At 33.3% G+C, this 72,089-nt stretch overlaps 2 protein-coding genes across 2 annotated transcripts in view; both read right to left on the bottom strand.

Moving 5' to 3' along the window:
• The window catches only part of LOC129219379 (slit homolog 1 protein-like), a 19,176-nt gene extending 14,405 nt beyond the window's left edge, over window positions 1-4,771 (bottom strand). Inside the window, exon 1 of the mRNA XM_054853755.1 lies at window positions 4,680-4,771. Coding sequence (XP_054709730.1) covers window positions 4,680-4,761 — 82 coding nt within the window. The 5' untranslated portion in view covers window positions 4,762-4,771. The remainder of the gene's footprint in view (window positions 1-4,679) is intronic.
• An 11,833-nt stretch (window positions 4,772-16,604) lies between these two features.
• On the bottom strand, window positions 16,605-53,025 carry LOC129218982 (solute carrier family 23 member 2-like). Its single transcript, XM_054853301.1, has 11 exons — window positions 52,951-53,025; window positions 46,716-46,835; window positions 46,372-46,529; window positions 42,478-42,628; window positions 41,514-41,695; window positions 36,736-36,856; window positions 34,446-34,587; window positions 26,416-26,669; window positions 24,788-25,061; window positions 21,334-21,429; window positions 16,605-16,840 (listed from the first exon to the last, which is right to left on the bottom strand). The coding sequence occupies exons 1-11, from the start codon at window positions 53,023-53,025 to the stop codon at window positions 16,605-16,607; spliced, it is 1,809 nt and encodes a 602-aa protein (XP_054709276.1).
• Window positions 53,026-72,089: the final 19,064 nt, after the last annotated feature.

Raw genomic sequence — 72,089 nt, 5'->3', positions numbered from 1 at the left:
TTGTTGTAAATAGTTCGATATTTAAAAGGTTTTAAAAAGACTACTGACTTTTGGATCACCCTGTACTTAGTCATACTTAGAAAAATGTAGATACAGTTGACTCTCTGTTTAACGACTTTCAAAGGACCACAAAAAATCGTACTTAAGTAGAAATCGTCCTTAAATAGAATGCATTTAACACTATAGTGGGCCATCTGGGACCGTGAAAAGCCGTCGTTAAATAGAGCGTCGTAAAACAGAGAGCCAGCTGTATATTTTTCTAAGTGTTATATTGCGTGAGCATTATCTCAGCAAAAATAACCCTGTTGTAAAAATTTCCCCTCCAATAAAACCTTTAACTCTTCCCCACAAAAAAGAAAGCCTTCATCCTAAACCAGAAAAAAAAATCAGCCTTAAGAAGTTATGATATCTAGTTTGCCCGCCAAGTATCTGCCAAACTATCATCCTCCCTGTTCTCCTCTTTCATCACACCTACTTCCGTTAGATCCTCCTCGCGCAAAAATTCGCGAGATCGTGACTTCATGCTGATCAGGAAGCATAACTGATGAGAAAGCGTTATCAACTAACGGTTTTTAATTATTAGACAAAAGTGTGCAAAAAGTATTATATAAGAGTGATGTGAAAAGTACATGATCTGATTTTGGAGAAAGTTTTTCTTCTACATGGTTCACTATAGGTTTCTAGTATAAAAAAAGTTATTTATTGTTATTGTTATTGTATCTTAATTTATAAGTAGTTGATGAATTTACAAAGATAAATGTCGCTGTATACCGTCATTATTTTCCTGTGATTTGATAAGCTAAAAAATTAGATTTTTGGTCGTTAAGGTTGTTAGCCTTCGGAGAACCTCGGTGCCCTTATAATATGACACCGGAGTATCGGGTAGACGATATGTTTATGTGTTGCATATGCTGCACATGTGTGCACAAATGCACATGAGTGATTTAAAAAAAAAATAAAAAACAAAAAAAAAAATGGAAAATAAAAAAAATTCTCGGTTGCCTCAAATTGGACGATTGATCTTTCTCATTTCCATAGAAACAAACATGAATTTTTTTGAAATGTTTTTGAGATAATCGAATGTGGTTTAATATACATTGATACTAAAAGTCTCTTTCAATTCGTTTTAGTTTGATACTACTTTTTGTTGTTTTTGTCTTCAACTTTGTGTGAAGAAATATTTGCCGAAGTTTTTCTTTTTAGGGCCTATGTTCCTAATAAGGTCAAATCGCTTTTCTTTGCAAAAAAAAAAAAAAAAAAAATACTGAAAAACAAAATTAAAACTCAAATTTTCACTTGGTTTTATTTTTTCTCGAAGAGTTTATGAGTCGTCTGATGAATATGCAAAAGCTGGAGCAATTTAATCATAAAGGAGCGAGATATTTGGTTTTTAACCTTAGTGTAGCCTTCTCAAATCGCACTTAAGCACTTATCTCAATTAATAGAGATTTACTACCGTGCCGTGAGAAAATTAATTCTTCAAAGGGTGCCTCGAGTTGAAAATGTTTGAGAACCCCTAGTAAAGCTCATTTCCAGCTATTTACGGCGAAGAATGATCAAAAACCTTTCTTTGTTTTCTCAATTTGTTGCTGGTTTCCTAAATGAATGGGCGATTTAATTTTTATTGGAAAATAACAGCTAGGCATAGCTTTTATGTGACAGAAGTTGCAGAACGATTTGTCTCTTACTTCTCGAGAAATTCGCAAAAATGAAATTTTGAAATTTTCGCAATACTTTTTGTGATATAGTCTCTAATGTATAAGCCGCGTTATACCAGTTACTTTAATTTTTTTTACAGGAACAAGAACAAAAAGAAATACAGCATTTTCTTGCAATTCTTGAGGCGATTCATAATGTGCTACTGCAATTAGCTGGATCGGACCTAGACAAATGACAATGAGAAGTAAATCTACAAGAAAAATTCCTTGGGGACGTAGAAATAAGGATTTTTGTCGAATAATGGATATTTGCAGTAGTCTTTAATGTTCAAATTTATTCAAACTATTTAATATCGTCAGACATCAATTTTATTAGTTAAATAAAGCTTAATTTAATATTGTTAAGATAATAGCAATAACGGTTGAAATAAAAGTAATTTGCATTTTTAACAAGTGTCAAAATCCTTGTGAAGCAAATTTGAAAGCCGTATTACATATAAGATGATTATGTGATTTCAGTTTAGTTACCTGATTATGTTTCTGATACAATAAAGGCTTTTTTCCAGCTAGTTTCATATCTGCACGCTCTTGGGGCAAGCAGTGAATGGTCTTGAAAATCATGCAATTTTATGATTTCCACAATTTTAGAGTCAAAAGTTTCAGTGCACCAAGAGTCAAAGCCACATATTTTACTTTTTTTTTGGGTATTGTTCTTTAGTATATTTAGTGAAATATGTATATACTTTTTTTTTCACTGTTAGTGCAAAATTTCGAGGATCAAACACCAGCGTAGTCGGAATTTACCTTCTGCGAGAGGGGAGTCACAACAGACCGTGCATACTATGATTGATAATATGTTCTGAAACCAATGAGCTCTGAAGGGATTAACCTACCTTTCTGCGCTCCTGACTGGGTCTTCTGTGGAACATTAGGGTGTATCGAAAAAACCTTTTATTTATATTATTTTTTTTTTCGGAAAATCCAAATTAAGGCTGATAAAAATTGCCCATACAGACCCTCAAGTACAGCGAACACTTTTTATTAAAATAGCAAAAATATATAGGTCTCCTGGATAAGACCTCAAGTTTATAATTTTCTACATAAAATTTTTCTGAAGATTTTTGTTTTAAATTAAGGCACATTTAAAAAGTAGTTTCAAGTTGAGTGAAGTAAAAAATGAAATATGATTGTTTTAAGCAAAGCTTTCTCTTAAGTAATTTAGATCTACCGCACAAAACTCAAAAACGATGATTTTTTAAAGTTAAATTTTTCATAACGAACAAATTAATTACACTGCGCGGTATGAAAAATGCTTCTGACGTTATTCTTGGTGATCCTTACAAAAAATGACTTCCTGAATCGAAATAAGACAACAGTTCCCCTCCCCCCCCCTATTTTTTTTTAGTTTTCGACAACTTCATAGCCATTATTCTGATTTAGAGGGGAAGGGAGCATTGTATTAGCCATTTATTCTTTTGAATGGGTAAAAATCTCAAAAATATAAATATTAGTAGCAAAAGAGACTCTTAAGTGGGTATCCCCCCCCCCTCCCAAATATTTAAAAAACCTAAAAACTTCCTTTTTCTGTTTTCCTTTTCTTTAATTTTTCACACATTTTCTGGTGCAAAACCAGAGTATTGGCCTCTCTGGAAAAAGCCCTCTATCTGAAAATATTATGTACACGTTGCAAAAATATTTTTACAAAATCTTGGGAATGTTGCACGTGGCATGAGAATCGCATCGCAGATCTCCAGTAGTAAAGAAACTTTCATTCACTGGCATTATTAAGTTTGAAAATTAAACTTTTTTTTTTTTTGCATTAATGCAAATTTATATTTCTGGTTTTAGTGTTGAGTTTTCATATCCAATTCTTGTAATAATATGCTGGTAGGTAATAAAATTAAAATAATATTTGAAGAATTGTTTTTTATTCGATAAAAATGGGGTTAAATATTCCTTTCTTTAACTTTCAAAAAATACCGAACAATTCTTAATGCTCGAGATGTTTTTATGTTTAGATAGGGTGCATTTGCCCTTGTTATCTTACAAGAAAACTTGTTTTTCAAACTTAAGACTCAATTTCTGAAGAGTAACATTTTTACGATGTACGTATCAGTTTGTTCAAGCAGTGATTACAAAAATAAATTAATGTAGCAGTGATAACGAAAATAAATAAAATGTGTTCCCAAAACTAATGTGGTGAACGAGTTATCGTTCACCACATTATTTTTACTAATGTAATCATCTACACAAAAATATTTCTGTTGTTAGTTTTCGGTTCCAAATAAAGTTCTAAAGTTTCCTTCCAATAAATTTTTAAAAGCATTATTTCTTCAAAATATATTTAGATTTTTAGACTTTCTTCACCAAAAAAATTATTAAAAGACATATTTATTCAGGACGCAAATAATTAAAAACGAAAACATAAGATTACAGTATTGTTGTAATTACTACCGAAAATGGTCTCTCATAACTCATTACAAGTGAAAGCAAAACTGTTCAAAAATCATACTAACTACAACTGGCAAGTTATTTTTAATGAACTGATTAATAACGGATTAAAAAACTGAAGCACAAAGAGTGAGGAAAACAACGAAAAGTGAAATATGGGTCATTACACAGTATTCAGGCGTCACGATCGGGATATTTTACAGCCAAATTTTGAAACATTTCTGTTTTTTCCAGTGTGAAAACTCGGAAGGTTTTCAAATGTTTTTTAACTCTCTTATTTGTATTTTCTCATTGAAAAAAAAAAATATTATTCAAAAATTTGGGTATGGAATGAACCATACGTAACACCTGAATACCACGGAAGGAATCAATCTAAAATAACTAGCCATCTTTATCAAAAAGGTGTGTTCATAATTAAACTCTCAATAAACATTATTTTTTTAGGAATGATTTTTTTTTCATTTCAAATATTAATCTTTCCAGTCACTCAAAATTTCTTTCAGTTTTCAATCAGAGTTTCACAGGTTCATGAAACATATAAAAACGAGCAGCACATGTAAAATTACTTACTTAGTGAGGAAGCATTGGAGAAAAATAGGACGATAAATAAAGCCGAAAATTTTGTTATTTTGGCAAAAAACGATGCAACCATGTTGTTTATTTTTGTGATCCGTTTTCTGTCTAAAGAATTTAGCAAAAACGTAAACTTAGTCTTTATCAGTAGTAACCTTAGCAACGCTTGCGCAGTCCAAAAAGTTTCTTCAGTTTTAGAGCAATAAAAAAAAGTCTTAGAATATAATTTCAAAATTGCGTCGGAAAACATTAACATTGAGTTTTTAAAATGTAGCGAAAAGAAAACTTGGTTTTAATGACTTTCACATAACAAAAATCGTAGCTTGATTTATAATTATCTAAGGCAAAGCGCCCCCCCCCCCAACCCAAAAAATAGTTTCTAAAACTGACATCTTTAAATAAAACAAATCATTACCAATTTTTAAAAATAACTTATAATGAGTTTTTCCTTTTTCCTAAGAAATAAAAACTCATTCTAAATTATTTCAGAAAATTGTTAAGAATTCCAGTCATATTAAGAGTCATTTTTTTTAAAACTGGACAAAGTGAATGGGGGCCTGATAGTTGACACCTTCAATTTTCCTGAAACTTTCAGGATATTTTACTAGTATGGTGATAGGAAAAAGTAAAGCTTCTTTCCACTCGAATTTGCCTTGTTGGCCCTCGAGTTGAGATCTAAGTTTAGGGTCGTGAGAAAAAAGAGCTAAATATATGATTGCTTTGCTTCAAAAGCAATGAGTGAACCAAGCCAATTCTTTTAAATAAGTTTACTACTTGATACTAGGTTCATGTTAGCATAAATATTTTATTGGCTCACCCAAGGCTTTGAGGGCAAAGGTCAATTGAAATAGCTACTTTTTTAAAAACTTTTTAAAACTTGTTTTGCCTTGTTTAGGCCCGGATATCTGCTAAAGCCATGAGTAACCCTCGGAAATAAGTATATGATTAACTACTCACCACAGTATAGTACTAAGAAAAATGTAAAATAGCTTTCGTTTCTCTTTACTTTAGTAGTTAAATGGTCTCAGAGTCGATGATTTTTTTTTTTTTTTTTGAATACCCAAGTTTAGAGGTCAATAACTTTGTTCGCGACGGGTCAACAAAACTTTGGGACACAGCTGTAGTTATTGTCCGAGTGTTGCGATTTAAGGTTCAGGTTAGGAACCCATGGCAACTAATCAACTTTTTTAATCACGTGGTTTCAAAATTGATAATTTGAAACAAAAAAAATCAGTTTTAGGTCTACTCTAAAATGCCTGAGTCAATAACTTTGAGCAAGAGCTGTAATTATGCTCTACCAGTGGCGGCGCTAGGCGTCGGCGACGTCGGCAACTGCCGACGGCCTCGCGCAGATAGAGCCTCGCAAAATTCTCAGAAGTAAATTCTCAGAAGTTTTAAGATATTTCCATGTTTTTGATTCGCAACTCCAACAAACTATAGGGGACGCTGCAGCCACTGTCTAATGGCCGATGAAAAAACTAAAACAAACGCACGCTGTAACATATAAATTGCTTCTAAACTTAGGAAATGATAGATATTTTTGTTCGCATGTATGATTTTTTGTTCTTTATTCATTTGAAGAGATTTTTCAAAGTCTTTTGGTTATTCTGACCCACGTAGAAAGAGATTAGAAATCAAAAAGTATTACGAAAGTAAAAAATTATGCAGAACACACAGTAAGTTGTTCTGAAGCAGCCATTTTCACGATGTTGAATTCGGAATTCATAAATTTTTGGTTCGCTTCGAACGGCATTTTCATTTTGTACCGTTTTTTCTATACATTAGTACATATTAAGTTCAGTTTCATGACATTTCCGGCATTTGTTGACATTTTTGTCACATAGTGCACATACGTGGCAGACTGTCAAGAGTAACGTTTAACACTAGATAATTTATTTCTATGACTATATGATTGGATATCAAAAGAAATCATGCATTTAATTCATTCGTCATGGAAATGATTTACCTGATATGTGAAATCTTCTCAAGATACATTATTCTTTCACACAATTTCAAAACCATAACCCTATAAACAGATTTTTGGCGAACTTTTATTTTTTATTGTTCAAATTCTTAACGTTCTTTCTGGATTTTTCAATCTGTTCTGCGATAAATATTTTCAAGAAAATTTATTTGCATACTGTCTATTTCAGTAGGATACTGTAGTAACAAAGGTTATTTAAATCATTTATGTGGAATTAGGTTAAGGAAAAGTGTCCAGTCAATGTTGTTAAGTTCGTTTTTTTTTTTCATCGAATTGAAAAACTGATATTTATTCAAATTCACTCAGAACAAGATAAATAAAATGTGTACTCACAGTTTATATCAGATATTTTTGATGTTACGCTGTTGCGGATGACGATTCCAAATGATGAATTACGCAAATAAAAAAAATACACATAAACTATTTCTTTTGCCCAAAATGGAAACATGGAGCGCAATGTTTTAGTTTTGTCGGCAGTTTTGAAAATCTTCGCAAGGTAGCGTATTCGAGCGCTGGAGTTGCGAATTGAAGATCTAATTAAATATAACAGACGCAAAAGTAATCAAAATAGTGTGTGCAGGGGAGACTGCACAGAGCCCAGCCTTAGCAAATGTTTGGTCCAAATCTGTCGGGGCCTGAGTTAAAAATATTCAATGGCAACAGCTTATTGATCAGCTAACTGTATTCCCCCTGACCCCCCCCCCTTTTTTTTTTCTCTTCTTTTCAGTTCTTTTTTTTTTTCTCTTGTTTCCTAAGTTCATTAAAAAGTAAGAAAATGTTCAAAATGCTGCTCCTCCGAATCCCCCCCCCTCCACACACACACACACCGAAAGCATTATGGAGCAACTGAAAATTTGTTTCCAGATCTTAAATTTCGCGATATTTCCAGCTTAAAGCCCCCAAATTCTCAACAACATCGAAAATCGCTTAAGAGCCACTGTCTGTAAGAATCAGGCAGTTTAAAGCATTTGTGATTTTTGACATTTTTAATTTTTTTTTATTTTCACATATGCTGTTCCTTATCATGAATGTAATGTAAATCCGAAATTTGAGCTTCGTCTGACTTACCGTTTTTGAGAAAATAATTTTTTTAGTTTAGGGGGCGTGGCACATTTTTGCTGATTTTTCAAATTTGCAGTTTTTTATGTGCTTGTTGCTTGAAGCGCCCCTATAATGACAAGGATTTTTTAATTCAATATTATTATATGGTCTTGTTAGATACTGTCTAATCGGTGTCAAATCGGTGACACTACGAGGGCGACGCCCACAAACTCCGTTTAAAAATGACCGAAAATAAAGTTTTTTCTATATTCAACGCCAATTTTCTCAAAGCGCCTTCATGATAACGCCAACGTTTTTAGATCATTTTTAGCCACACTTACATACATCAAAAATATGTAATTAAATTGGTGTCATTAAAAGGGCGCCAGAAGATATTGGAACTTTTTATTTGATAAATTTTACAAAAACACAAATATTTATAATCTAACTACAACTGTCGCCCTCATAGCAGAGATCTGATGCTAAATAAGTTTGATAACCAACATGTTTGTCTAACATTTGCACAAAAAAAAAAAAAAAAATCGGTGTCACTCCTATTATTTTTGCAAATATAATCATTCGAAGTTAGTACGTTATGGGTTTTTTTTATATTTATTCATTTAATCTTTTCAAACCCAGATAGTTTTTTAAACATATTTATTTTTAATTTAATGCAAAGAAGTGTACCTTTTAATGTAAATAGCTTTGGGCAGTAAGAGAGTCTTTTTCTTGAATAGAAAATTCCCGTTTTGATATAGGTACAGGTAGATCTATTTTGCATAATATGTCTAGATTATCGTACCAATATTCGTCTTGTTTTTCCGGCCAAACAAATTTATGTATTCCAATTGTTCTTGACATGCATTTGACCTAAACTTGCAAATGGTCAACTTCTACTATTTTTCTGGGATGCCATGTTTTCCCATACTTTAGTGCTCCAAAATTAGCAGTTTTCAATAAGAGATGACCGTCTTTCTGAAATTGGTTGATTTGATTCTTAATGTTTTCTTCGTTTTGGTCTACATTATCCTCAAATTCAGTTTCAGATTCTGAATGTTCGCTTTCTTCAATATTCTCATTTGATGTATTGAGAATGCATTCGTTTTTCTTGTTTCTTGTATCGAAAAAAAAGAGAATAGGATTTGGTTCACAGTACAATACTCTGGAGCAACGAACAGTTTTTTCCCCGTTACGAACTGCATTTCTCATCAAGTGTGCAACTTGACTGGGATGTTGTTTTTTCCCAGTATTTTCACCAATCGTAAATTGTTCTTATCAATACTGCTTCTCTGCTTTGAAGTGAACTTGAACTAAGCTCGTAAAGATAGAGCCCATCCAATTTCATTAAATTGAACTTGTGGCAATGCAGGGGTATTTATAGTTGAACAATTTGAAGCATTTATATAAGATGTTTCTAAGAGCTTCTCACTATACATCTTTCGTATAAAATCCATTTGCAAGTTGAGGTCAAATGTATGTCAAGAACAATTGGAATAAATAAATTTGTTTGGGCCGAAAAAACAAGATGAGTATTGGTATGATAATCTAGACATATTATGCACAATAGATCCGCCTGTACCTATATCAAAACGGTCATTTTCTATTCAAGAAAAAGACACTCTTACTGCCCAAAACTGTTTATGTTATAAGGTACACTTCTTTGTATTAAATTAAATTAAAAATAAATATGTTCAAAAAAAAAAAAACTATCTGGGTGTGAAAAGATTAAATAAATAAATATAAAAAAAACGCCATGACGTACTAACTTCGAACGATTATATTTCCAAAAATAATGGGAGTGACACCTATTTTTTTTGTGCAAATGTTAGACAAACATATTGGTTATCATCCTAATTTAATGTCAGATATCTGCTATGAGGGCGACAGTTGTAGTTAGATTCTAAATATTTGTGTTTTTGTGAAATTTATCAAATAAAAGTTCCAATATCTTCTGGCGCCCTTATAGTGACACCGGTTTTGATACATATTTTTGATGTATGTAAGTGTGGCTAGAAAATGATCTAAAAACTTTGGTGTCATCATGAAGGCGCTTTGAGAAAATAGCCTTGAATATAGAAAAAAATTCATTTTCGGTCAGTTTTAAACGGAGTTTGTGGGCGTCGCCCTCGTAGTGTCACCGATTTGACAGCTGTAACAGTATCTAACAAGACCATATAGTAATATGGAATTTAAAAATCCATGTCATTATAAGGGCGCTTCAAGCAACAAACACATTAAAATCTGCAAATTTGAAAAACCAGCAAAAATGTGCCACGCTCCCTAAACAAAAAAATTTGTTTTCTCAAAAACGGTGAGTCAGACAAATCTCAAATTTCGGATTTACATTACATTCATGATGAGGAACAACCTATGTGAAAATAAAGAAAATTAAAAATCCCAACAATCACAACCGGCCTGATCCTTACAAACAATGGCTCTTAAACTTGCGTTTTTTTAGCTTGAATTTAAAAAATTACCGAGCCTAATATTATAAAAAAATGGCCTTACAATCGCATCTTTAGGGCTTGAATTTCAAAAAATATTCGGGCAAGGATCCCCATACCGCCTTTTTTTTATATCATAAGCAATTAGGCTTTTTAAACTACATTAACAAAAAGTTTAAGTGGAATGGCTCCTGAATATAAAATATTGCGAAAGTTTTTAGTACCATAACTTTCAAAATTTTTCGAGGGAAGAGCTCCCTTCCTTCCCGCAAAATCTTCAAAGTTTGTCTAAAATTGCGTTTTTGAAACTTCAATTTCGAGAATTTGTATTAGATTGATTTTTATCTTTTTTATTTTTTATTTTTTTAAGAATCGATCTAGGACTGTCTCGGACCCTAAATTCAATAAATATGGCCTATAATTGCGTTTTTAAGGCTTCAATTTCTAGAAATTACCACCGAGACCCCCTGTACCTTTTTTCCCTTAACATCAGCAAAAAAGGCCTAAAATGGCGTTTTTCCCCTATAAATTTCAAAATTTTTACGGGGGAGAACCCCCGGACCCCCCTTTTTATCAGGTAATTTTTTCCCTCGTCAATGTGCCGCCTCCTCCACCCACCACCAAAAAAACTTCTTTTTGACTGCGCTACTAATCAGGAAATGTTTTTGTCCTAGCAATTAAGTGAATTGGGAACCCTAAGTGCCAATAGTTAGTACAAAAATTAATTCCATGAATTCAATTATTTGTCTGAGAATATTTTATGATTAAAAGGGCCTCGCAAAACTGCATCGCCGACGTCTACTTTTGTTCTCGCGCCGCCACTTTCTCTACGTGGTGTAGTTTTAGACTCATGCTAGAAAAAATGAGATCTAATTATCTCACCTAATTAAGCGGTCTCAAAAATGATGATTACAGTATAAAAGAGCGTTTTTTCACGTGTTTATATGCGTGCTACTCAAAATCTTATGAGCTCAAACTCACATAAATACTAGAACGAATCAACAGCCAAATGTACTTTAAGCTCCCAAAATGTCATTCTTTCAGTGTTATAAAATTTTCTGTAATCTTGATCACAACATGACAATTCTTATCACAAAGCTGATCCGCCATTTTGGAGCACTATATTTTGGAGATCCTAAATACTCAGGATTCGGGTCTCGAAAGCTGAAAATTTGCATAGGTTAGTTTCAAAGAAATCCCTACACCTCTATAAAATTTCATCCCATTCGTGGATGATCGAGTAGGAACAATTTGAGAAATTTAGGGCAGTTGACGTGGAATCCCCCTGATATAACATTGTGACCATTCACATTCACTTTTGTTATTATTGACTTTATAATGATCATAAATCAATGCTATATTTTAGGAAGAGGATTGCCAGAGGGTAAGAGATTGAGTTCTTAATTGCAGTAGAATTTGCATATACACTATTCAGTAATAAACTTTTTTAAATAAACAAATTTATTAAATAAGGCTCAAAAGTAAAAATATAAATATAACTTCAAAAAAAAAAAAGGTTTGTTAGACAATAACAAAAGATGCAGGTGAAATGTCCATAATGATTATGTCAGAGTGATTCCACGTCAACTGACATGATTTTTCAAACTGTTCCCACTCGATCATCCCCGAATGGGATGAAATTGTATAGAGTCGTAGAGATGTCTTTGAAACTAACCTGATGCTAATTTTCAGCTTCCGAGAGCTGAATCCTGAGGATCTAGGATCTCCAAAATGGCGGATCATATTTGTGAGAAAAATTGCCATATTGTGCTCAAGGTTACCGAAAATGTTATTACACTGGAAGCATGAAATATTGGGAGCTTAAAGTACATTAGGCTGTTGATTCGTTCTAGTATTTATGCGAGTTTGAGCTCATACGATTTTGTGTAGCACGTATATAAACTCGTGAAGAAACTCTCTTTTATACTGAAATCATCATTTTTGAGACCGTTGAATTAAGTAAGATGATTAGATCTCATGGTTTTCGAACATGAGTCTAAAACTACACCATGTAGAGCATTATTATAGCTCTTGCTCAAAGTTATTGACTTAGGCGTTTTAGAATAATTGACCTAAAACTGTGATTCTTTTTGTTTCAAATTATCAACTTTGAAACCGCGTAATTAAAAAGTTAATTAGTTGCCATGGATTTCTAACCTGGACCTTAAACTATACCACTCGGACTATAACTACAGCTGAGTCCCAAAGTTGTTGACCCGTCGCGAACAAAGTTATTGACCTCTAAACTTGGGCATTTAAAAAAAAATCATTGACTTTGAGACCGTATAACTACAAATGTCAAGAGAAACGAAAGCTATTTTATATTTTTCTTAGTAGTATACTGTGGTGAGTAGTTAATCATATACTTATTTCAGAGGGTTATTCACGGCTTTAGCTGATGTCCGGGCTTAAACAAGGCAAAAAAAAGTATAAAAAGTAGCAATTTCAATTGACCTTTGCCCTCAAAGCCATGAGTGAGCCACCAAAATATTTATGCTAGCATGTACCTAGTATCGAGTAGAATCCACATTTAAAAGAATTGACTTGGTTCACTCATTGCTTTTGCAGCAAAGCAATGCTCATTGCTTTTGCAGCAAAGCAATCATATATTTAGCTCTTTTTTTTTTTTTTTTTCACGACCTTAAACTTTGACAAACAAATCAGTTTTTTAGAAAAAGAAACTTCACTTTTTCTTATCATAGTACCACTAACATATCCTGAAATTTTTACGAAAATTGAAGACATCAACTATCAAAAGTATCCAACTAAAAAAAATGACTTTTAAACATTAAAATCGCAAAGCGCGATGTAGCTCTGAATTTTCAATATGTAGTTAGGGTAGTGTAAATCTAAGTTTGCAGTTGTCAAAAATGACCCGTGCTCGCTGCTTTTAACACGCGAAAACTACGTAAACTTCTGTTTTTTTTTTTTTTTTTTTTTTTTTTTTTCCCTTTATAACTCCTAAGCTATACAACTTTCGACACTAAATGTGCATACTTGTTTTAAGGTGCATAAAAGTTTCAACAATATAAACTCAAGTGACACTCTGTACGACCAATATTTTAGGAGATATCGTACTTCAGAAAATGCTGTTTTTTACGAAAAATGGAAAAAATATGCTTCGATTACATTTCGTCCCAAAATCCATTTAAATTCGTACTCAAAAAAAAAAAAAAAAAAAGAAAAAGAAAAAAGAAACCGGATATATGCTGTTACATTAAAATTAATTGGCTGGCTTTCATTTAAGCCCAAAAGAAAGTCTGTAGGTTCCATAATTATTTTACAGTCGCAAAAAAATATATAAATGATTTTTTAAGAAATGAGCTTATGACAATGTGGGAGCTGTAGTCTGAAAAAAAAGGCAAAGAATGATATAAAAAGACTCTAATGTGTGTTTATATAAGCTATCTTTGTTAGGAAAACACGCCGGTTAAGTAAAAAAATAAATAAATAAAATAATATATTTGAGGCCAATAGTGGACAGCCTTATCTAAGTAACGGCAGCATACCTGTCTATAACTTTCACCCTGACGAAGTTTCTGTCTCATTTTTTCGACTTGAAAATTACCTACAGAGTTAAAGTTTGAATAGAGAACATTTTTACACAAAAGACTCATTTTTAAAACAAAATACTTCTCATTAGAATAAGGGAGATCTGGACAAAAGAATGAAAACAGAATGATTTCAAAAGGGTGAAACCATATTAACATGTCATTTTATTATTAAAACAAATCTTACAAAGTAACTACACTCAATTTTTTGGTTTTTAGAGTGCCAATGATGGGTACGGTCATACCCCCGGAGTTACTGTAGTTAGAATGTAACTACACTCAATGTTTTGGTTTTTAAAGTGCCATTGATCTGTACCGTCGTACTCCTTGACTGAAGAAAAAGAAGGTACTGTTTGGTCGATTTTTTTTTCTTTCTTGTCGATTAGTATTGCAAAGATGTTGTGTCAAGTCTTTCCAAATGCCAGATTGTACAAAGATGAGCAGTTAAGACCAGCTCTGCAGCAAGAGCATGCTACCATTACATCCCTTCTTGCACTAACATGAGATAAATTTGAAAAGGACTGGTGAGACTGGTTCTTTTAATGTTTGGATTGATGGCGAACTAATCTCAGAATTTTTTTTTTTTGGTATTCGACCAACTCCACTCTGAGATATCCTTCTCCCCTCTTGTTTGTTTATTTGATGGTACTTGCGAAACAAATGAAACGAAGTTCTTTTCGTTGGAGACTAACAAACACGGTTCACATTTGCATTACGTGCTGTTTTGATGAACTGGTGGATCCGAATAGTAAAACCTGTAAAGTTGACCACCTTTGTAAGTTGACCACCTGTCTATGTTGACAGCTTTTGTCTGGAACGGAATTAGTCCTATCTTATATAATGAAAGAAAACCTCTGTAACTTGACCACCTCTCTATCTTGACCACCTGTCTATCTTGACCACTAATATACACCAAATTTGGTTCGGAGTATTGTAAAAAACCCTTTGTAAATTGACCACTAGGGTTTTTTTTTTTTTAAACTTAATCAAGCAAATTATTTTCTTTTATTATTATTATTTTTTATAGCTTTCCAAGAATAATTTTGATGCTTTAAACCAGCATTTTACCAACTAAATAAAACAACAGCATAAAGCTTATGCTGCTCCTAATTCTCCGAACGTGTTTTTCTTTTGTTGTTCTGTTTGAGATTGCTTTTTGTACTCTCTGTTCAGTGAAAATAAAAAACTGTTGTCAGTAGAAAAAGTACAAAGTCTTTTCTTCCAGTAGCAATATTTTGAAGCAACACTGGAATTGTGCTAAAGAGAAAAGTTACTTATTTCTGGTGCAAGTGATTAAGAGATAGGATATTTTCATTTTCAACTGCCTTTATGAACTAGGAGAGTCCAGCTTGTTGCTCTTTGTGTAAAAGTTTTACATAAAATGGTTTCAAAAAGAAAGTTAGTTGAACTTTAGATTGATAAAAAGAATGAAATATTAAAATTATATGAAAAGGAAGAAAGTTGGCGAAAATTAGCTGACTCATACGGAGTTTCTAAAACTACAATGTCTAGTTTAATGAAAAACGAGGAAAAAAAGCAAAAATATTTGAATAACTTTTTTAATTATTGTTTCAAAGTAATGTTAAACAATAAAAGTGACTTAAACAGAAAGAGTAAGTGGCAATGATTCCAGAAATGAATACATGGTCCGTGGTGCAAGAAAATGACAGAAAAAAAAAAATATCATTACCACCCTTTATAAGTTGACCACCTGTCTAAGTTGACCACCAGAGTACTGCACCGCAAGTGGTCAACTTACACAGGTTTCACTACTGGCGCAGGTATCGGCGGATGCTTCCTTCCCTAGCAGAGCAACCAGTTTCATCTCTTCAGCTTCGGCTAGAGCTTCGTGACTCGCCTCTGGAAGGAAAGCTATATGATGGCCAGGTCAACACCGGTTCGTTTGAAAAACGCTGCAGTTTTGTTTTTCGAAGCCAGACATGGGAAGATATAGTATCACATCCACTTTCTGATACTATTTGAATTTGCAGTTATATTTAGCACTGTATATACACTTTCTTCCAAAAGAAAAATCAGGTTTTGCTGTCATTTTGCCAATGCATTAATTGCAGTCAAATAGCTTGATTTTAACTGCCTTTCAGTTAACTTTATTTGGACGTAACCTACCATTGCATAGGTTTTTACAATTTTTAACTTTTTTTTTTCAAGTTTTTAAAGTCATTACGCGTAAATTGTTTCAGTTTATATAAATTTCTTTATAAGTGAAATTATGTCAAGAAGATATTTAAAAAGGGCCTGCTTTTGCGTTTTCAAAGTTAGATGCAACACTACATTCTACTTAAAGAAGTATCAGGGTCTGCTATCTCTTTTCTATCCAATAAAAAGAAACTATTTTTAATACAAATTTCAACCATGAATAACGAAGTGCAATAATATTATGATAGGGTGGGCTTAACAATGCATTTAGAACGAGAAAACGCTGATGGCGCAAAGTTGACGCACTTATGTGTACCACATTGTGTCACACGAAATAAGTCTCCCCTCCCCAGATAGACGCCTAAATTTTTTTTTATCAACGGCATTGCATTTTTGAGGTGTATAGTTATATTGGGCAACATTCTCAGCCCGTTGTGTCAAATATTATGGCCGATGTGCTTAAAAATGATCGAAAAGAGTCACAATGTTTGTGCCCTTAACGGTATGTATGTAAATAGTGTGTGAACTGTCTCACATAACGGAAAAATAATTAAGTGTTGAAAGGTTGAATTTTCGGAATGGGATAAGAATGAAATTTCAGAGAGTTGTAGGACATGTCCAATGTCTTGTTGTGCCTTTTTTTTTTTTTTTTTGCTTTTTTTTTGTTTTAGACGGATATACATCAGTGAAAATATGTTTAACTTTAAAATGAAGAATGGTACAATGAAGTTGTGGAAATAATGTATCACAAATGAGATGATGAACGAGATTTCTCTTCGTTTGTGCAGCATTTTAGTTGCAAAATTTTTGATGTAAAAATGTTCTCTTCATACGATGGACTAACAGGTAAATATTTAAAAAATGAGAATAGATTTTCTGTCTTGAAAAATGGTATGTCATAGCTTCTTGCTTTCCCATTTGTTTCTGGAGAAGTTGGGGCCTGATTTTTCCATTTCAGTATTCCTCTTTCTTCATCTGTTCCTGCAAGGAAGCAAAATATGTTGGCTGAGATGTAAAGTACATGAAAACATTTCAAAAGTTGCATTTTCAAGATTTATAATATGAATCTTTTTTATCGTAGTTAAAGTACCAAAAGATTGGATAATTGAAAAATATATTTTATTTTAACTAATACATTTATAAATATGATATTATTTTCAGCGGCATTTACACTCATAGTGCCGATTATATTTTAAGTTGTTTTCACTAGAAAGGTTTTGATTTGTAACAAATCTACTATGGAACACAATGTCAACCATTGACTGCAAAGAACTTAAGTATGAGTTACTACTTTAGAAAGAGTTGATAATAATATGGATTTTCTTTTTCCTTTCTCTTATAAGATGTACACTGAAGTGACACAAGTCATGGGATACGTCTTAATATCGTGTAGGTCCTCCTTTCGCCCGGCGAAGTGCAGCAACTCGACGTGGCATGGACTCAACAAGTTGTTGGAAGTCTTCTGCAGGAATATTGAGCCATGCTGTCTCTATAGACGTCCATAATTGAGAAAGTGTTGATGGTGCAGGATTTTGGGCACGAACAGACCTCTCGATGATGTCCCATAAATGCTCGATGGGATTCATGTCGGGCGATCTAGGTGGCCAGATCATTCGCTGGAATTGTCCAGAATGTTCTTCAAACCAGTCGCGAACAGTTGTGAACCGGTGACATGGTGCATTGTCATCCATAAAAATCCCATCGTTGTTGGGGTACATGAAGTCCATGAATGGCTGCAAGTGATCTCCAAGTAGCTGAACATAAGCATTTCCAGTCACTGTTTGGTTCAGTCTCTCCAGAGGACCAAGTCCATGCCATGTAAAAACAGCCCACACCATTATGCTGCCACCACCAGCTTGAACAGTGCCTTGTTGACAATTTGGGTTCATGGCTTCGTGGGGTCTGCGCCACACTCGAACCCTACCATCAGCTCTTAGCAACTGAAATCGTGACTCATCGGACCAGGCCACGGTTTTCCATTCATCTAGGAACCAACCGATATGCTCACGTGACCACGAGAGTCGCTGAAAGAGATGTCGTGCTGTCAGTAAAGGCACTCGAGTCGGTCTTCTGCTGGCATAGCCAAGGAAGACAAATTTCGCCGCACAGTCCTACCGGACACGTCCCTCGTACGTCCCACATTGATTTCTGCGGTTATTTGACGCAGTGTTGCTTGTCTGTTAGCATTCACAACTCTACGCAGACGTCGCCGGTCTCGGTCGTTAAGTGCACGCGGTCGACCACTGCGCTGTCCATGGTGGGATGTTATGCCTGAAATTCGATACTCTCGGCACACTCTTGACACAGTGGACCTGGGAATGTTGAATTCCCTAACGATATCCGAAATGGCATGACCCATGCGTCTAGCTCCAACTAACATTCCGCGTTCAAAATCTGTTAATTCCCGTCGTGCGGTCATAATCACGTCAAAATCTCTTCACATGAACAACTTGAACACAAATGAAAGCTCTGCGAAAGCACTGCGCATTTATACCTGTTCTACGCGATGCTACTGCCATCTGTATATTTGCATATTGCTATCCCATGAGTTTTGTCACTTCAGTGTATGTGGCATTATACATGTCTATTAAAGTAATGGGCATAATTAAGAAATTTGCATGGAAGTACTCAAGAAATTTGTTAGATTCTGAAAACATTCAATAAGTTTCTTCTATTTTGAATACCCTTGTGAGGTTCCCTCCATTGCTGAACGTATTGAAGGTATATTGAAGGTATTTATTCGTTAACGAATAAATACCTTTCTGCTGGAAATTAAATGAATGAATTACCCACGTTTTAATGCACAAAAATTGCAAATTGCTGCATACACGTGTTTCTCGGTTACAAGGAACTTTTTTTTCAATGCAAAGAAGTGTGATCTTTTGGATGAAAAGTCATCCGAGGAAAGCAATACGGTGGAACAGAAGACAGTATATCTTGGAGTATGATCATCTGGTTATGCAAATTTTGGTTGTGCCTATCACTAATACAGTTGCGGACAAGATAACTGTATTACTTGCGAAAAGTGGAAAAGTGCAAATAATGTTTTCATGTGAATGTTTTATGTAATGACGGTATTTTTTTTGAAAGAGTACAGTTGTAGGATTAATCTGAACCATATTTTGTTGGGATGGACGATGGACAAATGATTTACTCTAAATTATATCGGAAAAAGGTAAAAAATGCAATATTTTAGAAATCATGGAACAAATAAATACTAGTAAAAAATACTGACGCGTGCGTTAGCGAACCAGCAAAAAATAGAAGACGAAAAGTAGTTTTTTTATCATCCTGCATCTTAGAAAGCTGCTAAAAAACTTCAACTTTCACAAAATAGTTGCCCTGCTGTGTACAATTATTCTATCAAATTGTTCTATCAATACTGAAACATAAATTCAGTAACGCAGTTATCCTGTCTGACTTCAAGCTATCTCCAATAATAAATTTTATAATTCTAAACGACCTTTTGATTGTCGGTCTCTTTTAAATTTACTTTCAAATTTTAGGGTATTACAGTCGGATCGGCTGTTTCAGACGTTCCACGAAGTTCTACTTTCACCATTTTTTCGCTTTTAACCGAACACCATTGCCTAAATGTCCTTTTATTTCAAGTATTACTCAAGGACTCACTGGCCTGCAGCCTGTGCTGATTCTGGAATTTTTAATGCACAATTTCCATTTAGATACATGCAGTGCACTAAAATATTGTAATTCTATTGTTCAAAAGTATTGGGAAGCCTGAAGGCAAATATTTTAAGTGTTAATGCGTTATAGCTCGCAGCCAATAAAAAATTCAGTTTAATGGCGCAAAAATTTAGAAATACATGGATGATCTGTTGAGTTGTATTTCGAAGATTCTCGAGTAGCAAATGAAACTTAAGGGACTGTTCATAAATTAGGAATACCTAAATACGCTGTATTAAAATTCGGCCAGATATCAGAAACATTGTAAAGTTTGACTCTTCTGTTGAATTGATTTTTTTTCTAAAAAAATTCTTGAACCTGGACGCATTCATTTGATTCCACTGCAGATTATACATTATCCGTTATATACAACTTAAAAACAATATCGAAGTGTAATGTTAAAGTATAGACAGTCTTTAATAACTGAGACATATTTTTAGTAAATTGCCACTTATTGTTAATAATAGAACAAGTATGTTTGTAAAAATCGCATATTAGGGATACTTGATCCCTTCGTTTAGAGGGATACATGATCCCAGGGATCAAGTATCCATATGACAATATAAACACAATGAAAACAATATAATTGTTGTTTACTTAGTTGACATTAACTTTAAACATTCAAAATTATGTTAACATAATAAAATTTATCATAGTATGAGTGATAGACTTAAACAATCATTGCAGTAAATATGTTAAAAAAATAAAATCTTTGTTCGCACTTGTAACCCACATAACACTTCAAACATCTAAACATAAAATAACTCTACTGATGAATTATGTTCTGATCAGCCAAATGAAATCCTTGTTTGAATGAAAAAAATGATTTTGCTGTAGTTAGATTTTCACAACAATAAAGTGAGTTTCCATTATGTAAACCCATTAGCGGATAGAATGCAAAGTTGGATTTCTAGAGTTTGAAGTAAGTTTTCTAAAGCGAAAGGTAATATGCTTAATCAATATATTTTTCTTGAAAAATTGACAAAATGTGTTCAGCTGCACGCATCCAGTTGGGTTGAGCGAGACTTAAAGAACTACAAGTTAAGAACTACGAATTATTTGCATTTGACTTTTCAGGCTTTGAAAACATATGCTAGGCTTTATTTTCTTTTTTATAAATAAACCGATACTTACATTTTTCTTCCCACTTTTTAAAAATTAATTCAATTGATAAAAGTCTTAATTTTATTAGTGCCAGACAAGATAACAATAAGTTGATTTTTGTGCTAGTTATCCTATTTTTGATTTGTTTTAAAAATTAGATTCACTACACTACTTTTAAAAAATTGTGTTAGTTTTATTTATAAAATATATAATTTTTTTTCACAACTGTACTGGAGAATAAGTAACTGAAAAAAAGCATCATAAGTTCATTAAAGTTGTGTACATTTTTTTTTTACAAATGTCCTAGTGGAATTTAAAACAATGTTATTTTTTGTGTGCACCTTATTATAATTTATTGAAGAAAATTAGAGATAGCGTTATTTCTTTGAAGCATTATCTCGAAAACTAAAATCCATAAGTAAATTGCTGATCTAATGAAAAGTATATGTATTTTCTTTGTGGTATCAAGTATCCCTCATGAAAGGATCATGTATCCCTTGATATGGGGATATATGATTCCTTTGTGAAATTATTAAAACAAATTAATTTACCAAAACTTTCTGTTTAATTTCGACTAAAAAAAATACTGTCAGATAGAGGGAAAAATTACCTTTGCTCACATACTTTGCAGCCTAGAAAAAAATTCAAAACTAAAGTGGGGATCAAGTATCCCCAGTCTTCCCTACCTGGCATAGTATTATCAAGAAGGAATCCAATAAAGCCTCCAACAAGCATATTGGTACTTAAAAGAACTGTTGCGATTTGGTTAAATACTGGACTACCTAAAAATATATATAATGATTTTAATTATAGGAACTGGAGGAAGTTAAACTAGTAGAATACAATGCAATAAATCAGGTCATACACATAATTCACAGTTGTAAATGCATGAAAATGAATAATTTAACCCTTTGAGACTTAAATGGCTGAAAAAATACTGAATGTAAAATGACGCAGCTGAGACCATTTGGGTTCCGTTGAAGTCCCTATACGTCAATGAGCTGAAAAAAGTACTCAACTAGGTGGACTCAAATGAAGTTGAGTCCACTTAGTTGTGCGAATCAAATGGTTAAGATTCAAATGTTAATCCATATTTAATCTTTTTCATAGTATTAGACTCTTGATACCTGATAGGTACAAAATTTTTATTTTTTTTAAAATTCATTACAAATACCCAGAACAGAGACGGATTTAAAAATGTGCTATAGTATTTGCTATATACCAGTTGCTGTCATTACATGACATATACCAACAGCCCGGTTATCACATCCAGTGACTGTAGTTTCGTCCTTGTTGTGGATTCATCAGTCTGGAATGATGAAAACCGAGCTGTTGGCAGATGTGATCTCATTCAAGCTGATGGTGCCAACAAACTGGTAGATAGCGTAAATTTCTCTTGTCATTATTTATTACAGAAAGAAAACATTTTACATGAACATACTTCCCGTCTTAGGGGATAATCACTGGTTTAAAAACTGTAATCAATACAAATGAAAAGAAATTTCAAACTTAAAAATGATTTTTAATCTCAAATTAAAAACAAATCAATCAATAAAAATTGAAAAATTTCAATAAATACAGGGCTGCCACTGCAGACTAAAAAAGCGGCTATTGCGACTATTTTGAAGAGTTGCAGACTATGACAACTATTTTAGCCTAAAATAAGACAAAAACGACTATTTTGTAAAACAGTACTACTATTTCAGCTTAAAAGCAACTAAAAATGTAAAAAATACAAAGAATAAAAAAAAGGAAATGTAAAAAAAAAATCAACTTCAAATATCATTGGCCGAACTTTTAACTTACTGTGGTCTGCCAAAGTTCGCGAAAAGTTGCTTTGTTTATCGCTAAAGATAACTATAATAGCCTCCCCCCCCCCTTTTTTTCTCTTGCCAACAAGAATAGCAATAATAACCTCATGAAAAGAAATATTACTTGTGGATTTGGCGAGGTCGGGTTCTCAATTACAACCTTGTACCTTGTACTTCCTGGTACGGAAGGAAGTAGTTTAGATTTCACAAACAAATGCTGATTCAATAACGAAGCAAAGTTTAAAGGGGCCAAAGAAGCAAAGTTTAAAGGGGCCAAAGAAGCAAAGTTTAAAGGGGCCAAAGGCAACGTTTTTTAGGTATTTTAGTTACTGTGGACATTTTTACCTGCCATTTTGTCTGCTTCTGCAATATTCGGACAATGTTATTAAATGAACATAGAGTATTAAGGTTTTTTATTGTAACTATTTTCCTTTTTCTGTAAAGGTAATCAAGACTTAAATGTGTAAATGTAAATAAAAGCTTTATCTGCAAAAGTGAAATGGAATTTAAGATCAGTATTAAGCATTTTTATTTTGTGATTTGAAAACCTCCATGTACTATATAAAACACTTCAGGGTGTCTTCAACACTTACTTGCTTGCGTAATATTTAACTTGCTTCACATTTCTAAGTACAAATTTTTTCAACCACATGCTTACTAATAGCTATTACAATTATATGGGTGCTAATGTTTGCCCTTGTGTTATTTAATGAACATACACCATTTAGTCTTTATTTCCCCCCTTTTACTGTAACATCAATGTAAATGTAGATAAAAGCTATTGATTGCTTTATATGCATACATGATTGTAAATTTAATAACCGGGTTTTTAGGGTTTTGTTTTTTAATTTAGAAGTCTGTTGTACAAAATAACTAATGTGTGTTAGCAATACTTGGAAACAGAAAAGTGCTTAACTGCAGTTGACATATGGTGGACATAAAATGATTTCTTAACAGACACTTTTGTTATCCATCATATGATATAAGTGAAAATAGTCAAAATTTTTAGTTTGTTTAATGGGTATACAGTGTAGTGGGGATGATAAGTTACTTCATTTAAGACAGAAAAGTGACATTAATTTGTGCTTGAAGGAAAAACAAAAGTTTTTTAAACTTTTATGTTTTGAGACATTTAAAAAAAATAATTACTGGCTGTAATATTTTCATTGTTTTATAAATATCTCTAATGTATGCACACCTTACACTTTCTTATCATTAGAGATTGGTACGAAACCATGTCGGGAACACCATTTATGTGTATAAATGGATAGAACTCCGCTTTTCCTGGTAATCCCGCTTATATACCATGCAGCTGAGGTATGTCTATTCATCAAAGTACATGTAACATGATTCATTATTAATACTGTTTAAAAAATACTAGAAGACTACTTCAGATACTATTTTTCTCGTTTGGCGACTATTTTACAGACTATTTTTTATTTAAGATGCTACTAAAACGACTATTTTTAGAACCATAACTCAGTGGCAGGCCTGTAAATAATAAAAGAGGAGGGGCCTGTGTGTGTAAATAACATTGTTCAATACATGTATTCGGTAAACATTTCGAAGTTTTTTGCTTTCAAGTATTTATAATAAAAATGTAAAAATGACTTTAAATAATTACACATTTCAATTTAGGAACGTTTATTGTAAACCTTGAAACTATACATGATTGGTTTAGAATTTGAAAAAAATGCTTTACCCTATTGAAAACGTTCTCTGATTAGCAGTATCAAAATATTTATAAAAATGAAGCGCAAGAAAGGAAATTTTTTACACTGATTCAAATTCAGTTTGAATATTTTATTGTATCCATCCATCCCCACTTTTCATATACTAATAGGTCTAGTTCATTATTTGAGAAAATAAATAAGTAAATATAATACTACTATTTATCCACTAGGACTCGTGCCGTGAGATAAATATTCACACCACGATGAAAAAAGTATAATCTTGTATTTTAAATTCTAAGGTATAAGGGAAGGTGTTTGCTCTCCTTAGCTTCCCCTTGTAACTTAATTTTGCTGCCCGAAGTGTTTCGCAATGATTGGTAGTCTTTTATTGTTTATTTGGCGAGTATTCTTAAAATTGGGGCAGACTTTTAAGACTTCATATTTCAATAATGAGGAGACGAAGGCAAATAATGTATGCGTTCAAACACGTGGTTTTCTGTGCTCTATTAATTGCCACTTATTTAGTTTTTTCTTATTAGTATACTATCGCATGATTTCCTGGTAAGAGTTTTGATAAATTTGTATTTCAGATCTTGAAACATGTTCTAAACAAAAAATTTTAAAAAAGAAAAGAAATAGGAGTTTTAAAATATTACCTGTATTTATAACATCAGGATTGGCTTGCATCCATTTTGGAACACAAAGCCCCATGAAAATAGAGAAGCCTAGTACAAATATATTTCTTGATGAGTTCAAGTCGACGAAATGCAAAGTGGATAAACCAACGGCTGAAATCATGGAAAACATTATGCAAAATACTCCTCCTATGATAGGTTGCGGAATGGTCATAAATAATGCTCCAAATTTCCCAAGCATTCCAAATGCAATCATTAGAAGAGATCCGTACTGTACAACTCTTCGACTGGCTACCTATGAACAAATTTAAATTGAAAAGATAAAGTTGCATTTTTCCTTAAAAATTTGTATAGTGTTGTAATCTCAGTAATTTGAGTTGAATTAAACCAAACCAGTCAACACTATTCTGCATAGTATAATGTTAACTGTGAGCTATTAACAGCTTAATAAATCGGAATTTAAAACTGTATGCGAAGGGTTCATGTGCAGTTGAAGATCTCGATAAAAGAAAAGGAGAGCTTCACTTTTTTAAAAACTTTGAGTAATCACAAAATACCGTTTTAAAAAATTCATTTTTGAAGATTTTGTCTTAATATTTAATCTTACATTAGAATTTGAGTCTGTGAAGCCAATTTCAAAGACATTTTAATGAAATATAATGTTACTTCTGTGTAATTATTACTTGTTATGCATTGTAGCTGTCACGTTCATGCTCCAAATACACATAATAGTTCAAATATTTGGTTCTAATAAAATTTAAAAAACAATGCGAATCTTGTGTTAAAAAACACTTTAGTTACAATGTAATGCAAAAAAACAGGGTAACTTTTTCTTCATTCTCCTAAAGTGTAGCCAGATAAAGTTCTTTTTTGAAAAATATATCTTATGGAAAATTGATTAGACATTTTTAGTTCTAGTACGTAATGAAAGATAGTACTTGTCTTCATATATTTCAATGTAAAACCCAAAACCGGCAAAACGAGCTGTCCCCCTTCTTATACCTACTAAGCTCTTCAATTACGATTCTTTTAGATGTTATCTATCTCCCCTATAAGTCGGTCGCAATATTTTGAGACACCCTGTATACAATTTCGGGTCCCTTCAGGTACACTATTCCCACTCCCATTTGTTTCTTTGCCTTACCAACTGCAATCTTGATTTTATCTTATTTATTTTAAGGAGAGCCCAATTCTCAATTTTATAAATTTAATTTATTAATAAAGAAATTAGCAACAATATTTTCATATTAAAGCTGAAAGACGGTTTTGATATTTGACTTGTGTAAACGAAAAGTTATCACTGAAAATTTTCCTCTTTTTTTTCTGTCAATTCAGACCACGATCATGGTGGATAAATACAAGTTTGGCGCATTTTAGCTTTCCTTTTATTCCGTGAACTTTTTTCATAAATCGATGCAATGTTAGACGTTTCAAGAAAGTGACCAAATTTCTATGAGTGAAATAAAATTTAACAGTAGCTTGGGAGTAAAATAAAAATTTGACTTGAATAAATTAGGAATTTTAATTTGAATTGAAGCATCGAGAGTAATTACTTTTCCTGATTAATGAAATATTTGAGAGCTAAAGAAAAAGAGAATATATTTGATTGTGGTAAAATATTCAGTCACATCACATGTGTATTAGCTTACTTTTGTAATTCCTATGGCTCCGATATTTTCACTGTATGAAGTGACTCCACTACCAGTACCAAAAAGACCAGAGATAATGCATCCTATGCCTTCCATAAATATACCCCTATTGATAGCATGTTTCGGAGGTGAGGGTGCATCAGCTAGCCTAGCACACGCATAATAATCTCCCACTGATTCAATTGCAGAACATAATGCCCCAGCAAGAACTCCAAATATTGCTGCAGTGTTAAAAGTTGGTAAGCCCCATTGACCTAGAGAGAAATAAAAAGCATATGTTGATGAAAAATAATCATCTAATTTTGGAATACTTTTAATGATTTCTACTAAAAAAATCTTTTTTATAACTTTGAAATTTTTAGCTGTATAAGTAGAAAAATAATGGCGGTGTACATAAAACAACTCCTGCCAAAAATATTTATGAATGAATGATGATGAATGATTAATTGAGAGGAGGTTTCTCGGGGATTACGTTGGGAGCACTTTCATGGATTTTAAAATTGCAGTCCTAAATACTCATGTGTAGGTCATCTTTTATGACGTTAGAGCAAGAGATGGGGTTTAAGAACGTTTTCTCAAATTTTTTTCAAAACCTAAGTTTTAAAAACTCAACTCCAGACCCGCTTTGGGGACGTAAAAAGATGGAATTGGAGTTCTCCACTCGACCCTCAGTTTGGCTACGTCCCTATCTTCATTTTAAATATTAATTATTGATAAAAATATTGTGGTAATACTTTTTTCCAATTTTCCTTTGCCAAACACGATTATTTGCTTGGATATTCCATAGTAAAATTCTCAATTTCCAGCCTAATATTTTTATTTTCTTGAAATCTACAAGCGTCCCAGAAAAGAACTTGCAACATTTTGAACGGATGTGGTAATATTATCATTAATGCTAATAACGGATGTGGCTATTAGCATTAAACCTTTTTTTTTCTCTCTCTCTCTCTCGCTCTCTTTGTTTCAAATGTATTTCGGCGACTCATGCATTTTTCTCCACTTGGCAACGATTGTCAGGACAATATTTTTCATCAAAAAAATTCATTTGGGAATGTTTCAGCGGCACCTATGAAACCATCGTATTTATTTATCTACTTTTTTTTAAAACTGAAGAATCATGAAGCATTGTTTTGTATAACCAAGGTGGCCGAGAGACAAGGCGTGCACGTTTTGTCGATGGTCCTCCATCCAATTATGCTAATTTTACTCTATGCACAATACTTTAATTTGAGCCGGGCCCATAGTTTCCGACTAGGTAGACATACCCACTCTGCGGCCTAGTGAATGGTGCACTGAATACCTTTTTTTTTTTTTTGTGTGTGTGTTAGAAAATGTTTGAATCGTACATTTCCACGGCCCTTACTTAAATAATCTTAATAAAAGAAAATCATGGATGTTCCTAAATTGAATTTTACGCTTACCTTTCCCATTCAAATTTTACAGAAAAAATACTTTTTGTCACTATTATTTCAATTGTTCATTTATATTTACTATTTTATTTTTTTAAAACAACGAAGAGTTTTCCTTTTTCTTCGTTTGTTGCATCGCTAAAAGGAAATTGGTTGTCCGTTTTCTGAAAAACGGGGGGGGGGGGTAGCACCCGCACACCTTCCCTTAGCGTCGACCCTTGACTGTTACTACATGCATCAGCAACTCCCAAAAGTTAAATGACAAGTGAAACTAAAATACAGGGTGGTTATAAAATAACGTGAGGTGTTTAGAGTGCTCTAGTGCGCAAAGTACTACACGAAACATTGCCAAATTTCATAGGTGCGCATAGTAGACCATGGGATTTAAATTTTTGAAATAAAAAAACAGTTCCAGAAATCGCCACCAGGGGACATTTTTGCGTTAAAAAGGTGTATTGCTGTGAATATTAAAGGATTAAGTGCCAACTGACCAAATATGCATCTTTTTTTTTTTTTTTTGCAATAAATGATTTTCCTTCACAAATGAGGCTCAATATGACCATCATTATGAAGTTCCAAGAATTGCATACGATGCACTACATTTTCTATGGCGGCTCATAACATATCGGAATTGATTTCTCTCACCTTTAACGTTATGTAATCTTTTAAAGTTGCGATATCGGAAGTGTGTCGTTGATACACTACACTTTTAGATGTCCCCACAACCAAAAATCACGAAAAGGAACGAGTAATAACTCTGCTATCAGAGAAACGTTCACGCAAGACACGCTGTACCTTAAGTCCAATATGGGGTGGTGCACCATCCTGCATGAATATGGTTGAATCGAGACATCCTCGTTGCTGAAGTTGTGGAACCACGAAGCTCTAGCATACTGGCATACCTATCAGCAGTAATGGTGCAGGTTACTGGTCCACTTGCAAGATTTTCCTCATAAAAGTAAGGACCGGTGATAAAGGATGCTGTAAAGCCACACAATACTGTGACTTTTGGCGACTATAGAGGCTCCTGCACAAAAGCGCACGGATTAGTCGCGGCCCAAATACGGCAGTTGTGCGTGTTTGTTCCACCGTTCATATGAAAGTGTGCTTTCTCACTCCATAACTGCCACGGCCATGTACCATCAACTTGCATGCGGTCTAGGAATTCGGATTCAAAATCCAATCGGGTAACCGTATCTTGAGGAAGTAATTCTTGAGTAGATGAGATTTTATACGGGTAAATTTTTAACATCTGTCTCAAGATCTTCCACTTCGTTGAATATGGGATAAGCGTGTGCCGGGATACGGCACGAGCACTACTGGTACCATGCACATTCGCCATCTCCTGTTCGCTAATAGCAGTTACAACTTCGTCAACATCAGGCACGTAGCTAGAACTTTGTTAAGGGGGGGGGTTCAAGGTTGAGCGAGCTTCAAAAGAGGAAGCATGCTAAAGCAAAATTAGTAGCTCATATTCACGTTAAAAAAATAAATCCAATTAAAACTAATTATTAAAATATGATAATTAACTAAAATTAATTAAATAATTGAAATTGATGGAGCAATTGTTAAAATTAGTAAACAAAAATTTTACATTAAGTGGCAAAGAAATTATTGTCAGTTTATAAAATTAATGTTAAACTAAAAGTTATCCCATACTAAGTTTCCAAACATGGATAGAAAAATTTCATCAAATAAGCTTCCTCTGTTCTGATGCTTTGAAAATGAGGGATATAATAATTCCTATTAATAAAAAGTTCACAATAAAAGAAAATCGGAAAACGAAAACTGTTCTAGGGATTACTTGGAAAATGCAGGTGATAATTTAATAAAATATTAAAGCTTTGTAATATATTTCAACAAAATATGTACAAGTCATTTTATTTGAAAAAATAACGAAATCTATATCTATCGCGTCGAATGTATAACTGTGTGAATGCTAAATAACGTAATTCCGCCTTCCTGCCCGATTTGATCAAGATTTCTGGCAAAATTCAACCACCCTCTCGACGAAAATATTAGCAAGGTTTCATTTAAAAAGCTTGAACTAGTTCTTTGTTTATCTACGTTTATAACATTCTTTTGATAATACGAAATTGAATGAAATTTCTAATTTTATCCGTTTTCTAATTATCATTTCTAACCATCATTTAAAATCTTGAACAAACAATTGTATCTCTTTGATGGACGGAGACTTCCTTTGCTGCAATCATTTTTTTAAAAAAAAGCGTATTGCCGTTTCTTTTTTCTTTTTTTTTTTAAATCGTTATTATTATTTTTTTTGCAACGAATTAGTAAAAGAAGCTATCTTAGGATCTGCTATGGTATTTTTTTTTTCTAATCGGGCTTCGTTATCGTTAGAGGCTTTAGCCTTTTCAGACCTAGTGCGAACCACCGATATGGCATCTAGTCTTTCAAATGCCATTAATGTCCATTAAGGCGCAGCTGTGAGTGGCACATGAAATTTTGATGCCGAGTTTCCACCAGATGGAGACACTTGAACTCTTTTCGATGTGAAACTGCACTAGGGGTTCAATTTTGTCAAGCCGAACGAATACCTGAGAGATCTTTTACCTCTCGAGTAATGGAATGTATAATGAATGAAACTAAGCATCTGTGTATTTTTATTTCAACAACATTTTGGAAAAAATGCAAATGATTGCTTTTTATAAATGTTTTTTTATAAGGTCATGAATGATTTGAACATTATTGGCGATTTTCCTCTGATGTTTTCAATTTGATGCTTCATTTAAAAGATCAAGAAGAGGCATCGCACCCACCTATCTCATCACCAAACACGAGTTCTGTTTATTCTGCTGATACAAAACAACTTCTGTACAAATCAGTCTTTTTCAAATTAAAAATATAATTGTTAACAACTACAGGGAAAATGGCAATATGCTCTATTACGAATTTTCGTGACAATATTTGATTATAACCTGGTTACTTTACTATCTTTATTAGCAGTAAGCAAGTGTCAGACTCAAAATTTCATAATTTGGAGTCAAACGTCAAATTTTGATCATTAAGGTAATCTTCGACCCGTTTGAGATTGCGATAATACCGTAGCATCAAATTAGATACATTTTCAACTATATGCAATATGAATAAAGCTAGCCAATTTTTGGAATCAAAACTTATAGGTTTCTTATAGCCTCTGTTTGTAAATTTTTTGCTCCTCAGTCATCTGATGTTCCAAAGTCTAAAGACAATCTTTTGTAAAAAATTCTTAGAATGATTGTGGTTAAAAATCCAGTAATGATTTAAATCTACCTTCCAAAATTCATATAACAATAATAACACTTCTGATTCTTTCATTTTCAAATTGGTATAACTTCCATTTTAGAAGCAATTTTGTAATCATCCTGTATTCTCGAAAGCATATCATATTTTATAACGTAGGTATTGACTTTTTTTCTTTCTTTTATGTGCTGTTAGTAAAACATATTCTACTGCAAGAAATAGCAAAAAATTTTAACTTGAAGAAATTAAGAGTTGAAAAAAAATCTAATACAGAAATGAAAAACACAAGAAAATTTACCTCGCATTCACCTTTTTTTAATTATTTGCTTGTAACGCAGTAAATAGCAGAAATTTTCACCTAGTAATTTATAGTTAAATGCACATGTCCGTTTTTTGTTACATTTAATGCTACCATCGCAGTTTACTAATGATGGAGGCATAGATGCTTACTAAATAAATCCTCAGTACAATGGCGGTAAATAACGATCAGAAAATTTATTCCAATGAAGCAAATACAAATATGCTTCTCTTGAAAAACGGAACAACATCGAAGAAAGATTTTTTTCTTCAGTTAAAAATGACTAACGGCTCTTCTCTTGGGACCATAAAATTTTGATACAGCGAAAAGTAATTCCGTTGCATCAACTTCAAATTTTATTTATTCACTTATTTTACCTTCAAACACAAATACTTTTTGGACATTTAATATGTTTAACGGTCATTTTAAATATTGAGTGGAAAAACATCCGTAAAAAGTCTAGTTTGTGCTAAAAATAAGACAAAAATGTTCAAAAAAAAAAAAAAAAGAACTTTTCAGGATTACAGTTTAAAAGTTGTAAGCTTCCGGGGAGATAAGTAATCCATTATTGTAAAAAAAAAAAAAACATAAAAGTTTAAATAAGATTATTAATCAAAATATAAAATAAATCTTAAATGAATCATACCAAAAATATAAAGAACAAAAATTAATTAATTAATAATTAAAGTTTATTTTTTTCTCATCCTCAAACACGCGAAATGTGTAGAATTTCTTCTTCGTTGCTGTCTGAACTTAGTTTTTAAATGGGAAAACAAATTAACACATAAAATTGCTCGTATTGTTAAAAAAACTTTAAAAGGGACAACTTACCTAGTTTGTGTAAACTTAATTTTCTTCTGATTACAATTTCGTTCAAGATATGTTTCCTATAAGTGTGTGGTAGAAAGATACTGTGTGTTAAAACAAAAAATAATAGGAATTTCAAATTCTGATTCACCAGGGATGCACCTCACTCTGGCTGTCCTTCGTGCAGCATGTCTAGGAAATCAATTCCAAACGGGAAAAGAGTCGAAACAAAAAGAAAGAAAGAAAACCACCCCAATGAGACTGGGGAATGTTTGTTGACAATTACTTTGCCGATGGCAATCTGGTGGACTGAGGGAAAGGGGCCGAATTTCAAGGTCACAACCCAGCTGGGTTGAAAGAATACGGAAATTCTTCGTTTTCGGACGCAGTACGCAACACAGTAAAAGACAGGCGGCAAGGGAACCTGCAGTTATTGCACGAGGTTCTCGTGTTCCGAATTGACTCGGATGCGGGAAAACTGCTGATTAATGGGAATATTTAAGGAGAAAATATCGGGTTTCATAAAATTTCTCTCTTTGGAAATTTTTTGTTGACGTGAGGTGCAACAAAGCGAGAAAAAGCAGACAATGTTCTTTCGGGAAGGGGGGGGGGGGTCCGGACCCCATGGACCCCCCCCCCCCCCTTGGCTACGTCCTTGGCTCAACTTGTTGCTAACAGCTTTTCGTCCTCGGCCTGGTTGTAGCGCTAAAGATTCCGTAATACAGCTTTACTAACAAAGCACGGTCCCGCAAGGTAAGAGAATGATGGGGTTCTCTCGGTCCTTCATTTTATACCGATAATCGCTACATGGAAAGCGTTTATGCAAATTATTGCATTCTATTCCGTAAATCACGCCGCAATTTTCTATGTGGTCAGTTTTAGTAATAGTTTTTTTTTAATTATTTTTTTAATCTGAAATTTTACGGCGGTCATATTAAAATTCGTAAAAACAATATTTTTTTCTTAATAATATTGATGTATGCAGCATCTTTTTTAATTTAACCCTTCAATATTCGCAGTAAAACACTTTTGCAGCGTCAAAATTACCTCTGGTGACGATATTCGGAACTTTTTTTTTTTTTAAATTTCAGAAATCGAAATCCCGTGGTCTAGTATGTGCCCCTGTGAAATTTGGCAATGTTTCGTCCATTACTTCATGCTCTAGGGAGCTCTAAACAGCTCACGTTATTTTATAACCTCCCTGTATATTGTAATAAGTATAGGTTATTTTCTAGTTTTTAAAAATACTATGTCTCATAAATCTGACCTCTTAATGTGTTCTTTTACCCTAGATACGTTACTAATTTCTAGGGTGAATACTATGGTTACGCCAAAATCCTGAGGATCATTTTACCGGACAGACTAATCTAAAAATTCTGTTACCATTTAAAAATATTTCTTGTTATGAAATGAACAGAAATGTAAAACTCAGCCGTAAGTATAACACTCTCACTGAACGAAATAACAAATTTTTCATGAAAATAAGAACTGATTCTCAAACCACAGCATATAGGCAGTTTTAAGTGCAGCAAGGTATCGCTGCACTAGTAGGTGTCTCGCGAAAGCGAGGCGGCACCAAAGTGAACAAAAGTACAACTGTTCTCTACTACCCTTTCTTCCGGAAACAAAGGGAGGATGCAATGTAGCAATCGTTTCTCCCAGTGATTGCAAAACGAGACAGGAAATTTACAATCGGAATGCTTTTAATAATTTTTATGTATTATGCAAATAGTTTGGTTTTAACAAAAAATGTAATTAATTTTTATATTGAACATATATTATTAAAGATTTTTTTTTTTTAATACTGCAGCAGCATATCTGCAATGAATCGTTTTCAGGATTAGTGCTGAATGCATTTTTGTGCGAAACACTAATAAGGGATATAAAATCTTAATTTGGGACTGTGCGGGGAAGAAGTTTTCTTAGTTTCCCTTCGATGTCCATGTCTTGTGTGCACAGAAAAGTTTCAGTGTCTACTGGTAGGTTTTACAGCAGAGATTAGTTCCTGAAGGGAGTACGTTTAACACTTCTGTTAAGGAAAGCTAAAGCCAAAATCCCATGTTACGTGGTTCTGCTAAGGCCAATGGTTGACCCGCTCATCGCCAAACTATTGAAAGAAACTTGTTTTCTTCTAATCCTTCACTAGTATATGCAACCACATGACTTGGAATTGAGACTTTAAGAATATAGGGTTACACTTTCTTTATCTTTTATCTCAGGTCAAAGGTTAGTTACACCGTTGTCATTTTCGAAGTCTGCAGTTTCATACATACCTGGATACGGAAATCGAAACCAAGGACTCTCTCTTAAGATTGTCAAATGAGTATCTGTTCTCGCCGCTGATTCTTCACTAAAAACTCCTGTGACCGTAAGAACAGCACATAAGGCCCATGATAGTACTATCGTCAACAGTACCTGAAAAATAAGTAATTTAATTATTGATATGTTTCTGAGCATTGCAATAATTGTTTACCGTTCTGTGATACTTATATAAACTTGTGTCTCAGTACTTTTTATTGTTACGATATGATTACCATGATGATCTTTTAAGGGCTGTTTGACGAATTATCTAAATTTTAAAAAGTTTCTATGTAATATTTTGCAAAGACTCTATTTAAGCAGTTGCACGTATTTTAAAGAATTAATTTTTTTTTCGTTCGCCCGAATACTTCGTTTTATTTTACTTTATTCACTGATTATTCTAAACTCATAATATTTTATCTTCTTCCTTTTTATTAGATACGTATGGAAGTGTTTCTATCGTTCAAGCTGGTTTTTGAGCGGCAGAGATTATATATATAAAAAGTGTAGAAGGCCCGATGCTGCACTGTGCTTTCAATGTCATAATATCAGATTTTAACTTTTTATACTACAAAAAAGTTCTCAACACTGAACTCAGCTAAACGTACCATCTAATAACCAGCTAAACGTACTGTCTAAACTGCCTCTTTAAATGCACCAAACCAGTTGGTCTAAATACTCGACTATCAAAGACAAATAGACCGTTGTAACATATATTTGCGGGCTGTTTTTTAATTTTATATACTAACTACTGTACCCGCACGGTGATGCTCGTGCTAAGAATTTAAAGGAAGTCCGTTGAATAAAAAAAATCCACGCCCCTCCTCCTTGTTTTTTCCCCGGTATTAATTAATCAATATCTATCTTTTTCGTATTTTCTATACCTATTTCCAGTTACGTTTTGTGTCATTCACCTTTTACGCCAGTTAAATTAAGTACGCAAATATGTAACATTAAATAAATACAGCGAAAAGTCCGGCGGAAGTGACCGCACTGCAGAAACCCACCCAATTAGCCAGCGAAACGAACTCTGGTCGATAAACAATTGCGATTAAAAATCGCGGTACATCTAGGACGAAAAGGAAATCCTGTATCCCATACGAAAAAGGATTCAACTCCCCAGCAGAAAAACAACACAATTAAAAAACTCGGTACATCTAGGACAAAAAGGAAACCCCGCACCCCGTATGAAAAATTTAATTATAGAAAAGCTATCGTCTGAGAAAAGGGAAAAAACTCTAGAACTAAAAAAAAAAACCCTCCCCCTCCCCTCCCCTCCCGTCTGACGTCAAATAATAAGTAAACATATTTTTAACTAAAATGCGTGAACACCCTTTGAAAACCTAAATTCAATCCTTTGAAATCTAAAATATTTTGCGAAATAAACAAATAATTCGTAACTATATTGTTTATCGCCAAATTCGCCAAGCGACTTTCAAATTAAAAAGAGATTCAATTAACATTCCCACAATGAATTTAACAAAAAATAACAACAGCGCAATAACCAAATCAAGAATCCACCGCAACCGTACTATTCGAACGCAACCGTATACCGAAGATAACGTCACTGGAGAAACAAAAATCAAGTTTAACTTTGAAAATTGGCTCAACTCGGATCGCAATTAGAATCGCTTATTTCTCCTGTTCTAATTAATTGAGAGAAATGGAAACAAACATCATTTTGTTCGGAAAGGAAAGCTCTTTCCAACGACATATAATGTTAGGCGGTGGAGGAATTTTCTACCCCCTAATTAGGCAAAAAACGTGAAATTTCAGCTTAATTAGTTAATTATAAAAAAAACTAATTAGAAATTTAGAATTCGGGCTTCGAGGTGCAGACCCACGGGGTACGTTTGAATCTTGTGCCAAGTTTGAGGGCTGTAGGTGCTATGGGGCTTCTAAACCATCGAGTACAAACAAAGAAACAAACACCGTATATATATATATATATATATATATATATATATATATATATATATATATATATATATATATATATATATATATATATATATATATATATATATATATATATATATATATATATATAAATATATATATATATATATATATACTAGATTTGTTTATGTGTAGCTTGATGAAAAATAAATCCTAATAGCACTGTAGCCCAGCAGCGATTTATTTTTCTCTTCTAAAACTTAACTCTCTTATCAAGTACTCAAATAACATCAATTATTATAATATATTCTCATTCATCATTGCTATTGTGAAAAAATGTTTTACAAAAAAATTCTCTCTTACTGGAAAGAGCTTGAAAACTGGGAAGCGATAAATTGTCCATCCATCCTTTTTGGTAAATTTTGGAAAAGGAGCAGTGGTATTTGGTAAATACTGTGAAAACAGGATCAAAAGAGCTATTGTGCTGCAAAATGACAGTAAATTAGTAAATAATGTCAATGCTTATTTTATGCAAGTGTGGAAAATCAATTGTATTATACTCTTAATATGATTAGTTTGTTAGAAATTCTTAGTTATAAAGCAGTTGTTTAGTACGGAAGAAGTAATATCGATTTTTATTGCTTTAAATATCATAAAAGTTAACCATAAATTAGTTCTTAGAAAGTGTTTTTGTAATTTGTTGAGAAAATGGAGCAACTCGGACGTTTTTGAAAATGAAAATTTATCACAAAAGTTTCAACGATGAAAGCAATGGTTCCCCCCCCCCCCCCCCACCACCACCACCTTCCTGACTAAAATTGCAAAAAAAAAAAAGGGCCTAAAAAATTCCTGTAGTCATTTTCTCTGTCAAAAATAGAAAGAAAAAAAAAAGATCCTCGATCATTTTGTACTACTTTTCCGAAAAACAAAATTGGGTTTTAAGAGGTTAATGAACTTGATTTTTTAACTGTTTTCATTGATATCATATAAATTCTTTAATGAGAAGGCAATCTGTCTGCTCCATAGAAATCTTACCAAGACTCTTAGTATGATCTCTGTTGTCTATTCATCAGAATGCCTTTGAAATTTTCTCTGTGTTTGAAAAATGTCATTGATGTTCTCTTCCTTCAGAAACTACATGTAAATAAAGACATAAGTACAAGGTGTCCTGAAACGAACCCAACTGTTTTGAAAAGTTTACAACAGGAAAACGGATAATGAAAAAAAAAAAAAAAAAATTCTGGAAAAATTTCATATGGTGGGCTGTAAGTTTTTTCTACCTAGTGTTGCAAATTTTAGTTCAAAAAGATTCCAATAGATGGCGCTGCAGATATATATATATATATATATATATATATATATATATATATATATATATATATATATATATATATATATATATATATATATATATATATATATATATATATATATATATATATATATATATATATATATATATATATATATATATATATATATATATATATATATATATATATATATATATATATATATATATATATATATATATATATATATGTATATATACGCTGCAGTGCATATATATATATATATATATATATATATATATATATATATATATATATATATATATATATATATATATATAGTAAGCCTTTAGATCAAAGAAAGATAGAAAATTACATACTTTTTCAAAAAATATTTTTAATGAACAAAATTACATAACAATATTCTTCAGGCTCGTGTCCAGAATTTCATAAAGGGAGGGGTTTTGGTTTCAATGTTTTTTCTTTCTTACCTGCACTGTCAGAAAAACACAACAGTGGCTCAAATAATTCATTTCTGTTTAACGGCTACAATGAGGGGCATAACGGTGTGTGTGGTAAGGGGGGGGGGGTCCAAAATCTCAGAAGATGTGTTTTCAAGTGATATTACCAATTCTATTATTGTATATTTTATATACAGTAGACATGCCTAGTTTTTATTCGGCTCATGTTTATCCGGATCAAACTTGTATAGTTAAAAAATATATATTTACTTAAATAATAACTTAAAACTTTGAGTGCATAACAGTGCTGCAACTAGAAAATAAGTTTTAAGGGAGACATGTTGAAAAATAATCTAATCTAAAAAGGGTGCCGGGGTTCCTCCCCCGGGAAATTGATATTTTTAGTACTGAAAACGGAATTTTAGACGGTCTTTGGCTCCGCGGAAATTTGTAGAAATTTAAGTCGTGGAACGCGATTATAGGCCATATTTATTAACGTTATGGCAAGGAATGCGGCTCAGAGACTCTCCCTAATCGTTTTTTTTCCTTGAAAAATAGATTAAAATTTATTTTTAATCTCCCTTTCAAATTTTTGAAAGTGAAGTTCAAAAACGCAATTGCAGATTAACTTTGAAGATTTTTACGAGGAAGGGATTCTGATGCTAACCTTTGGATTTTCCTAAAAAGTTCTAACAGTATTCTAAGATATTAGGAGGAGGGGTTCAGAGGTTATTCTACTTAAATTTTTAGTTAGTTTTGTTTGAAGAACGTAATTTTTGATGATATTAGGAAGGCGATTCGAGGACTCTTGCTCGCATTTTTTCTGAAACTGGAGTCTCAGAAACGCAGTTGTACGACCATATTTGGTAAAATTAGGGCCATTTTAAAACTGAAACAAAACCAAACCCGAGTTTCGGCGACGCAATTTTAAGCAATGTTGATAGAATAAGCGATGTTGTTCGGGTGCTTTTTCTGGAAATTTTGCGAAACTGAAGATCTGGAAACCAAAATTGGAAATGCTCCGTAATGCTTTTGGCACGGGGGGAGGGGTGTCGTAGGAGTAGCATTTTGAAGAAGATTTTATTACTTTTAGACAAACTAGAAAAAAGGAAAAAAAATGCTGGGAAACTTCAATGAGAATGTTTACTTTTTTAAATACCATAAACAAACTTCAACATTAAAGTTAATTTTAAGTCAAATTTACACATTTCTTTGGTTTTTATTATGTTTCCACTATGGGAGGGGTTTAACCCCTAAAACCCTCCCCTTGGACACGGCTCTGATATTCTTAAAATGTCTACCGTCGGCTACAATCACATATCAGAGTCGGAAGAAACCTCGATGAATTTCAATGCTTCCTTTTTGATTTATGAGCTTACTATATGAAGCGCCATCTGTTGAAAAAGTTTTTAACTAGAATTTTTTTGGAGCTCATGGAGAAAAAAATTACGGCCCATCACATGAATTTTCTGCAAGAATTTGTTGTTGTTTTTTTTCCATTAACCGTTTCCCTATTATAATTTTTTGAAAACTTTCAGTCTATTTCTGAACTCCCTGAATGTAGACATTTTTGTCTTTCTACGCACTCGAGAAAATCTTTCGATTATTTTGAATAATGGGTCATGCTATTTTCATCTCAACATTCTACCATGAAATGAAAAATTAATTCCGTTCATTTACGTATTAAGTGCACAGAAATCAAAACTATAATGTGACGTACGTTATTTCGATTTTCAGTGTAACAAAGGAACTCAAAATGTTTTTACAAATTTTGAATTCCTGATGTCTTTGTCTCTATTCGTAATAAATCCATGCATGTAGTAACTTGTTACAAAAGTTAACACCAGCTTAGATTGACAGTTTTAGGGGTGGCAGGGTAGCGCAGTGGTTAAACGTTGGCCTAGATCGCAGGATCAAATCTAGCTCTAGTCATTGGATTTTCAAGATGCTCAAAATCGTGTTTATCCCTTGAGTATCAGGTTACTTGGCTGCCCTTGGCTCAATTTATTTCTTAACTGAATTTCGCATTGTGAGAGTTCATGTGCTTCCATCTGTTGGTTTAAGAAAATGGGCGTTAAAGTTATTAGGTATAGGGGAGAATGGGCCACAATGAGACAAAAAACTCATATTTTTCATTTTTCATATATTGGTGAGTTCTAAAGCACAGAAACATATTTGATTAAAAGTATAAAATTATAGTTTATTGCATCAAATTTAGTCCATTTAATGTAAGGAAAAAAAGTTATGAGGCTTTATGAATTCGATGAAAAGTGTCTCATTGTGGCCCAATTGTTAGCCACTATGAGACATTAAGTAGGGCCACAATGGGACAGCTGAATAATCACTATTTTTACCTAAAGTTCGCAAAATAAGTACCTTTAGCAAGTTTATTAAAGAAAATTCGGTACAGAGTTATTAAAAAGCATTTTGCAACAGCATTTCAACATTTCAGTATTGCATTTAAACAATTCAGTAAAGTATTTAAACAAAAAATAAGCAAAGGTTAAATTTTAGTGTTTTTTAACAGTATTAATACATCCTGGAAATAGTATTATAAGCACTCTCCTTTCTGAATGGATATCTGACTGAGGCAGTTTTCCCAGGATATATCTTGGATGCTAATAATGACAATTACATATTTATAGAAAATACTTGAGCTTTTTCCATTCAAAGGGAATTGAGCTAAGACAAAATCCAATTCTTTAAGGTCCTGGGTCATGTGTAATAATTAGTTAAAATTTAAATATTTTTAAACCAAGCCTATTTTGTATTGTTAAATTTCTTTTTTGTAAACTAAAACAAGAAGTAGATAAGTATTTTATACTTGCTTACTGCTACTTGGGCCACAATGAGACGTCTCATTGTGGCCCAAAAAATTTGTCTCATTGTGGCCCAAACAACAAAATAAGGATTTTTGCTTCATATCATTAAAATAAACCATGTGTGAGTTAAAAATAATTAACTGAATAATAGAAAATTAAAGTGTCAGTAACAACATAAACTACAACACTTAGCTTAATTGTTGAAGTTTTTCAAGATTATGATGGATGCAAGAAATTATTCAAATAACTTTCAGTGTTTCCAAACAGTAACTAAGTTTTTTTTACAAAACAAAGGCATAGAACAGCATGGCACTTGGAATTCTGGCAAGCATTTTGGTTATGTTTACTCTTCCAAGGTGGTGGTAGCTGTCAGAATTGTATTTATTTTTGAATTTACAATGACTCATTGTGGCCCATGTCTCATTTGTAGCCCACCCTCCCCTACTTACTGTTTTATTACTATTTACATATTTCTCTTTTCATTCTGAGTTCTTGTTAGTTTTAGTGGTGGTTTCCACTCACATATATGCAATTCATTGTAGTTAAAAAAATACATTTCAACTTACAATGCTGCTATGCCCCAGTGTCCTGCAGCTAAGTTTGCAGCTTCAGCAAACAGAGACAATCCAACAAGAGACACTGTTGGAACTATTGCTAATGGTGTAATCCAGGTCAAGAGTATTCCTATTAGTCCTGTACATCCAATTACAACTTCAAAGATTGCAGCTCCAACTATGGCTCCTTGAACCTAAAAAATGATAATGGTTCTCCAGGTACTTAGTTGATGTAACAGTAATACATTAAGAAACCATAACTTAGTTGATTTGAGCGAGATTTTGGCAAAGATTTGCTATTATATGTTTCTATACATCAGTGGCGTAGCTAGACCCGACTTTCGGGGGGGGGGGGGGGTTGCTTCTTTTATCTCTCTCTCTCTCTCTCTCTATATATATATATATATATATATATGTATGTATATATATATATATATATATATGTATGTATATATATATATATATATATATATATATATATATATATATATATATATATATATATATATATATATATATATATATATATATATATATATATATATATATATATATATATGTATGTATATATATATATATATATATATATATATATATATATATATATATATATATATATGTATGTATGTAATCGCTTGGAATTTTTTCCTTTTCTTCTTTTTTTTTCTTTCTCTTCTCTCTTCTTTTTCTCTTTTTTTTTTTGAGACTAACTTTTCGGGGGGGGGGGGGTTTTGTCCCCAAAACCCCCCCTTAGCTACGCCCCTGCTATACATTTTAAAGGTGAATTGCTCTTCAATTTAAATAGTGATCATTTATACTTGGAATTGCAATTCAAGTACTTCTCTACATACATATGTATGGGCGTAGCCAGGATTTATGTTAAGATAACGGCCGTTGAAGGTACTTGGGCTTCCCCTGATTATCGAGACGTAGAGTAAAAGTTTTGAAACTAGCTGAATAATGTAATAGCAATTACTTCTCTCATTCGGATCGTCCATATAGCATCTTGTTCTTCTATGGAGAGTAGAGTCATGTTTTTTACGTCTGGACATTTTGCTTCAGGAAGGCTTAAGATAGCCAAAATAGGAACGAAAAAAGCCATTGAACCACCTTGAACAATAGGTAGCCTGTAATAAAAATGTACTTTAAGCTCCTTACTTTAAATATCTCATGGGAGAAATAAAAATGCAGTTTAATGGTTTCTCATTTAAAAAATTGGGTTGTATTCAAAGCCCAAAATTATTCACGGAAATTCTTTTGCCAAAATGAAATGATCGTGCACTTCGCAAAAGAAAGCATTGTTCTTCACATATTTCAAAATGAAATCAATCTGCAGTTGAATTCCACAATTATTAGAAGTGAACGTTGGAAAATATATAGACATTTGGCTAGAGAGAATAACATGTCTCAAGTAGCAAACATTCTTATAAGGGATTCTCTCTTCTCAACATCCTTCAGAATATCTCAGCAGACTTCAACTTTGGCATCGTCTATACGACATTCTTTTTTGCATAAGAAGCTCACACAAGACTTTGGTTGGACAACACGTACTAATCATAATTTTTTAGAAAGCTTATACTTCATATTATAATTCATAATAGTTCCTTCTAGACAAATATATAACCATTAAAAACAAAGCTAAGTGCCACATTAAGTTTTATCCATTGTACTAACAGTAACTAATTTAAGTTCTTTCATGTTTCATAAATCTTACTTTTTCCACTAATACTATAAACCCCTAGTCTAATTTCATTGTCAGGGCTGAATTGGTGTGTTAAAACGACCTGGACGTTTTATGAATCGATCCCTTAGCTCAAGGGTAATTGCAAGCCCGTTATTTAAGGGGTCAGGGGGAGGCAATTGACCCACCATGGCTCTGAGAAATTAATGTATTTGCAAATAAATGGGAGTGGTTTTCGTTATTTTTCGGTATAATTTGCATTAAGTATACATCTTTTGACCCCCCCCCCCCCCGGAAAACGTCGAAATGACGGGTCTGTTTATATGCGGTCCCCCATGTGAAAAATGATTTTGAAGGTAGCGGAAATGAAAGGATTCTAAAGTTATAAAATTAAATGCATTTTCCTTTCCTAAACAAAGATAATATCGTCGTAAAAGCATATATGAGTTACATTTATTATGCGATTTCATGTCAGTTCGTTCATCACACCCTCCAAGGTGGCGCTCGTGCAGCGGGACTGTAAAATAGCGCGAGAGATTACTTCTCTGGTCTATAAAAGCTATTCTGTGGTTGGTTAGAACTGCTGCGAAGCTGAGACTGTAGATCTGTTTTGTTTTCGCCATAGTATTTACGACGTATTTGGGAAGTAAACACTTGTCCACCGTTGTGTGACGGTGTTTTATGAAATTTGTCTCATTGCAAGGGCAAGTAAGTCTCCAGTAAGTGCAAAAGGAAATTTTTTTATGAAATATGAATAAAATTTTTGTTTGTGTGTAAGGGCCGATTCATTTTTCCAAAAACCCAGTAAATTAAGGCGGAAATAGGGTCGATGCACCACAAATTTATAGTTAGCTGTTTTTTTTCAGGATTTGTTCCTGAACATGTGTAGAAGAAATCCTGAAAAGTCCCCTAAGATCTTATTATCCACAATGGCGGATCAAAGATGGCCCCCTAGTACATTTCGCCTCCCTTATATCTAAGTCAAAAACGAAGATTTTTTCAGTTCTGAAAAAACCTGTAGGTTCTAGAAGTAATATTGTTTTAATACATAACCTAAAATAACCAAAAAAATATTTAAAACTTTTTTTTTACATCAAAACTAAAATTTCTGTGTTCTACGCAATATGCAGCAGAACACATCAGCTACTAATGTAAATAATTTTTTGTGGTATTGTTTTTAAATATGGTCTCTCATATATTAGTCAGTTCTTAAAACATGCTTTTTACTCTGCTGTGTTTGAATTGATGCTTGTGTATTACCGACAAATCCCCATAAAAAGCTATAAACATATATGATTTGCAAATTGTGTGTGTGTGTGTTTTTTTTTTTTTTTTTTTCTGAAATGCAAAAGTTTCGGTTTGGAACTTCAATGCTGATCTATTTAGCTCTTTTTTTAGTCGACCATAAATCGTAAACTGGTTCCAAATTTCTTTTGTGATATTAACTGAGAATTAAAAAAAAAAAAAAAAAAAAAACTCAGTTACGATAGAAATTCGTCAAAAATGGTTCAAACTTTTACACTCCTGTTTGTGGAAATTGCAACACCATGAAGGAAGCATCATAGTTGAATGAAATTTAATACACAGTTGAGTGGTAATGGTACAAATAATTGATTACATTTTCAAAACAAACAAACAGTAAAAAGAGATAGAAATTAGTATTTTGTGTGGCCTCTACGCGCCGCAATAACAGCTGCTACACGACTCGGCATGGAGAGAAACAAAGTTTGAATAACTACCTGCGAAGGAGTATTCCATATTGTTTGTATGCGCAACTAAAGTTCGTCTGTCGAAGCAACAGGACGAGGATCACGAGCGAGACCCCGCCCAACGAAATCCCACACATGTTCAATCGGTGACATATCCGGGGAATATGCAGGCCAAGGAAGAAGTTGTGCCTGCTGCGAATCAAGGTAGGATTTGACAGTCATGGCGACATGTGGACGGGCATTATCCTGCTGCAATACAGCCTCTGGCAATCCTTGCAGGAAAGGAATAGCTTGGGGCTGTAAAACTTCGTTTATGTATCGGGTACTGTTCAAATTACCCACAATTCGTAGCAATTGCGATCGTCCAAGATATGCTATGGCACCCCAAACCATAACCCCGGGTGTTCGTCCACTGTGGCGTTCGATAATGCACTCCGGAATGTGCCGTTCATCGGCATTAGCGCCTGACACGAATTCGGCCATCATGGTTCACAACTTGAAACGGGATTCGTCAGAAAAGACGACCTGCTGCCAAGCATTATAAAAGGTGCAAAATATGCATTAATTTGTGAATTTATTACTGAAGCCACAAGTGACAGTTTTGTTCTTGAATACACTAAGAGCTAAAAACCTATCTAAAAGGAGTGAGTTAAGTCGAAGCGTCTTGCTACTTATCGTTATACAGGGTGATTCTGAACAACGTGTCTGAAATGTGTATGAAGGTCAGGCATATAGTAATAAACAAGAATCGTAATGGAACATAGGGTCGTATGGGCAATCCAGACGCGCTACATGAACTCAAAGACTGACACAGGAAAACGCAAAAACCGTTAGAGAGAATGAAATTTTTTTACAGAAAGAGTAAAGTTTACATAACGTTTTACGTTTTCAAGAACATTAAAACTAGCTACACTCAACTGACGCTTTCCGTCGCTTCATCCTGGCCAGTCCGACATTCAGCGCTCTCTTGCGCGTCTGACTCGAGCAAGCGACCCTATGTTCCTATATGATTCTTGTTTATTATTATTTATATGCCTCACCTCCATGTACACTTCAGACACGTTGTTCCGAATTACCCTGGGTATAGAGGGTAGAGGGTTACACTCAGCGTGTTGATTGCTAAATGCTTGACAGGCGGACGGTAGGACCTCCACCTCATGTTGGCTGAACCAGGGGCAGACACAGACTACCAATTTAGGGGTTTAAGAGGGGGGATGCTAAAGATTATAGGGTTTTGGGTCAGAGAAATTTCTGAAATTGCTCGTATGGCAATAAAAGGCACCAAATTGGCCTGGAATGAGGCACCAAATATAGTGGTTAAGCTTCACTACTTAATTTCATAAGCAATAAAAGAAAGCCTTGCTTAATTTTTAGTACAACTTACTAATAAAAAATGTATCGTATTCTTTTACTTGAACGTTTTTTCAGTGTTATACATCAAATTTGAATGTATGATATGCATTTAAATGTGTAAACTTACCGAACACCAAATGTTGTCTGCAAAAAAGTACATATACCCGATACAAAGAACGTAGTAGTAACCAAGTACCCTCTTGCCGGATTCGTGTCAGGAATGCATAGAAAAGGTGAAAGTAAATAAGGATATGTTATTGTACCTCCAAACATCGTCAAATAATGCTGTGGAAGAAAAAATTATTGCAATTTTACTATCAATTTTACTGACATAAGACTAAAATTTACATAAAATTACACACTAATGAGCTCTTCCACTTTCTAAGAATGAAAACTGAATTATTTAGGCACTAAAAATACAATTATTTTCATTTTTACTTTAGCATTTACCTATTATAATTGCAGCTTTACCTGTAATCCTAAAGCCATACTCAAATACCAAGGAGGTACATCATCTAAACTGTAAGCAACTCTTGACTCACTTCTTTCCTTGTTAGACTCGTTGATTTCGGCCGGCCCGTTCACCGAGAACTACGAATAAGAAGTGACTTATTTTAGTTATTTTATAAACTCAAAAGAAATTCAATGTTAAGAGACTTTTCAACAACTTAATTTTTCAAGTCTCAAGACCTAAAAACATGAAAGATGTAAATATTTGAGGCGAAAACACTGATTTGTCCGAAGCACAAACTATAAAAGATCAATGCAACGCATCATATAGGCAAATTGTTATAATATCTTAACCCCTAACTGGTGAGGTGTGATATCTTACACACCACAAGAATAAAACTTCTGCATTTAAACGTTTTGCAACGTTTACTTATGCTTTATATGCATATATATGTCACTAATGATACTGTTTCAGTTGTAGTTATGTATGTAAAACATAATATCGAGGTTACGCACATCTCACCACATCACTTTTGTTACTAGTGACGGGTTAAAAAGGAAAATGTTTTGTTAAAGGAAAAGTTCTCACAAAAATGACAACAAAATTGTGCCATTCATCACAAAACAGAAACAAAAATAGAAAAATATGTTAATTATCTGTAAATTATCTTTCAATCTCATAGTAATAATTACGAGTTCACTGATCGAGTAACGCTGACGTCACCAGCAATGAAACTTGCGCCACGGCATGGTAATTTGATAATATTTTTTAGTAATGCTTGGCATGCCGGGAAATGCTTTACATTCAAAAGGCTGAACTGGATCCGCTTACTTAAAATTCAGCTATTGGCTACTGCGTATGCTGATGGCCCTTCATTATCTTCTTTCATCCACTGAGGTGCTAAAAGATATCGGGACAATATTTTCTAGCCTCCATGTCACCCATCTGGCACCTCTGGTTTTAACAATGTAGTGTATATGAAAAGTTCATGTTAAATTTTGTTTGTATGAGAAAATATTAATCATCAAATAGCTACGTTTCCTCACTAGAACACATCCAGATACAAAACATAATGAATTTGGAGAGTGGATAATGTTCTAAATGCCAGTCCTTTTAACCATACTCTAGTAACATGGCTATGTATGAAAGGACGGATATGGAATATAGGGCTCGACCGATGGCATTTTTTGGCCGATGGGCCGATGCCGATTGTTGGCCGATTGTTCAAAGATGGCCGATTGCCGATGACCGATTGTTTTCCTCCAAATGGCCGATGGCCGATGCCGTTGGTCGATGGCAAAAAGAAAAAAAAAATAACAGAAATAAATTGATAAGGCTGTCAAGGATTTAAAGGATCATTGATTCATTTCACTTTACTTCCTTTCTACGAATAAGGAATTGTAATCACAAAAAAAATCGTCTACTTCTGTTTCTTTGATTTCTGTACGTAAAAAAGGAATATAGCTACATTTTTTTTTGTAATTAATAATCAAAACCTTTCATTTTAAAAATTCTTAAACTAATTCGTTACAATACATCTATATCTCATGCTTTCTCTTGCCTTCTTAAACTGTGAAAATCAACTAGTAATTACTTTTTGTCCTTTTTTCCTCCCTAATCTGTCTGTTTAAAGTGTTCAGTGACAGTGTACGCTATTGAGAGCAATCGTACTAAGTTCAAGCATTGTATAATTTATTACCGATCCTGTATGAGCGTAAAAAATCAACGCTCTAAACCTCAAATTTTGGATACTCCTCTGAAAACGTTTGATTTTCTGTATTTCCGTGCTCTAAGAACTTGTATTTAAACGACTAGACGGCATACTTCCACAGAACTGTCCAGGCTGTAAAAGAAGTTTTTAAGTCTGCGCAAACAGAAAAGTAACAAATCTAGCTTTCGCTTATCCGTGTTTCAATTATCATGTTTGTTCATTGTATACGAAACATATCTGATATTCAGTTTGTTTTTGAATTACAACGGATTAAAATAATTCTTTAGAAAGCACGGAAATTATTATCTGTGAACATGTGTGTATAGACAAGAAAAAAAGAAAGAATTGCTGCGATAAATTGGTCAACAAATATATGTATAGAAATTCATATAAATTTCTCGGGGTTTTTAAATGACGATACATCTGAACTTCAAGTAAAGGAACGTATTTCGATGGGAGTAAGATAAAGAGGAAATGGAGCAAACCTTTTTTTAAAACACGCTTTTATTAGCTTCACTTGTATGTTTGTGAGTATCTCTCCTTTGGACTAAGAGCTAGTGACTTATTACTGTTAGTACATTCTAGGGCTCGACCGATGGCATTTTTTGGCCGATGGGCCGATGCCGATTGTTGGCCGATTGATCAAAGATGGCCGCTGGCCGATTGTTTTCCTCCGGCCGATGGCGTTCGCCGATGGCAAAAAAAACAAAACAAACAGAAATAAATTGATAAGATTGTCAGGGATTTAAAGGATCATTGATTTATTTCACTTTACTTCCTTTCTACGAATAAAGAATTGTAATCACAAAAAAAAAAATCAGATTTTGACCTAAATTTCTATTTTGCAATCACACAATTTAAACTTCACAAGTTTTTTCGGCACATCTGTACATGCATATGTACCTAAGAACCTACAGATGACCGAAATATTCATTTTGAACGCCTAATCAGTTAATTATCGCAAATTCTCTTGTGATGTCTTCATGCGCGTAAACTAGCGTCACTCAAAAACGTTATGAGATAGTAATTTGAAAACTCATACGTACGTAGTATGATCTAAAAGTTCGAGGACAAGTTGTATAAAACCTTACCTTGAATAGTTCACATTACCGAAGTACATCTATCTACAAAATAGCCACCTTGAACGACTATGCTTTTCTGCCAACGTTCGTATAGCTTTTAAAAGGACTCATGGAAGACATTTATCACAACCTCCTGTAAGGTCTCTTGCGCTGCTGCTTTAACTTCATCGTGGAGAAGAAGGCAACTTTCATGTTGAGGATGCACGGTTCGATTGCTCAATACTCTGATATGACAAACAAATAACGTAACGTTTCGTCGTACTTAGCTCCGTGTGACTTTTACCTGTTCCCAGCAAAAAAAAAAAAAAAAAAAACATTCGCATGAACGCCGCTTTCTTCCGTCAGGAGAAGATAAAGCTGCATCACAGAAGGTAGCAAAAATGGCTTCCAGGAATGTTTCCAAAAGTTATATGAACACTGGCAGAAGTACATAGTCCCTCAAGGTGACCTTTTGAAGGTGGATGTGTTTCGGTAACGTGAACTATTCTGTAGAAGGTTTTATACAGCTTGTCCCCCAAACTTTTGGATCGTACTACGTACAATCTGTAGTTATGCTTCTCCTTTTTTGACTGCTGTATGATGGAAGACAAAGAACAACAGCAAAAAAAAAAAGAAAGAAAGAAGGACGAAAAAAAAGAAGGAAGAAAAACAAAGAGACTGTTTAATAACCAATTGTTTTGTTTTTTGTTTTTTAATTGAACATATAACTAAGATTTCAGTAATAACGTATGGATTTAGGTACACTAAACATAGTTAAAAACCATTAAAAACATTAAATTATGTTGTTTAATCATTCAAAAAACAAATTAAGAATGAAACTATGAAACCGTCAACGCAATTCAAGTGGAAAGATTGTACGTAGACATTTTTTAGTCATCAAACTAAACAAAGAAGGTAACAGATAAATTACAATATTAAATCCTAATAGGAATATTTTTACACTTATTTAAAATTTATGAATAGAAAAGTTTGCATTTTTCATAAAAGCTATTACAGTGACATAAATTTTGCAGAAAAAGAAATAGCCATGAAAGGAGCGAGGTTCTAAAAACGCTGCTACAATAAACAAACTCAATATTTACACCAAGTTAATAACTGAATACATATACTTGATCTGATGTTTGCACACGTAATATTGAACAATTTGATTGTTTAATCTTTTATGAAGAATTACAAACAAGTTCTAATTGAATTTTTAATTTAACAATAATTTTTTGAAATTTAAAAAAATGCATAATAGAAAATCCTTGAAACTTTTCTATAACATATTATTAAAAATATGATGAAAACGAAAATAACTTATTCATTGATTTTATATAAATACATAAAAATAGTTACTTACAACAGAAAAAAAAAATCGATCGCTATTGATGATGCAAAAAAGATGGCGCATTACGAAATATAGGTGAAACAAGTATAAGAAATACCAAAATGACATTTCTTGACCAAAACAAATAATTGCTAAATATTTAAGAAATGCTTGAAACGACGAGGGTGGGTTAGGGGGGTCACTCTATGATTTTGGAGTAACTCACAACATTAAACTTCGACTGCAACTTCGGCCTCATTTTTTACTTCCTTTTACAAAAAAGGAAGTATTGTATTCGCGAAAAAATTTTCACTCAAAAATCAACCTTAATTTCCATTTTACTCCCCCCCCCCCCCCCCCGAATGAATATTGAGTTTTTTTTTTTTTTTCGACTCAACCACACGTGGATAAGTACCTAAGAACGTATAGACACGAGAAATATCCATAATGATGATTCCCGAGTTAATTACAGCGAATTTTCTCGTGACGTCCGTATGTATGTGCGTATGTGTGTATGTTTGTATGTATCTCGCATAACTCAAAAACGGTATGTCCTAAAAAGTTGAAATTTGGTACGTAGACTCCTAGTGCAATCTAGTTGTGCACCTTCTCTTTTGGTTGCATTCGGATGTTCTTAAGGGGGTCTTTTGCCCCTTTTTGGGGGGAAATCGTTGTTAATTTCGATGTAAACTCAAGTGGTGATATAATTTGTCGGACACTTGGCGATATATCGCCAGTCTTTTGGTGGCCAAACTTTGTCGCCAATTTGGCGACAAATTCGGCGATTTTTTTTAAATTTTAAATTAGGTTTCAATTTGGCCACTGTTGGTTATATTTAGAGAGTAAAGAAATGAATCACATTAAAACTGCCAATAATGGGGAAATGACATTAAATTGGAGTAAAAAGAAGTCATATGATGCACACATCAGCTCGTTTTAGTACAGAACCGCTACCACCAACGCCTCGGAAGAGTTTCTGAATCTATTTCAGCACTTCCGAAGAAAAAATTCAAAAGTTCCTTTGATTTCCGAATTATGTCACCATTCAAAACGTCTTTAATCAATTTCTTACATTAATGCTCTAAATTCTTCCTAAACAATAGATAAAGCTTGAAAAAAAAATCTCTAATTTTATGAATGGAAGAAAAGCAGAAAAACCTTGAGCAAAAAAAAACCCTTTTAAAACTTGCACCCGAGTTTGTTTTGACGTGCAGTAGCGGATTTAAAATATAGCAAATCTTGCAATTGCACGAGAGGCCCCATAACCATAGGGGCACCGTAGGAGTTACGAAAATGGTTATGATAAATGTTTTACAACTTCTGTGATAGAGAAATAGGGCCCCAAAATGTATTTCGACGGGCCCCAAACTTGTAGTTCCGCAGAAGCGATACAGAAAAGACTGCATTACTGTGATTCATATTACAAATATCGAAAAATTACCATTGGTTCAATGGGAATCTAACAAAATGAAACAAAACCGGTTTCGCCATCTCATATTTGTTTCCATGATCCCCAATTCGGCAATATATCACCAAATGATCGTCAGTCTGAGACGCTATATTAGTTTTGCATTGAAATAAGTAATTAATAGCCACAAAAAATGAGTAAACAGGCTTTTTAGAACACCCGATCGAAAACAAAAAGGGAAGTGTACAACTGGAACGTACGCACATCCCACATGCGAAAACTTAGCCTGTTACAGCTTACCATTTTTGAGTTATGACTTATGAGAGATACATACGTACATCCAGCCGCAAGAAACAACGCAATAATTAACTTGTTTGGTACCTGAATGCAGTATAAAAACTCTTATAGCGGTGACTAAAATAGAAATTCATACTGAAGTTTAAGTAAACAATTTTATATGAAAACAATAACTCCCTTTACTTTGTATTAAAAAGTAAAACAACAAAGGTCCTTTTTTTTTCAAAAACATCGGCCAATTCCATCGGCTTTTCGATGTTTTTTAAGGCCGATGGACCGATGTTTCCTGCAAGTTAGCATCGGCCGCCGATGCCGATGCCGATGACTAAATTGTTGTACCATCGGCGCCGATGCATCGGTCGAGTCCTAATAGAATATATATGAAAAGTTCATGTTAAATCATTCATAGGAATCATTATTAATCATAAAATAGCTAACGTTTCCTCACTATCACACATCCAGATCCAAAACATAATGTTTTTTGACAGTGGATAATGTTCTCAATACCAGTTCTGTTAACCATACTCTATCAAAATGGCTATCGAGAGAGTATTGATAAGTTTCTTATCTATATAAAAATTATATTGATTGCCAGCGGTCCTTTTAAGTTTATCAGCAGATATAGAAAGTAGTACAGTCGTGTTTTCTAGTGTTTTCTTTATAGTTAATTTTTGAGTTATTTTTGGTTTTCAAGAACCAGAAATCACACTTTGTTTTAGAATCGTATGCCACAAACAATTTATACTCGTTTTGCAATGTCTTAAGATGAAAGTAGGGTCAATGTTCTTTTCCGCTTCTTCCCAATACTTATCTTTTTACTTACTGTTACCGATCATTTTCCCTTCTAGCCTGTCTGTATTATAACCAAAAACCGGGTATTCGAAATAGTTCGATTGCAGAAAGAAACTGTGCTACTGAGCTGTAAAAAAAAGGGTCAATTACTTTTTCGTTTCGAAGATGCCATAAGTAGCATTTTTTTTTTTCTTAGCTATGTTTAAAAAAGAAAACTCTAATGTTACACCAACCAGCGATTACAATAGAGTCAACAAATTAGGAAATGTTGTTATTAACGTTATCTAACGCTCTTAATCAGCAAATATCCTGAACATCGGAAATTTTAAATAAAGCCATGAATATCTAAATTATCCTTTTTAGAAAAAAAGAGAAAGAAAGAAAAGAAAAATATTTTCCTTTATTTACTTATTTATTCATTCATTATTATATTATTTATTTATTCATCCATTTCTTATATTCATTTATTTTTATTTATTCATTTCATTTACTTATTTATTTATTTATTTATTTATTGAAAGATAAAATTAAAATATATACTCACGATTTCCATTTCGGTAATGACAGGAGTTCCATTCTTGTTTGGTTCGGAGCCTTGCTGTAAAAACAATCGATTATTAAAATAAAAAAAAATATGTGACACATTAAGCACGAACATACAACTTTGCTTTTTGACCAATGAATCAAAACATAAAATGAATTTCAACAATATTTCCATACAGTACTGACATGTTATAAAAAAAAACATGTGTACCGTTCCTGTTTTGAGTGAGAGAGGTATAACGCTTCATACCCTTTTGCTCACTGAGAAAATGACCTTTGTGAAGCTTAACGACGTTAGGAACTTTCGTTAAAAAAATAAGCACTTTTTTCATTACTCTCAATTGATGTAGAAAAATTGCAAGCGCAATCATGAAAGATTATAAAATCCATAACATGTAAATAAAATGAAATGTATTGTGCGTTTTTATTTATTTTCAGAAAAAATTCTTAAACCTTCGCTGAAACGGGATGCAATGTTTTTGATATTCTCAAAATTATGATTGATGTAGAGTGTTCATTGATAGGTTCATCGTGGAAAGTATTTTGGAGACTTTCTTGGTCTCTGCATTAATATAATTTCAGTTTTTTATTAAGTTTTACCAATTATTTTACAACTAGAAAATCGCCCGTCAAGGTATGGCGGGTGAAAATTGCTTCTCCATTTGAATGAAGCAATAACCTCTTTGGTGATGTTTTGATAGTTGAAATTGTAACCCTAATTCCTGTGGATTAACCTTAAACTCCAGTAGATAGCGTTAATTGTTGACCACTTTTTCGTTTATTCATTCTCCTAAAGAGACAGTCTTACCAACAAAACAGTTAAGTTACCGGATCCAGCTCAGCCTTGTCAAAATAAAGCATTTCCCTGCATGTCAAGCATTGTCAGAAAATATTATCAAAATATGATGCGGTGGCAGGAGTTTCATTGTTGGTGACGTAAGCATTACTCGATCAGTGAATTGGCCATTATATATTGCGAGGATGAGATACAAAATATTTTAAAACGGTTCGTACGATAACTCTAAGTTTTATTACCAATGACCATTCGATATGATTAATTTATTTTCAAATCCAGATTATTTCTAACTAATAACCACCAATGCATGGATCATAATGGTGGGGGCCTCCACGTGGTGTGGACGGGGTAACGCTAAACCCCTACCTTCCACCCCTTACAAATGTTCGTGTTGTGTCTGTTCAGCGGCTTCTTGGGGTGGTAAATTAAGCTGGCGATGGGGGCGCCACCGGATCAGATTTCTGAATCCACTGCGTCTGGAGTCGTAATATGTACCTATAAACGGTTCCAATAGGGACTAAGGGGTGGCCACGTACGGTAAAAGGAAATCCGTTTAAGCCTACACTGTAACAAATTTCGGAAACGTTTCTGGATATATCGGAAACGTTTCCGAAATAGTAGGAATCCTTCATCCAATAGCGAACTCCTCATCAGAAAGCTTTTTGTTATTTCAAGAAATCTAGAAGCGGAAGTGATGACGCAACGCTTCGGAACCTATTTCATCCTTCCAACACGGGCATCAATGAGTCGGACATAACGAGAACTTATTTTTTTCTTATCTATGGTTGCTGCAGTCAGCAACTGTTTAGCATTGGATTGCTTGTTATTTCATGTCTAGAGAGTAGTAAAATGTGTCGAAACTAATTTTACGCCTTTGCATTTTGGACTGCCCTTGATTTTTTAGACGATGTACGCAGCTATTAAGTTAAGAAACAAATTAACCAATTGTTTCTTTACAATTTCCAATGCGACCATCATTAGATATATATTGTGTGTTCAAGCGTGAATAGTTTCAACACCGGTGTTTATACTTAATGAAACGAAACCCTTTGGATTACTTATTCAGTTGTAATGGAGGTACTTAGATTTTCTTCCGCTCATGTTCACTTGTAAGTATTAATGAATATTTTAAAACATGTTGTTATATACATTTATATTTTTGTTGATTTGCATTTGATGAGGCTCCCATTGTAACTGTTTTTGGGCTTATCGAATTAATTTAAATATATCCTACATACCTATGTGCGCGGTGTACTATTTATTGTAACTAACTGAAACTGATTAATTACGCAAAAGAAATAAGATTTATATTTGAGAAGCAATCACAGAAAAGTTATTTCGAAATACTTGGATGTATATACGTTTTGGTTCAAAAAGAAAAAAAAAACAATTGTTTAATTCATTAAAAATATGGTAATGCAAATATTTTCTAGTATTGTAATATGCTTCACAAAAAATGTGCCAGTATTATTTATCTTTTTTTATTATAATTTATTCATTCATTTAAACATTTTTTATACCATTAGAAAATGACCATGTTGTCTATTGGTAAGAACATAGTTATGCAATTAATTCATCTGCTTATTCATTTTGTGAAATGTGGTTAGCAATAAATAAATTCCTTGACACTAGTTGTCCCGAAAATAACATTTCCTTCGTGGATATACCAGTTTAATGTAGGACAGTCAGGAGGAATGAGTCAGTGGCAAAAATGGAACAGCTGTATTTACATGCCGAAATAAAAAGTAATATTATTTCATGTCATCGTTTTAAAAGTGATCATTTTTTAAATACTATGTTATTAATATGCAATGCACATATGGGGAGAAGACGAGGGGCGTTCACCACGCAGACTGTGCCATTGATATTTTCAAGGTGTTGCTTTTTTTAAGGGGGGGGCGCTTTATATCATTTTATGGGTGCACCATCACTCTTATGGTGTGGGGGGGGGGGACTCTCGTATATATGAAATGGAATAATCATGTAATAGAGTTCAATGTTTTAATAAATAAAATATATAATGCATTTTGCACACACTCTAAAAATAAAATCAATAACCTATTTTGATTACGGATCTATATTTGTGATAAACTGGAAAAGGGCAAGAACAGAAGAATAAACCCGAATGGTTCCAGCAGGGGGACTTTGGTGTCATATTTAAATTCATCAATTTCTCTGTTGGTACTTTTCGGTACACTTTGTTCGTCAAAGAAATTGACTTGTATGGAATTGGTACAATTTGTTCACCCTACACTGTAAAAAAAAAATTCGGAAACGTTTCTGAGTATATCGTGCATCTGCGGTTCATGAAATTTTCAAAAACGTTTCTGAGTATTTCGGAATTCTCTTTCTGTAATGTCCGGAAACGTGTCTGAGTATTTCGGAATCCTCTTTCTGTAATGTCCAGAAATGTGTCTGAGTATTTCGGAATCCTCTTTCTATAATTTCCAGAAATGCTTCTGAGTATTTTGGAATCCTCTTTCTGTAATTTTCAGAAACGTTTCTGAGTATTTCGGAATCCTCTTTCCGTAATTTCCAGAAATGTCTCTGAGTATTCTGTGCAGCTGTGGTTCATGAAAGTTTCGAAAACGTTTCCGAGTATTTCCGAATTCTCCAAACAATTTTCAAAAACGTTTCTGAGAATTTCGGAATACTTTTTCCGTGATTTTTTCTAAAAAATAATTCTTTACTATAGTATTGCATGCCATATTAGTTTCAATTTTTTCATATCTAAGAGCAATGAAACAAGCAATTTTAGAATCATTCGTGCATTTTTTTTTTCTGAATTTCTAATGACAAATAGCATGGTTAACAGCATAACATATGCACAGTTATAAATTTTTGAAAATTTATGAAATAATATAGTAGTTTCATTCATAATCACAAAATCGTCGGGGAAGGGAAGGGGGAGTACTTTCTCAAAAGTGGGATTGTTTCTTAAACAATATTAAACTTCAGTTTTTCTCTCAATATTTTCAAGACAAAATTGTCAACATATTGTATTTTTAATGCTGAACTTAAAAACATATCTTGTATCAAACTTGATAGCTTTTATTTTCGGATATAATTTGACAGAACTTACCTACACTTTGCGTTCCGAAATTCGTTCACGTCAAGTCAATTTCTTTGACGAACAAAGTGTACCGAAAAGTACCAACAGAGAAATTGATGAATTTAAATATGACACCAAAGTCCCCCTGCTGGAACCATTCGGGTTTATTCTTCTGTTCTTGCCCTTTTCCAGTTCATCACAAATATAGATCCGTAATCAAAATAGGTTATTGATTTTATTTTTAGAGTGTGCGCAAAATGCATTATATATTTTATTTATTAAAACATTGAACTCTATTACATGATTATTCCATTTCATATATACGAGAGTCCCACTCCCACACCATAAGAGTGATGGTGCACCCATAAAATGATATAAAGCGCCCCCCCCCCCTTAAAAAAAGCAACCCGTTGAAAATGTCAATGGCACAATCTGCGTGGTGAACGCCCCTCGTCTTCTCCCCATATGTGCATTGCATATTAATAACATAGTATTTAAAAAATGATCACTTTTAAAACGATGACATGAAATAATATTACTTTTTATTTCGGCATGTAAATACAGCTGTTCCATTTTTGCCACTGACTCATTCCTCCTGACTCTCCTACATTAAACTAGTATATCCACGAAGGAAATGTTATTTTCGGAACAACTAATGTCAAGGAATTTTGTTATTGTTAACCACATTTAACAAAATGAATAAGCAGATGAATTATTTGCATAACTATGTTTTTACCAATAGCTAACATGGTCATTTTCTAATGGTATAAAAAATGTTTAAATGAATGAATAAATTATAATAAAAAAAAGATAAATAATACTGGCACATTTTTTGTGAAGCATATTACAATACTAGAAAATATTTGCATTACCATATTTTTAATGAATTAAACAATTGTTTTTTTTTTTCTTTTTGAACCAAAATGTATGTACATCCAAGTATTTCGAAATACCTTTTCTGTGATTGCTTCTCAAATATAAATCTTATTTCTTTTGCGTAATTAAATCAGTTTCAGTTGGTTACAACAAATAGTACACCGCGCACATAGGTATGTAGGATAACTTTAAATTAATTCGATGAGCCCAAAAACAGTTACAATGGGAGCCTCATCGAATGCAAATCAACAAAAATATAAATGTATATAACAACATGTTTTAAAATATTCATTAATACTTACAAGTGAACATGAGCGGAAGAAAATCTAAGTACCTCCATTACAACTGAATAAGTAATCCAAAGAGTTTCGTTTCATTAAGTATAAACACGGGTGTTGAAACTATTCACGCTTGAACACACAATATATATCTAATTATGGTCGCATTGGAATTGTAAAGAAACAAATGGTTAATTTGTTTCTTAACTTAATAGCTGCGTGCATCGTCTAAAAAAACCAAGGGCAATCCAAAATGCAAAGGCGTAAAATTAGTTTCGACACATTTTACTACTCTCTAGACATGAAATAACAAGCAATCCAATGCTAAACAGTTGCTGACTGCAGCAACCATAGATAAGAAAAAAATAAGTTCTCGTTATTTCCGACTCATTGGCGCCCGTGTTGGAAGGATGAAATAAGTTTCGAAGCGTTGCGTCATCACTTCCGCTTCTAGATTTCTTGAAATAACAAAAAGCTTTCTGATGAGGAGTTCGCTATTGGATGAAGGATTCCTACTATTTCGAAAACGTTTCCGATACATCGAGAAACGTTTCCGAAATTTGTTACAGTGTATGATGCAGCACTTAAGCATTTCGTTAGCACGTTAAATTTGTGAAACTATGAATTATTTGAATCTATACGGAGTAGCTTAGCTACACCATCCAGATACTGCAGTTTTGCCTTTTTTTAGGCTCATCAGTCTAAAATAACCGTAACCGAGCTGCCATTTCCCCACAGTGATTTCAGTCACTGAGCATTTTGAGTGTTATACATATTTTTGTGACTAAATAGTTATTGAAAAAAGGTGTCTCCCTGACAGCATTTGCATTTCTCACAAGCGAAGTGGGATGTTTCAGGGTCGCCCCGAACTTTGGGAGGGAGAAAATTCCCAAGTTGCTGAATGAAGCTCCAAATTTTACCGAATGATAAAATAAGAATATGTACACATAAGTACATCTAATGAAGGTCACGGTGATCTCACATGACCTCTCATTGGGCCCCTGCCTTCTGATGACTATACAAATCGTTCACCAACCAACCTTGTTTTCAAATTCAGTTCGTTTAAGTGATCCGTAATATCAACTAGAAATAATAAATCACGTAACCATTTCGAATCACTGACTAGGCAAGGTTTTCTCTTTGATTGCAATAAAATTCGCTATTTCTACTCGGAGAGCATAAATTCTTTTGTCTGTTTCAGTCGGTGATGAAGCTAATGGGGATCTTTTGCTTAATATACACAATTATTTAATCTCAGTAAAGCCAGTTGCAGTGGAGTCACATCACTTGTTTTCATCAAGCGCTATATTTTTTGAGCGAAAATTCTTTCCCATCCCATACGAGCGATGATTTGTTAAGACGCATTGGACTTTTTTAAGAGCACACTTTTGCGTATCAAGAGATAATTGCTATTTGGGATCTGACTGGGTAGTGCTCTACAATTGGTGTACGGAATTCGAGAAAACTTCTAATTCAAGTAACAAAAGCAGTCCTCCTTAAATAGCACAACCTTTTGAATTTGACATTAATTTTTTCTTATTGTGAGAAGAATAAAGTCAATTCCGAGATCCCGTGGGATTGGCTCCATACAATCCCGAAATCCCATGAGACTGAGTTCTGCGCGGGATTGGAAGCCCTGCGTAAGAAGGATACTACAAAGTGTTTTTTTTTTTATTTTTAAAAGCATGCAGGTTGAATAATAAAAAACAGAAATATTTTTGTAAAAACAATGTCCTTTATTTGCACCATGAAAAACCATGTTTTAACACTTCTTTTCTACCTTAAATGGAACCCTTTATTTTAAGAAAGTAATATCTCTATTTGTGGTCTCACACGTCTCTTTGAAAAGGTAACAACTCCTAATTTCTAATTAATTATTAATTTTTGGCATAATAAATCATGAACCTGAAACATGAATTTGAAACAACCATTCAATTGTATTATAAATTTCCAATTAACTGAGACTGAATAGTATATCTTATTGTTTTTACCAGATTAGCATACTCAACATGAATTTTTTGCCCTCGAATGGAATGTACAATTTCATTAAAAAAATATCTATTTACATTTTACATTTATTGGTTTTATTTCCTCATTGCTTAGAAAACAACTTGTTTTTTCTTTACATTTTCTTGAAGACCCTAAAACAAAATGCTTATAATGTACACGAGTACACAATTAGATAGAGTAAAATTTTACCTGCATCATATCCAGTATTGCAATCCTTTGTTTCACATTTCGTGCTCAGTGGCAGTATTAGGTGCTTAGATGAAGAACATAGGTTTTATTTACAATTACTTCCTGCTATATGCTTTCAAAAGACCATCTGCCTTGTTTATTCAACCCGACTTCAAACCGATATGAGTAAATATGACCTCTGGTACTGACGCAACAATGCTTGTCTAATGAAAGGTGGCTTGTTTTCCCAAAATAATCTAATAGTGATCTAGGATCACAACTTTTTTAACGAATCTTTTCACAACCATTTATAAAATAAATTACTAACGTTTGTTATTATGCTCAAAATTGTGTGTAATATGTATACTGCACTTAACAGGTTCATAGTTGTCAAAAATTATAAGGGCAAAAAAAAAGTACTATGCACCGTACTTTGGATGCACATAATTTATTCTTTCACCAACCAAAAAAAGTCTAGTCTTTTTAAAAGCCTTATAAATCATTCTTACTCGATTAGGACGAAACAGCTACCTTTTTTTAGATCGGCAAAAATATTACTATTAGTGTATTTTACGTTTTAAATTAATTACTGTGGCTGTATTTGACCGTATGTGTTATAAAATTATAAGGGCCAAAAAAAAAGTACTAGGCACTGTACTTTTGGTCCCCATAATTTTTTCTTTCACTAACCAAAAATGTTCCAGTCTTTTTAAAAGCTTTATAAATCATGGTTACTTAATTAGGACGAAATCGCTACCCTTTTTTGGATCGGCAAAAATTTTACCATTAGTGTATTTTACGTTTTAATTACTATATCTGTATTTGATTGTATGTGTAAACTTTATTTCGTCTTATGCAATCATTTTCCTGCTGTCATTTTTCGTTCCTGTATCGCTTCGTTGCGTGCCAATTTAAGATGCCTGCGGATAATTGTTCTAGAAAGATTTTGCGAAACCAGTTAATGCAAAACATTGTAAAACGCTATAGATGATTTGAAGTTTAAAATCAGAACGTCCATGAGATGCTGGAATCGGCAACTTAGTCTAAATATATGCCGTAATATATCTGTTTATCTTCCAGAAGAACTTAGGCGAATTTTCCACAGCTGAGGAACTGAGAGCCATCTTTGGGTTAAAGACTGGCTTATTTATAAGGGCCTCATCTCCTCACTAACCTCTTACTCATTCTTCAATGTTTATAACCCTAGCCCCGATTACGTAAATATCTGTAAGTAGTCTTTTAAGTATCGATTGAATGTTTTTATATGTTAGAGAGTTTTGCCGTCAAAATGTTGCTATCGAAATTAAGATCATGATATAAATTAAGATCATGATGTTCTTAGAGACTAATAGTCTGTAGACTAGTTTGCAGTATGGTTTCAGGAAAGGTAAATCCTGTACTACTAATTTATTGCATTTCTACGACAAGGTTACCTCAGCTTTAGATAACAAAAAATGTGTGGATGTTGTTTATATTGATTTTCAAAAAGCTTTTGACAAGGTACCGCATGTTGCTCTTCTCAGCAAGTTAGTTGACATTGGAATAGGAGGAAAAACTTTACTTTGGGTTAGAAATTGGCTTACTGGTAGGAAGCAAAGAGTAGTTGTGAGAGGAAATCATTCTAATTGGAGTGATGTTTTAAGTGGGGTTCCTCAGGGATCAGTTTTAGGGCCTCTTTTGTTTATTATATTTATGAATGACATCAATGAAAATATTTCTGGAAGCATGAATTGTTTCGCTGACGATGTAAAAGTTATGGGGATTGTCGAAAATGAAGAACAAGTAAAACAGCTGCAAGAGGATTTAGATCATATTACTAAGTGGGCAGATAAATGGGGTATGGCAGTTAATGTAGGGAAATGTCAAGTGCTACACTTAGGTCATGGAAATAAGCGTATGAGATATCGTTTACAGGGTTCAGTCATAAATCAGGCAGAAAATGTAATGGATCTGGGTGTCTGTATAAATCAGGACTTCAAGTTTAGTCAACAGTGCAGTATTGCTAGTAACAAAGCCAACAAAATGCTTGGGTTCATCAATAGATCTATTTCAAACAAATCTAAGAAAGTTCTTCTGCCTTTATATAGGAGTTTAGTAAGACCTCATTTGGAGTATGCTGTTCAGTTTTGGTCGCCTTATCTGAAGAAAGATATTTTTGTATTGGAAAGGGTTCAAAGAAGGGTAACTAAATTAGTAAGGGGACTCTCAGATTTAGATTATGATGCCAGACTTAATAGGCTTAACATGTATAGCCTGGAGCAAAGGAGAGTCAGAGGGGACATGATTCAGTTATTTAAATTTATCAAAATGAAAGATGTAAATGGATTAAATTTTTGCGGGGAAAGCAGGACAAGGGGTCATTGTTTTAAGCTATTTAAATCTCAGACTAACTTGGAAATCAGGAAAAACTACTACTTTAGCAGGGTCGTGGGCACTTGGAATAGCTTACCGGAAGAGGCGGTAATGAGCAAGGGAGTGGATAGCTTTAAGAGGGCCATTGATCTTCATTGGGGACTAATTAATTGACTAGGACCAGCCTAGCTGGGCCCAGAGCCTGTTGCTGGTCGTCACATTTGTATTTGTATTTGTATTTGAAATGTCGGGGGACAAAATGTGGCGCCAAAAATGTCCGCATTCCAAAATGGTGGTATTACAAACTGTTGCCATCGTGAAATGTTGCTTTGCGTAAACTGCATATTGTATTTTCAAAGTGTTTTGTGTTGCTTCATAACTGCGTTCGTTAAATGTCACAAATAATTTACTAAATTAAGTCGACCTAGTTTTTACCCCAATCTCGCTAAATTAGGCAATAACGCTTCGATTGCTGTAACGCTAAGATCAATTTGTGAAATAAATTTAAAAATTAAAGAAATATCAGAAAATTATTGAAATACATTATATAGAAAATTCACGTCAATAAATTTTCGTTTATGCCTAAATTATAAAAGTATGCCGAAAGAATGCTAAAATACAGGGGATTCCTAAAGCGGGTGCCGCAGGTAGAGGCGAGGGGTGCCACGAAATGTCCACGGTATCAATGTATATAACGACGCAGAAATAGTCTAGATGCCGTGAGAAAATGCTAATTATTCAAAGGATGCCGCAAATCAAAAAAGCCTCGGAACTCCTGCTATAATCTGTACACTGACATTAGTTTTCTTGGTGGCAACATACACACAGATTGAGTGAACAAGTTAATGCAATGTAGAACTTTGTTATACAAAGGGGAAAATGTTTGTTATGAAAATTCATTAAATTACATATAACTAGGTTGAATGAACAAAATTCTTTGGGAAATAATGTATGTTTAAACACCTTGAAGGTTGTAATGTACTTGAACCAGTGGAGCAGTGAAAGAAGGGGTGGGGGTGCCAACCCCTCAAAAAAATTGGTTTTATCATATATTTCCAATTTTAATACAGTTTACACAGCATGTAAGAATTATTATAACCCCCCATTCCACCCAGAAGGACCAGAATTTAACCTTCCTGGTAAATTCTGGCTGTGCTAGTAACATGAACCAAAGATATTTTTTGGTGAAAGTAATATATACTCACAAGGGGATCGGACAAAATAGCATAAACAATTTGCAACATAGAAAGGATATGGATTTCCTGAAAAACTACTCAGTAAATGTTATGAAAACCATAAAAAATATGCAAAAAACTGACCTGTTTTGTGTAATACAGATTTGAATGTAGATTGTTTTATTATTGGTTTTTATTTTATTAATATGTTGAATTTAGTTTCGTAGTGTTTACTTTATGTATGGGATGTCCAATGTCCATGCTCGAAAACTGAGCCTAGCACTCGTGAACAACTCCACTTTAAAAAGGGGGTGATAGGTTGAATATGGGCAGTTTTAGAACTTTTCAGTTTTAATCGTCCACTTGCTTTCCGCCTTTTCTTTCGCTGTTACTTTGCCTTTCCGATTTGCATCCTTCTATTTCGTACGGTTCTAAACGACTCTATCTAAATCAATCCTTATAAAGTAAAATAATGAAATTACCCTCTATTACTTCTATTGGAGTGAAATCAGAGCTGACAGGCATGCACAGATTCTCCAAAGGTTTTACCAAAGAAAATAATAATGTATTTCCACAGAAATATCGCTTATATGCATAAAAATATTGATATTTCCTTGAAAAAGTCGATTATTTTTCTTCCGGTTTTTGCTTATACTGTCAGACTCGTTTAATCGCAATGATAAAGATACCCCCTTAATCGAATAATTTCCGCCAGATAATCGAAAAATATTGGTCAGCTTTCGTAAATATTTTTGCTGAGAATATTTTTGATTAAACTAAAACCAAATTAAATAAGATCAAGTATTGACGGAAAAATATAAAATATTATTTTCCACCAACGACGGACGAGAATAACAACATTCATATTCCATCAAAACATTTCCACTATTCTATCTAATTTCTATTGTCGTTGCCGTTGCAAATAAATAAATAAATAGCGCTCACAATAATTGACTAAACAACACAAAGACATATAAACATTGCAGACAATAACTAATTTATAAATCTTAAATGTAAAACACGGCAGACGAAGAGGGGAAAAAAAGAAGTTAGAAAAGTGTTCCCAAAAGACCTCCAGCAAGCAATCCACTATATTATAGACTTTTCAAAAAATAATGTAAAGAAAAGAGGTGTAAAAACAAAGAGTTTGTAACTCAAGTTGTAAATTACTTTTTTTATAATTTTCATACGTACTTATAAGGTATATACATTTTTAATGAGTGTACTATTTTGTTGTTTACTTAGCTAATGTCAAAAAACTTTTTACCGAATACGCTAATTACTTCCTTTGAATAGCTATTGATTTTTTATTATAACGTTTTCAGACAAATGTTGTCGATTTGGAAAACTGAAGAAAATCTCCCTGCGTAATCAAATACCCCACTTAATCGAATAATATTTCTTGGAACCGACGGTATTCGTTTTAGCGGGGCCAACAGTACATTGTAACAAATTTCGGAGACGTTTCTGGATATATCGGAAACGTTTCCGAAATAGTAGGAATCCTTCATCCAATAGCGAACTCTTCAATATTCAGAAAGCTTTTTGTTATTTCAAGAAATCTAGAAGCGGAAGTGATGACGCAACGCTTCGAAACCTATTTCATCCTTCCAGCACGGGCGCCAATGAGTCGGAAATAACGAGAACTTATTTTTTTCTTATTTATGGTTGCTGCAGTCAGCAACTGTTTAGCATTGGATTGCTTGTTATTTCATGTCTAGAGAGTAGTAAAATGTGTCGAAACTAATTTTACGCCTTTGCATTTTGGACTGCCCTAGATTTTTTAGACGATGTACGCAGCTATTAAGTTAGTTAATAACCATTTGTTTCTTTACAATTTCCAATGCGACCGTAATTAGATGTATATTGTGTGTTCAAGCGTGAATAGTTTCAACACCCGTGTTTATACTTAATGAAACGAAACCCTTTGGATTACTTATTCAGTTGTTAAGGAGGTACTTAGATTTTCTTCCGCTCATGTTCACTTGTAAGTATTAAGGAATATTTTAAAACATGTTGTTATATACATTTATATTTTTGTTGATTTGCATTTCATGAGGCTCCAATTGTAACTATTTTTGGGTTTATCGAATTAATTTAAAGTTATCCTACATACCTATGTGCGCGGTGTACTATTTGTTGTAACCAACTGAAACAAACTGATTAATTACGCAAAAGAAATAAGATTTATATTTGAGAAGCAATCACAGAAAAGTTATTTCGAAATACTTGGATGTACATTTTGGTTCAAAAAGAAAAAAAAAAAACCAATTGTTTAATTCATTAAAAATATGGTAATGCAAATATTTTCTAGTATTGTAATATGCTTCACAAAAAATGTGCCAGTATTATTTATCTTTTTTTAGTATAATTTATTCATTCATTTAAAAAAATTTTATACCATTAGAAAATGTCCATGTTATCTATTAGTAAGAACATAGTTATGCAATTAATTCATCTGCTTATTCATTTTGTTAAATGTGGTTAACAATAAAAAAATTCCTTGACATTAGTTGTTCCGAAAATAACATTTCCTTCGTGCATATACTAGTTTAATGTAGGACAGTCAGGAGGAATGAGTCAGTGGCAAAAATGGAACAGCTGTATTTACATGCCGAAATAAAAAGTAATATTATTTCATGCCATCGTTTTAAAATTGATCATTTTTTAAATACTATGTTATTAATATGCAATGCACATATGGGGAGAAGACGAGGGGCGTTCACCACGCAGACTGTGCCATTGACATTTTCAAGGGGTTGCTTTTTTAAGGGGGGGGGGGCGCTTTATATCATTTTATGGGTGCACCATCACTCTTATGGTGTGGGGGGGGGGGGGACTCTCGTATATATGAAATGGAATAATCATGTAATAGAGTTCAATGTTTTAATAAATAAAATATATAATGCATTTTGCGCACACTCTAAAAATTAAATCAGTAACCTATTTTGATTACGTATCGATATTTGTGATAAACTGGAAAAGGGCAAGAACAGAAGAATAAACCCGAATGGTTCCAGCAGGGGGACTTTGGTGTCATATTTAAATTCATCAATTTCTCTGTTGGTACTTTTCGGTACACTTTGTTCGTCAAAGAAATTGACTTGACGTGAACGAATTTCGGAACGCAAAGTGTAGGTAAGTTCTGTCAAATTATATCCGAAAATAAAAGCTATCAAGTTTGATACAAGATATGTTTTTAAGTTCTGCATAAAAATACAATATGTTCATAATTTTGTCTTGAAAATATCGAGAGAAAAACTGAAGTTTAATATTGTTTAACAAACAATCCCACTTTTGAGAAAGTACTCCCCTTCCCTCCCCCGACGATTTTGTGATTATGATTGAAACTACTATATTATTTCATAAATTTTCAAAAATTTATAACTGTGCATATGTTATGCTGTTAACCATGCTATTTGTCATTAGAAATTCAGAAAAAAAAAATCCACGAATGATTCTAAAATTGCTTGTTTCATTGCTCTTAGATATGAAAGAATTGAAACTGATATGGCATGCAATACTATAGTAAAGAATTATTTTTTAGAAAAAATCACGGAAAAAGGATTCCGAAATTCTCAGATACGTTTTTGAAAACTGTTTGGAGAATTCCGAAATACTCGGAAACGTTTTCGAAACTTTCATGAACCACAGCTGCACAGAATACTCAGAAACGTTTCTGAAAATTACAGAAAGAGGATTCCAAAATACTCAGAAACATTTCTGGAAATTATAGAAAGAGTATTCCGAAATACTCAGACACGTTTCCGGACATTACAGAAAGATAATTCCGAAATACTCAGAAACGTTTTTGAAAATTTCATGAACCGCAGCTGCGCGATATACTCAGAAACGTTTCCGAATTTTTTTTACAGTGTATACTTGTGAAAGTTTTCTGTTAAAATGCAGGAGACTTCCAGGAACCACGTTTATGTGCATAATTAAAGTTAAGTGTTGAATTTTGAAAAGAAAATATTAAATAGTAAAAGGATACGGGTTTTTAAAAAAAATAAATTTTCAAAGCGAATGCATAAAAGATATTTTTAAAACATTTAGTGATTAAATAGGTAATTAGCAACTTATGTAAAAAGTGAAGTTCAATATCGTGGAAACTGTGACATCAGTTTATACCAGGGCTCAACAAATCACTGGTGCCAGAAGGTCATCAGTGCTAAAAAAAAATCTTGGCGACAAGTTTCTTTAAAACAGGAAATTTTCAGAAACCATGTCACACTGAATTGCCAATTGTCAATAGACAATGAGAAATAATTGTCAGGCGCCTAAAATTTCTTCCTAGTGCCCTAAGATTTTACTTGTCGATTGTTATTTTTGTCGATCCCTGGTTTATTCTATTCCTTTTCATACAATTTTTTATAAAACTTCACCACTCATCAAAACTTTAAGCAGTGTAGTTATGAAAACTGAAAGAAAAACAAACTTACTGAGATAATTACCAACTTACCTCGGGTTTTGATGTTAAAGGCAGCGTCATTTTCAGGCGTCTGGAACAGATATTCTTTCGGCAGTGTCTAGTACTTTAAAGTAATGACGAATTTTCTTTCTTTTAAGTATATATTACTGCTTTGTTGACATAATGAGTAAAACAAATATTCGAATACGACCACATAAGTAGAACCCAGAAAAAAAAACTAAATTAGAACCGGCTTCGCGGCATTACGTCACATTTAGTGTTACTAGATCGTCAAGAGTTCGGAGAAAGTAATGATAAGGAGAAGAATTTGCTCATTATATTCCTAAAATGTGGTTTTGAAAATCAACAATGGGTTCAAAAAAGTTACAATTAAGTTCCGTAAGAAGAGATAAAATCAGAAACAGATTTCTTATCGGTGTTAACATTGTTTAGAGGCATCCTGAAAACTTGTGTTGATAGGGATTTGAACACAATAAAAAAAAAAAAATAGTTCGTAACAATAAGGTCGTACCTTACTTTCTGTTCCTGCCGAGTAATACGTTTGAGGCATATTTATTACAACCATTATTTTCCGTTTGCTGTAACAACTCTGAGTCACCAAATAAAGGAAAACGGATAAGGATTTTTAAATACACATAGCAAAAACGGTCGAAATATCTTTGACAGAAAATTAAAATTGCTTTCAATGTTATTAAGCGTATGAAAAGCACAAAAATGAAGTGTTTTTGAAAACTGAAAATAATGCCCAAAAAAGTGTGGTAGTATTTTGATGTTTTTCCATTTCGTAAATTAGTGACTTTAATAAGTTAAATAAAAGTATAAAGGGGAGTCTAAGTAATTATCAGTAGTTTTGTTTCTAATTTACAATGCTTTTCAGGACTTACGTCTTGATATAAACATAAAAAGCAGTTGTAATAATGAAAAAAATATATAAACTAATTATCCAAACTAAAAAATAAAATTCAACAAGTCAGAAAAAACTGAAGATAGTTTCATTACTTTAATATCGTTTGTATACATCGTCTACATAAATGAACTTTCCTTAAAAAATCAAATATTTATTTATTTATTTGTAAATTGGAAGAGTGAATCAAGGATATGTGATTGAACTTCATTGCACGCAATATGTATGACTGAAGTAGAGATGAAAACAATCGCAAAAAAAACGGAAAATTTCCGAAAAAAACGGAAAAAAACCGTTTTTTTTTCCGAAGTTATAAATTTCCACTTCGGAAAAATTGAAAAAAAAAAAAAAAAAAGAATTTTTTCAACTTTTCAGGGTTTTAATTGAAATTTTCAGCAAAAAGTTATTAGAAAGTTCTCACGCTTAAATTCTGATGCAATTTCCTCCCTCCTCCCGTTTTATGTTAAAATACAGTCTAACGTTAATGCAAGTTGTTGTATGACAATATAATTTGCATATAGATCAAAAAAAAGTTTAATAATACTTTTTACAAAAAAGCTTAAACCAATAACCTTTGTGAAGAAATTATTTTCCTTCTTCATAAAACAAACAAGCATAACTGTAATCACAAGGCTATGTTTCTGCTGACTGCGAACCAAATGTACAGGGTGCGGCAAAAAAAAAAAAAAAAAAAAAAAAACCCGGGCAAGTAATTTTCCAAGAAACTTTATTAAAAATAAATAAAATAACAAAACACAAAAAATAATAATATGAGAAGACCTTTAGCAATCATTAAATTTAATTGTTTTCAAACTAACAGCTTTTTGCAGTAATACAGAGATGCAACAGCTTATTGAAATTTTCATTCAAGGGCAGCAAGTCCTTTTATCAATTCTATTCCCTATAAAACAATTGGTTTAGAGAGTTCAATTTCATGTGTAGTTTAGGGTAGACCTTTGACTCTAAAATAGGCCATACAGTGTAATAAATGGGATTAAGGTCGAGCGAGTAGAGCGTCCACTCAAATGATGATATCTTGTCAAAAACAATGCGCTTGTCAACACCACTCTTGTCTTTTTGGCCATATGAATCGGTGTGGAGTTAAAAGAAAATGTCCAGTCTACAATGCTGAAGTGCTCTTAAGCCCACAGAAGTACAATAACTTCTAATATGTCCTTCTGGTTAACTTTTTGATTCATTTTACGGCCCTCATCCACAAAAAACTAGAGATTTTTTGTCGCTTGTCCTAATTCCATCTCAGACCAAGCCTGACTTCGGATTTTGGCGATATCTAATGTTTTCTAAGGTGCTTGGAGTGTCTACCAAGGGCTCCCATATGCAAAAATTTAAGGGAAGGGGGGGGGGGGGGACTCTGATATTTTCCCCATTGTTTAGCAGGATATTTTCCCCATGGAAACCGACTTTAGTACAGATTAGAGCTAATAAAATTTAACATTTTTGATAACTAATTCATTAATGGCTGGAGAAAAAAAGTTTTTACATTTTTAAAGAAAAAAGTATCAAAAGGAAGAGGAAGTTCTCAATTCCAAAGGGGGGGGGGGGCTTGAGCCCCCACTTTCCCCCCTATACGGGAGCCTATGGTGTCTACAGACCAAATCCTATGGTTCTGGGGGATATGAACTGGTTGAACGGTAAATCAGTGAAAGGTATCTCTTTCAACGTGGACTTGCGGGCCCGTCTCAAACGTTTCTGGCATCTTTAGAGTCATACGAAGGCCTGAATTTTTGGAACTTGCAAAACTTCTGTTTGAGCTGTATTTTCCCTTAGCCGCACTTATCGGTCACAAATTCTCACAAAGGACTGCTCTCGTGGAATCCCGAGGATTTCATTGAACTCACTTTTGGATGACCTGACAATTAACTGAAATGTTCACTGTTCGTTTTTGTACACTTTCCGGATATCGAATATCATTTCCAAGCCACTTGAAACGGCATGCCGTTTCAAGTACTGGTTGTCGAGGCACAACAAGCAAACGAACTGTCGTTTACTTGGTTAAACAACTTAAAATAGCAGGTATTTCGCTTAAAATTGTAAGAAAACCGAAAAACAACACATAAACTAGGTAATATATTGTAAATTATTTTCTAATAAAGTGAGAAACAAAAATGAATTAGAAACTCATTAAAATGAAATTACCTTTCTTCCATTCGATGATACAATTTTTGTTCGATATTTTTTTTTTTACCGC

This window comes from Uloborus diversus, chromosome 3 (genome assembly GCF_026930045.1).
Source record: "Uloborus diversus isolate 005 chromosome 3, Udiv.v.3.1, whole genome shotgun sequence".
NCBI lineage: Eukaryota > Metazoa > Arthropoda > Arachnida > Araneae > Uloboridae > Uloborus > Uloborus diversus.
The sequence above is the reverse complement of the archived record's forward strand: the minus strand, read 5'-3'. Positions and strand labels throughout refer to the sequence as shown.

Bases quoted from the DNA above. Each gene is read 5' to 3' on its own strand.
- LOC129218982 (XM_054853301.1), bottom strand. From the start codon at position 53,025: ATGGTTAACAGAACTGGTATTGAGAACATTATCCACTGTCAAAAAACA. The intron at 34,588-36,735 runs GTAAGAGAGAAT...CTTATTTTTCAG, and splicing joins CAGTTTTCAAGCTCTTTCCA to GTACTGTTGACGATAGTACT. The intron at 21,430-24,787 runs GTAATATTTTAA...ATATATTTTTAG, and splicing joins TCCTGATGTTATAAATACAG to GTAGTCCAGTATTTAACCAA.